Source organism: Armigeres subalbatus, chromosome 3 (assembly GCF_024139115.2).
Source record: "Armigeres subalbatus isolate Guangzhou_Male chromosome 3, GZ_Asu_2, whole genome shotgun sequence".
Taxonomy (NCBI): Eukaryota; Metazoa; Arthropoda; class Insecta; order Diptera; family Culicidae; genus Armigeres; species Armigeres subalbatus.
The window spans coordinates 86,117,556-86,189,644 of NC_085141.1; the positions used below are offsets into that span (position 1 = coordinate 86,117,556).

Genomic DNA, 72,089 nt, shown 5'->3' on the forward strand with positions numbered 1-72,089 from the left:
TCCACTTATAGCTTACTGAGGTCAAACTTTCGATCATGGCATATTTGAAAGTCTTTCCTCCCATGTCTGGAATTATGCTTTGAAACAAGCCATTTGGGTGCGGTAGCGTTTCATCAAAACGGCTTATTCTTTCTCTATTATTAAATCGCAATGCAATTGATGCTCCTTCGGTGTTGATGAAGACTACGTGATTGAACCTTAGCTCATTAAGAATCAGACAAATTATACTGAACTTGTTTGATTCGGCGACACTAAGCAGTACCAACATGCGAGAATTCGAGTCAAAGTGGCGTAGATTCCTCCAAAATGTAATGAACGCGTCTTCCGGTAGCATCTGTGAACTTACATACACAACCAATAACGACGGTTTGTGAGGCACATCTTCAAGTGAGAGATTAAAAATACTGTTGACTACATAATGCGCCACGTTGGCCTGCGATGCAGATTGTACCAGATTGGAAAATTCGTCATCAAATTGAACATCATTTCGAACGTTCATAAACACACAGCTGAAAAATCCTTCATGGTTTTGTTCCACGTGCTGGATAACGGATGAAGTGTATTCCACAGCCATGGATAGGCAAGCAACGACGTTAATTTCAAGTAAGACCAACAATACCACCATCAGACCGATCGAATGCATTGTTTCGATGAAAATGAATGTTGCACCATAATCGGGGTGGGACAGTTCAATCCTTGTAGATAATGCGATAAAACAATAGTTCGCATTAATGTGTGTTCTTACGCCACACATATCGTTTCTACATCAGAATCAAATCCTCGTGGGAATTAAGAAAAATGAATTAACCACTTTGCGATGACAAGGTGCTACCTCACAAAATACGTACGGTGTCCGGTTCAAATTTTTAGAATATCAGCTCCCATGTCAATATAAGCTTTATTTCGTTTAGATTCAAGGGACTAAGATGACACTTTTATTTTATTTTCAACTCTGTTACGTGTGGAAGTAATTGCCATTGTACCAAAGAACCAAAGTTTGAAATTAGATTTATTTCTAATACCTAGTTCTATTGAGTTTCAACCTAAGAACCTACGTTTTTGCCTTTCTCGTACAACAAAGTTGTACCGAAAGGTTATCATTTCACTCCGAAAACGAACTTTTTATAGAAGCCTCTGAGACCCATAGTGTTATATACCAAACGACTCAGCTCGATGAACTGAGCACATATTTTTTTTTTATTTGTGACACCAATGTCTGCACTTCCTCGCAAAACTGCTTGGAAACATTCACCATCACCCCTTGCTGCCTGCTAGGGGGATTGGGCTCTGGGGTTCACGCCTGCTATGCTACTTATAATAAGGTAATCCTTGTTTCTATGGAAACTTGCTTCTACTGTGATGGGAGGAAAAACCTCAAATGAGGGAAAAAACTTTCTTTCCTAGCTTTGCTATCTTGCTCCTCCCCGGGACCGCAAGATGCGTCTTCTACTACGAGCTCATTCGAGCTTATCATCAAATCTTTCTGTGTCGATGCCTGCACTTCTCCGGTACTACCAATCTGCTTTACTTCGGAGAAGTCGGCCTGTTGTGCTGTTAAGCACCTCTCCTTGGCCTCCACTTTGAAGTGGTTGGTGTCTCGACGACTTTAAACAACTAATTCTTCGCGTTCTACTCGGTCTAGTCCTCGAGGGCGGATCTAGCCTACTCCGACAGAGAATTCCCCGGCGAAGGAGTTTCTCCCACACCGAAGCCAACCAGCCGGGTGCCAGCGATTCCGGTGGAACAGGGCGTCCGGTTCACTGGTGCCCTGACTACCCGTCGCTGGTGGTATTTCGTCGCGATCTACTCAGTCTAGTCCCCGGCGGTGGATCTAGCCTACACCGACGGAGAGTTCCCCGACAAAAGAATTTCTCCCGGTACCGATTCTCTTTGGTCGTTGCGCCATTTCTTTTGCAAAACAGATGATATGCGCGATACTGCCCTGTCGACCGCATTCCAAATGCTTTCCTCTCGACACATTTCCTCAACGACGTTCTCCAAGCTTAGACCGGCTATTTCCTTTCGTAGTGCCTCAAACCTAGGACATACGAAGACCACGTGCTCCGGCGTCTCTTCGACGTTCTCAAAGTTCGGATAGAACGGTGAGCTGGCATGCCCGAACCGATGCAGATACTTCCTTAAGCATCCGTGGCCCGACAGGAGCTGCGTCAGGCGGAAGCTTACCTCGCTATGCTTTCTATTTATCCACGTTGCTGTGTTCGGAATAAGAAGGTGGGTCCACCTTCCTTTCTCCGTACTGTCCCACTCCTGTTGCCATCTCGCCATCGAACGGATTCTCACCACCTTCCTTATGGTCCTGGTGTCGCTCCGCTGATAACACTCGATATCTTCCTCCAGTGTGATGCAGATGGGTAACATCCCGGCAATAACGCATGCTGCCTCCGACGATATTGCAACCCGTATGGTCATCAGCCGGAACACACTTTTTAGTTTTTCACGGTTCCGCTTAGTTTGCAGTGCTTTCCCCCAAGCAGGAACTCCATACCGCAGTATCGATGATGAGACACTAGCTAGCAGACGCCTCGTGCTGCTTCTTGGTCCGCCAACGTTTAGCATGATCCTTGTCATCGCGTTCATTGCCTTCGCCGACTTTTCACAGGCGTAGTCGACATGGTTGTTGAAGTTCAGCCGGTCATCAATCATCACTCCCAGGTGCTTCAGTGACCGTTTCGATGGAATTTCATGCCCTCCTATTACGATCTCCATCCGTTGGATTGCTTTGCAGCTGCTGACTTATAGAAACTCCGTTTTTTTGGTGAGCTATCTGTAGCTTGACTCCATTCATCCAACTCTCGATTGTGGTTATCGCCTCCGTCACAGACGCCTCCACTTCTTCGAGTGTCTCGCCCATCACTGTTAGTGACACGTCGTCCGCAAAACCCACGATTCTCACTTTCCTGGGCAGCTGCAGTGTCAGGACTCCATCATACATCCCGTTCCAGAGGGTTGGGCCGAGTATGGAACCCTGAGGAACACCCGCCGTAACACGCATCGACTTTTGCCCTTCGTTCGTGTCATACACCAGAACTCTGCTCTGAAAGTAGCTCTTCAGAATGTGACACAGATAGCCGGGAACCCGCATTCTGTGCAGCGCTGCGGCAATAGCTTCAAAACTGGCGCAGTATCGATCACCTCTTCGCTTCTGTTTGGACGCTTTCTCAGCACTTTCGAGTACTGTCCGGATTGCATCCACAGTTGATACTCCTTTTCGGAATCCGAACTGCATCATTGACAGTCCACCATCACCCTCCATACACTTTGTCAACCTGTTGAGGATGATCCTCTCCAGGAGCTGTATCTATCAAGCATATCGTTCTATACGAGGCCGGATTCCCCGGCGGCTTTCCAGGTTTTGGCAGCAACACCAGCTTCTGGGTCTTTCACATTTCTGGAAAGTTACCTTCGTCCAGGCACCGCTGGAGTAAAGTTCTGAACATATCCGGATATGCCAAGATCGCAGCTTTCAGAGCCACGTTTGGTATTCCATCTGGACCGGGAGCTTTCTTCGTTTTCAGATGCCTCGCTGCTTCTGTCAGCTCGTCATTGGACACTTGTCGATCCTCGGCAATTGCTTCCGCATCTTCGCCGTATGGTGTCAGTGGCCAAGTAGTCAGGTCGTGTTTCGGGAAGAGACCTTCCACCATTTACTTCAGCATTACTGGACACATTTCAGTTGGCGTCGACAGGCCTTTGATCTTCGCCACCACAATTCTGTACGCATCACCACAGGGATTGGCGTCTGCTTCTCGGCATAGCTCCTTGTAGCAGTCTGATTTGCTAATCTTGATTGCCCGTTTCAATGCGGTTCTAGATTCCCGGAACGCCGCCTTGGGCTCCTCTCTTTTTGGGTCCGTCCTCGCTCTCTGTGCCCGGCCTCCTGGATCTGAGACAAGCAGCACGCAGCGCACTGAGCCTCTCGTTCCACCAGTAAGCTGGACGGCGATTGCTTCTAGGTTCTTTTTTCGCGGCATTGCGGCGTCACAAGCCGTTACCATTCTCCTTATCAGTTCGACCGCATCAATGTGCTCGATACTATTGTCCGGACAAAGTGCCTCAACGAAGAGGTCCTTATTAAAGGCTCTCATCTTCCACTTCTGCTCAACGGTCACTCTTCTTCGTATTGTCGCAGGGATTCGTTGCTCAATACAATAGCGAATCGCCTGTTGATTGCTATGGGTGTACATTTCACTAACTCTCCAGTTCATGTTCGGCAACAGCGAAGGACTACAGAACGTGATGTCGATGATAGACTTCCTCCCGCCTCTCCGAAATGTGCTAACGGTGCCTTCATTGCACAATCGTACGTCTAGCTTCGCCAGAGCTTCCTGCAGAATGTATCCCCTCGTATTGGTTACTCTGCTGCCCCACTCCACAGCCCAGGCATTGAAATCACCTCCTATAACTACCGGCCCTCGTCCGATCAGCTTGTCGGTTAACTGCTCTAGCATCTGGCTGAACTGCTCCACAGTCCACCTTGGAGGTGCATAGCAACTGCATATGTAAATGCCGTTGATTTTGGCAATCACGAATCCTTCACATAAACTCTCCACCACTTCTTGGATAGGCAGTCTGCCCATAACTTGTATCGCAGCCATTCCCGTTCTATCAGCCACCCAGTTGCCGTTATCAGGGGGAACTCGATACGGCTCTGCAATTATCGCTATGTCACACATCGCTTCTGTTGTTGACTGCCATAACAGTTGCTGTGCGGTTTCGCAGTGATTCAGATTAATCTGAATTATCTCCACTACTGCTGGTCTGCGATCGCCCTCTTGTAGGCAAGGCATTTGTAGCCACCAATCTGATGATCATTCCCTTCTTCCGGAGTGCAAAGCATTTTTTCGCAAAATGACCTGTTCCCCGCATTTCCAACACATATTGGATCTGTCCGGACCCTTACAAGCCCCTGCCCGATGTCCGAAGCCCAAACATTTGAAGCATCTCTCCGCTTGTTTATTCACTGGCGGGGCGGCTTTCAATGGGCATTTTGACCATCCAACAGTTAATTTGCCTACCTCTAGAGCCTTGTTAGCAGCGGTTACTGGCAGACGAATTATCGCTGTTTGTGTTCCTCCGAACGCTTTCCTTATTCGGATTGCCATTTGCACCTCGCCCAGGTTACACTGTGACTTTAGAGCATCCTTGAGCTCTTCTTCCGACGTGATCTCGTCTAGATCCCTGCACATAATCACCATCTCTGGGGTCAGGGATTTAACTTCCGCCTCTGCGCCCAACGATTTTGCGAGGCGCTCCTGCATAATCGAGCAATCAACCGCAGGGTCCTTCTTTAACTCGAAGAGCATCTCTCCGGTTTGAGTGCGCCTGGTCCTTACTACATTCTCGCCCAAGTCCCTCAGCTCCGGATCCTCTCTAACCTTCTTGACTGCTGTAATCTGAAAAAGTGTTTTCCATTTTTCTGTTAAAGAGTACGATGAATACTACTCGTTAACACCATTCTTGAAAAATGGCGTATACGTCACTTTGCCAGATTACGGCAGTTGAGTAGCGCAGCATACGTCCTTGCATCGTTAGCCTTGACGAGTACGGCTTCCCCCTTCGGTGGCTTCTGACGAGGCGGAGGCTTTTCTTTCTTGTTCTGCTCCATCTTTCTCGCCTCTTTTCGCTTCAGCTGTTTATTTCTTTTCTCCTTCTGGCCAACTACGGTACTCCATCCTGATCCCTGTTAAGTACCGTCTGTCCCTCCAACGGCGGCAGAGTCCTCCAGCTTTTGCTTCTTGAGACCGCCTGGCCTCCCGTCTCCCGGCGAAGTTCTGGCCCTTTTGGGAGTCATGTAGACTGATGTACTCTCCAACCCAGCTAACATCTCTTTCCCCTGCTTCTTAGGATATAACGGATCAGCTGTGCCGATATGTTCCTGTTCCGGCGGAGCTAAGGCAGCAGGAGCCTTAGTCAGCGCCAATGCACGCTCCTCTGCATCGGCTCTCAACACTGCGGTATCGAATTAATTCACTGCCGATACTAGCGCCTTTCGGATGTTGTGAACCATGGCCTTAATCTCCTTATGGACATTGTTCCTCCCATCCACGAAATTGTGGAGCTCCTCCACCAATCTCTTTGCTGTAACTATTTTCGGCTTTTGGAGAGGCTTGTTTAACTCTCTCTGTCCTTGCCGCTGCTCCTGCTGCTGTTGTTGTTGATGTAGCACTACTGCTATTGGTGATCTCACCAGCCCACTTCTGACGACCGGGTTTGCCGGTACCGTACCGGGTTTGCTTCTGTATGATTTGTTGTATTACTCATTCTATAGGGTCCCCCTCCAAACCGTTATCTCCACCCATCGTACGTATTATGATCCATGGATTGTCCTTGCAAGCAGTGAGGTCCATGCGAGGGTTGACACTGTCGCACTTATATGGTCGTGTTCAGATCCGATCACGTAATCGGGAAAATCTCAACCGAGCCTAGTACTCACCAAGAAAATTGGTGGACGAGTATTGAACGTATTCGAAGGACTGCTAGTTTTTTTTACCGGGACGGAGGCGGCCGTGCTGCTGTTGGCCCACTCGCCATTTCAAGCCGGTTTCACCCTTTCTTACTCAGGGAGTAGAACAGCACGACCGTCAGCCCAAAATCGTCGTTTCCAATCCACTATCCAGATTTTGATAACAATAACAAAATCAGGGTCTTCATTTTAAATGAGGGTCAATTTCAATTCAAACTTTCAAACCTTTTCTTTTCATTAGATTCTGGCAGTTCCGAAAGACGAGAGATCTCAGTATCGATACGCTCGAAGATGACGTTTATGAAGTTGTTCATGACGCTCATCGGCAGCAAAATAAAATTTCCATGAAGAATTAAAAATTTTCCATAAAAAATTTGCAAATTGCCAATTAAGAATTCAGGATGCAATGAATAAACATAAAATTTCCACAAATAGTGCAAAATTTCCATAAACAATTGAGAATTTTCCACAGAACAAAAATAAATTAGCACCTAAAAGCAAGAAAAGCAATTATAAGAGAAGATTTGTCCATAAACAAAATCAAAATGTTCCATGAAGAAAAATACAAAATTTCCATAAATAAATTACTACTTGATACTTGATGGGCTACGCTGAACGGAGCATCCTTCTCCACTGGACTCGATCCTGGGCCAATCGCTTCCAGTCGCTCTGAACATTGAGCGCCCTCAGGTCCTTTTCAACTGCAAAAAGCCAACGATTGCGTAGCCTTCCACGAAGCCTACGGCCTTTTCCGGGTTCTCTACTAAATATTATCTTCGCTTGACGTACTTCCGGCATTCGAACAACGTGACCAGCCCACCGTAGTCTGTCGTGTTGTATAAGCTTAATAATATCCAGCCCTTTATACACCTGGTACAACTCGTGATTTATGCGACGCCGCCACATGCCCGTTTCAAATCACTCAGAGACTGAGGGAAATTGTATTTCCGTCTCTTTTTTTCTCACGGAAATCCTACTCATTTTTCGTAAAAAGTGGAACTACTCAAAATTTGAGTAGTTCCACTTTTTACGAAAATTGAGTAAGATTTCCGTGAGAAAAAAAGAGACGGCAATACAATTTCATCTCTGAGAGATTTGAAACGGGCGTGCTGATACCATTTTCCTGTTTACCGCCGAGTGATGTTCGCAGCACCTTACGCTCAAACACTCCGAAAGCCCTTCGATCAGCCTCCTTTAACGTCCATGTTTCATGGCCGTAAAAAGCCACCGGAAGAATCAGAGTAGTATACAGCGCGAGTTTTGTTCTCATTTTCAGACTACGGGACTTAGGCTGATTACGAAGTCCGTAATAAGTCCTATTGGCAGCAGAAATATGCCTTTACACCTCGCGGGTAACATCATTATCGCACGTCACTAATGTTCCCAGATACACAAATTCTTCTACCATCCGCCACCCTTACACTTGATTTCGTCCATCCAACGTTATACGAATCAGCCGTATCAGTTTCGCCGGAAAACCATGTTCAAGCATAATTTTCCATAATTCATTCCGTTTCACTGAATCGTACGCCGCCTTGAAATCAATAAACAGATGATGTGTCTGCAAGTTGTACTCCCGGAATTTATCAAGGATTTGTCTCAGGGTAAAAATTTGATCCGTCGTTGATCGGCCCTCACGAAAACCTGCTTGGTATTCGCCGACTCTGTTGATCAGAATATGGGACATAATTTTGTACGCCGAATTAGGGAGAGTTATTTCTCGATAATTAGCGCACTCCAGTCTGTGCCCTTTGTTAAAGAGAAGGCAAATGAGGCCGTCAAACCAGCTAGCAGTTATTTCCTCGTCTTCCCATATTTTCGACATAATATGGTGCAGAACTTCATAAAGCTGCTCACTGCCATGTTTGAGAAGTTCAACCGGGAGCTGGTCCTTCCCCGCAGCCTTATTGTTTTCAGCTCTTTAATAGCTTTTCTAACCTCATCCAGTGTAGGCTGCTCCACAGCTTGTCCATCGTCGCTAATTTTTAATCTGTCACCGATGCACCGTCAATTCCACTATTCGACAATGTCTCGAAATGTTGCTTCCACCTGGCAGCCACTTCGATTTTATCTGTCAGCAAGTTCCCTTGTCGGTCGTTGCACATGAGAGGAGATGGTGCTGTCTTTCTCCGCACGCCATTGACAACCTCATAAAACCTCCGCATATCGTTCTGCTCCATTTTTTCCTGCGCCTCGCTAATCACTTGTTCTTCATATTCTTTCTTCATCCTGTGGTGGGTTCGCTTTTCGGCTGCTCTTGCTTCCTTGTACCGATCTGGCAACGTTCTTCTCGTCTGTCACTCTCTGACACTCCATATCGAACCAACCCGTCCTGGGTCGCCTCTGTGCAGAGCCTACCACTTCTCGTGCTGTTATGCTCACCGCTTCATGGATCGACTCCCATAGATCGTTGATGTTGTTGCTAACGTTGATTGCACTTATCCGTTCGTCGAGCTTCTGGCGGTACTCAGCCGATACTCCTTCCGCCGACAATCGCTGGATATTGTAACGCATCGTTCGCTGTGATCTTTCGTTCGATACAGTTGACAACCGTGATCGAATTTTACTGACAACGAGGTAGTGATCAGAGTCAGTGTTCGGACCTCTGAATGTCCACACATCGATAACATCCGAGAAATGGCGCCCATCAACCAGAATATGGTCTATCTGGTTGCAAGTTTCACCATTTGGGTGCCTCCAGGTGTGCTTTCGGATGTTTTTTCGTGCAAAGTACGTGCTACTGATGGCCATCCCTCTGGCAGCAGCGAAATTTACAAGCCGGAGTGAAGGCTCTCCCTACCGATTATGGGATAGAAAAAGTCCTCTCTACCGACCTGAGTGTAAGCGTCTCCGATAACAATTTTCACATCATGATTTGAGCACTCTCCAGAGGCTTTATAAAGTCATTCAAAAAACGAGTCCTTCACGTCGTCGGATTTATCGTTTGTCGGTGCGTAAACGTTGATTAGGCTGTAATTGAAGAATTTGCCCCGTATCCTCAACACACAGATTCGTTCGCTAATGGGTTTCCACCGCATCACTCGCTTCATCTGCTTGCCCATCACTACGAAACCAACTCCATGCTCTGCTTTTCCGCCGCCACTGTGATAGATGTTATACTTGAATGCAGTGTTGGTCGTGGGGTCCACAGCTCGGAATTCACGTTCTCCGGATCTAGGCCATCGGACTTCTTGAATAGCGGCCACATTCACTCCAACCTTCTGCAGTACGCGAGCCAGAAGGCTCACTCATCCAGGTTCATTTAGGGTCCTAACATTCCAGGTACCGAGTTTCCAATCATAGTCCTTATTTCGTTGCCGGGTCGGTTGCCAAAAATAACGTTCTCCTTTTCTTCTATCCCCATTTTTCGTGGTCTTTGGGAGGCTTCAGCAAGCTACCTTACCGGGGTCGCGTTACCTACATCGCGCTGGTGAGGCTGCCACTTTAGGTTTAGCTGACGCGATACAGTATTTCGTAAATTTGCCGCTGGGTACCAGACAGACGCTGTTTGAGCCGCACCTCCTGGTGAACAGACGCTCGAGGTGTACCTTCTCACTCTAGCTGACGTCAGAAGGACAACAGTACCCAGGCTGCACTACCAGCTAAGTACACAACCCTTAGCTGGCGGTCTTTTGTCATCGGATGACCTGTGGAAGCATGAGAAAAGAACTTGTGGGGACCAGAGCTCTGTTTGGCGCTCCCTTCCTTGATGTCAACCCACCATTTTGCAGCCCATTAGCCGAACGCTCAGATACTGCATCATTTGTTTCGTAATATCTGGGACACCGCAACTTTGTCGGTCGACTGGATGCAAGGTATCTTAGTGAAGGAATCCAAAAAGAGGGACCTGACTGTATGCGATAACTGGCGAGGCATTATGTTGCTGTGTACCGTTCTCAAAATTCTATGCAAAGTTATCCTAGCCCGGATTCAGGAGAAGATCGATGCGACTCTCCGGCGGCAGCAGGCCGGATTCCGTGCCGGAAGACCCTGTGTGGACCATATTGTCACGCTCCGTATCATTCTGGAGCAGGTCAATGAATTCCAAGAGTCCCTTTACTTGATATTCATTGACTACGAAAAAGCTTTCGATAGTCTCAATCACGAGAATTGGCTGATGACGTTGCACTCCTTTCTTGACAGCACTCTGATATCCAGAGTAAGCTCAACGACCTTGCCGAGCGCTCCTCTTCAGCAGGTTTAATCATCAACGTCAACAAAACCAAATCGTTGGTTGTAAACACGGTGACCTCTTCCAGTTTCAAAGTAGCCGTGCAACCAGTGGAAAATGTTTAAAGCTTCCGATATCTCTTCAAAGGAGGCTTCTAAGCCTCTTGAAAGGAGGCTTCCAATCCTATTGAAAGGAGGCTTCCAAGTCTCTTGAATGGAGGCTTCCGAGCATTTAGCTTCTAGATTTTAATCACTCTACGTTTTGTACCGCAGTCTCTTATAGGTTCTGATTTACGAATCGCCATGCATATTATGTACAATAATAACTTCTGGAAATTTACACAATTATCACAATTTTATCAATTAGTGTATATTGAAATTGTAAAACAAGCACCATTACGCATTTTTGTCCGAGGTACCCCTGGGACCATCAAAGGTACACAGGCTGAGAACCGCTGCCCTAGTAATAATCTCACCTTTTTACGGGCCGTCATTTATTATTATGTGCTTCCCGGGTAAAAGTCTAATATGTTTCTAAAGCAATTATAAGTCATATATAACCAGATTTCAGTTAGCAAACATTCAGCTTTGCTACTCACAAAATATTCTACTACAGATTCGTATGATGTGCGTGCACTCGGTAAAGTGTAAAACAAATTATTCGTTGATAGAAATCTTCGTTCTACTAACTCAAGAAACCCATACCGGAAGTGCATTTCCTCTTCCAGTTATATTCCTAATTCGAAGTGATTTACACTTCGTTCAAACGAACAAGAGAGCATCGATTTGTCCGAGCGAGAAGTGCAACACCAACTAACTTCAGCGAATTTGATAACAATCGTATTAATGCTGGCGCAATTTGCATCAAATTAACCTCGAAAGTGCCCCATTCCATCTTCCCTTCTGTACTCCCCCAGTCGTCTCACCCCAAACGAGAAGCACCGCATCTCGCGTGCAATCAAGGTTTTTATTGACTTTGAACTTTTTCCGCAGTAAGCCAGCATAAGCAATAAACGGCGCGACCTGGCCAAACGGAACAGGCAACAACACGCTGCTGAGCGTTTGCTCAATTTCTGGTGAATTTTACGAGCAGATTCCGTGCCACACGATACGAATCATATCTGATTGTGATAAGCTACTTTACTTACTGCGAGGGCCAAGAGGGTAAAGCACTGCACCTTAGCTCATAAAGCTGAGGCACGGGAACCCTAACCGATTACCCAGCCCGTCAGTGCACGTTTGGGTGGGTATTTCGGCGTATGTGTTGAGTCGGTAAGAAAAGGGCCGGAAGTTGAGCTTGTAATCTTTCAATCAACGGCGCTCGTTCAACCACAACATACAAGTCACAGAGCGTTTTCCAATTATATAGAACAAATCATCCGAGATCTTTGTTGATTTGCATTACAATTTTACGAGCCCTTGTTTCAGTTCAGAAAGTGTCATACCAATCTGACATGATCAATCCGACTCACAACCGTCAAACCGATGCGATGATTTGTGAACCGGATCACAATTGGAAATTCTTCACACATAGAACGAACTCATCATCATTATTCTTCTTCGGAGGTGATGAGAGCACAATCTACCCATGCAATGTATCATAACGGAGGGACGTACACCAACCTAGCATAATCTCTCGTCACCTGGGGCTTCAAGCAAGCAATATAACATGTACGGTACATATTCGTCTCCGGTTGAAGTACAAGGCATCTTCGAAATTGATTGATGAACCTTAGTCACGAAAATGTGTTTCCTCTACATTGTTGAACATTCATCGTCCCCCTGACACCTCAAGTGGTTACCGCACTACCCTGGTACTTTTGCAGTCTTGCATAAAGGATTTGTTGCTGTAAAGAACTGTCGGAAGTAAGAATGGAGGAGGATGGTTCGAAGTGCACCTTCTAAGCTTTGGATGCTATCTGCTAAATATGTAGCAAATAATTTAGTTTGCGTTTGACTCATTTGTCAATGACTCATTCTAAAGGCAGAATTTCAAAATATACCTGGTGCAGGCATGATTGAATTGCATTTTATACGCAAGGGACATGTGGGCTTGATCAATTGACGTCGGTATGGTACCGAGCGTAGTTGAACCAATGGACCAATTGATCTGAACTCCCGAACGATTTGAAGAACCTGAAATATTATTTGTATTACGTAATCTATCTCCTCTGGAATAGATTTGAAGACATTTATGAAAAAACCATGGTACAATAGCTGTCATCAGAGAAAAAGTAGAATCACGAAAATTTACCACCGCAAGGTATAGCCAACGGAACTCAAAATGATTTTCAAAATTAAGATTTTTTTTTGAAAATGGTTTATTGCACGAGATTGGAAATTCAATAAACATCAAAAATAGTACCTTTTCCGGGATCAATTCGAGGATTTAGTATCATGAACAACCAAATAAATATATGTACAATGTAGTCTTTCCCGGTGCTTCAAATTATTTTCAAATATCGATTATTTAGAAATTTCTAAAATTATTTAGATAATTGCATCGCATATCTCGCTGTGAATTTTTTTTTCGTTATTCTGCTTTTTCTTTTTTGACATTTCTCCTAGCGTATTATAAGCCCATGGTTATAGGGCACTGCACGGAAACATCTCTTTCTCTTTCGTTCCTCATAAATTTTGACGTTTACTGGCCTTGTTGTTTTCTAATTTCTTTGTAGCGAAAAAGAGACAAAGCATTCCGTGCAGTGCCCTATTAATGGAAAACGTAGTATGCTATTCCAGGAAAACGGACGGTTTTCGTTCCGTATTTTCTCCTACTGTCAAATGAGGGAATTGAAAATCGTGTTTTTCTCAATTTATAAAACTAGTGTTTGGGCACTGTTGTCCTTCTGACATCAGCTAGAGTGAGAAGCCTGGAGCGTCTGTTTACCAGGAGGTGCGGCTCAAACAGCGTCTGTCTGGTACCCAGCGGCAAATTTACGAAATGCTGTATCGCGTCAGTTATACTTAAGATGGCAGTCCCATCAGCGCGATGTAGGCAACGCGACCCCGGTAAGGTAGCTTACTGAAAGCTCTCAAATACCACGAAAAATGGAGATAGAAGAAAAAGAGAACGTTATTTTTGGCAACCGACCCGGCAACGAAATAAGGACTATGATTGGAAACTCGGTACCTGGAATGTCACGAACCTAAATGAACCTGGACGAGTGAGCCTCCACATGGCCGCTATTCAAGAAGTCCGATGGCCTAGATCCGGAGAACGTGAATTCCGAGCCGTTGACCCCACGACCAACACTGCATTCAAGTATAACATCTATCACAGCGGCGGTGAAAAAGCAGAGCATGGAGTTGGTTTCGTAGTGATGGGCAAGCAGATGAAGCGAGTGATACGGTGGAAACCCATTAGCGATCAAATCTGTGTGTTGAGGATACGGGGCAAATTCTTCAATTACAGCCTAATCAACGTTTACGCACCGACAAACGATAAATCCGATGACATGAAGGACACGTTTTATGAATGTCTTGATAAAGCCTATGGAGAGTGCCCGAAGCATGACGTGAAAATTGTTATCGGAGACGCTAACGCTCAGGTCGGTAGAGAAAACTTTTTCCGTCCCATAATCGGTAGGGAGAGCCTTCACTCCGCTACCAATGACAACGGCCTACGGCTAGTAAATTTTGCTGCTGCCAGAGGGATGGTCATCAGTAGCACCTAGTTTGCACGAAGGAATATCCGAATGCACACCTGGAGACACCCTAATGGTGAAACTTGCATCCAGATAGACCATGTTCTGGTGGATGGGCGCCATTTCTCGGATGTTATCGATGTGCGGACATTCAGAGGTCCGAACATTGGCTCTGATCACTACCTCGTGGTCAGTAAAATTCGATCACGGTTGTCAACTGTATCGAACGAAAGATCACAGCGAACGATGCGTTACAATATCCAGCGATTGTCGGCCGAAGGAGTATCGGCTGAGTACCGCCAGAAGCTCGACGAACGGATAAGTGCAATCAACGTTAGCGACAACATCAACGATCTATGGGAGTCAATCCATGGAGCGGTGAGCACAACAGCACGAGAAGTGGTAGGCGCTGCACAGAGGCGACCCAGGACGGGTTGGTTCGATGTGGAGTGTCAGAGAGTGACAGACGAGAAGAACGTTGCCAGAAGCCGAATGTTGGTGTCGGGTACCCGATCGAAAAGAGATCGGTACAAGGAAGCAAGAGCAGCTGAAAAACGAACCCACCGCAGGAAGAAAAAAGAGTACGAAGAACAAGTTATTAGTGAGACGCAGGAAAAAATGGAGCAGAACGATATGCAGAGGTTTTATGAGTCTGTCAATGGCGTGCGGAGAAAGACAGCGCCTTCTCCCCTCATGTGCAACGACCAACAAGGGAACTTGCTGACAGATAAAACCGAAGTGGCTGCCAGGTGGAAGCAACACTTCGAGACTTTGTTGAATGGAGGAAGTGACGGTGCATCGGTGAACAGAATAAATATTAGCGACGATGGACAAGCTGTGGAGTCACCTACATTAGATGAGGTTATAAAAGCTGTCAAAGAGCTGAAAAACAATAAGACTGCGGGGAAGGACCAGCTCCCGGCTGAACTTCTCAAACATGGCAGTGAGCAGCTTTATGAAGTTCTGCACCATATCATGTCGAAAATATAGGAAGACGAGGAAATGCCTGGACGGACGTTAAAGGAGGCTGATCGAAGAGCTCTCGGAGTGTTTGACCGTAAGGTGCTGCGGACAATACTCGGCGGTAAACAGGAGAACGGTATCTGGCGGCATCGCATGAATCACGAATTGTACCAGGTGTATAAAGGTCTGGATATTATTAAGCTTATACAACACGGCAGACTACGGTGGGCTGGTCACGTTGTTCGTATGCCGTATGTTGAAGAGGACCTGAGGGCGCTCAAAGTTCAGGGCGACTGGAAGCGATTGGTCCAGGATCGAGTCCAGTGGAGAAGGATACTCCATTCGGCGTAGGTTCATCGAAGGGCTGTAGCCCATCAAGTATCAAGTAAGTGAGTATCCAATTGATACTGGTAGCGTAAACAGGCGGGGCTTATTGTAAGCGAACGTGACTTCGGACTAGTCATGAAATACCGGGCAGTCTGAAACGGGTCACTGGAACTGCAGTAGTGCTAACCCTTTCTAACTGCCGGATAAAATCTGACTGTAATATTGCCTGATTTTCTAAAAATTGCACGCGGCGAACCCTGCATGAAAGATACCGCCGCGCTTTATGCACCCGTTTACTTGATTCTTATGGGTGAATAGCATTGCGGTGTTTAGTTTGGCGCGGCCGTACCTTTCAACAGTCATTCGACGCGTGAAGTTTTGTGCAAGTACCCATTTGGGAACATTACAAACGCCGTGCAGTGTATCATATTCAGAAAATCTGACTGTAATACAGACAACTTTCTTCCATAATATCACTGCCAGCCAGTGGGGGCTAGTTTGGAAACACACACAGCTAGTTCTTTGGTTATTAATATAAAAGAGATATCGATTCCTTAATTGACAAATGGAATAGCATGAAAATTAGGATTTTCATGAACAACTGTACTCTCTATTTTCCGCGATACAACATCGGTAATAAAAGCTGCCATGGCATATTCTCTTCTTTTTTTGAAACTAAATAAATTGATCAACATGCATCGATATTCATAAGATGGCAGAGGAAAGCACGCCCAACCCAGCTTACGAAGAGCAAAAAATAAAAACTGCTTTTGAAGCGACTCTATACGGTTCATATGCGTTTCTTGATATGGAGCCCACACTAAACTACAATATTCCAGGAGGGGCATTGCATATAAGATATATGTATAATGTCTTGATTGTGTATGGATCATTGAAATGGTGACAGAATCTTTTTATGAATCCAAGTATGTTACTCGCCTGATAGGGTAAAATGCCCAATAGATGGTGCCTTTCTCGCACAAAAAGGTAATAAATGTAGCCTTTACGCTTGCTCCTCGATGATGTACAAGAAAACCAAAACAGTTACACCGTCTAATGTTATGATAGAAAATTTACACTAGTAGACGACAGATGTCGCTGCCAAAAGTTTCTCGAATTCCCTATGTTCGAATTTTGACTTTCGGACAATTTCAAAGTACTATGAAACTGAACGAAGAGCATACGAAGAGCGTGCAACACGAGCATCTTTATAGTACGATGAAACGCTTAATGGGAGCAAGCCACGGATAAACTTTAAAAATATTCATAGATACAAGGCATTTTTCATAACACATTATTGTTCTATGCGACTATGTCTCATCACTATTTTAATATTATCTATTTTTTGCAATTCGCAATTATTATGAAATTCAATAGTGATCAACAGCGTTTTAGCCTCTGTCGGATGCGACTTGTTGCAAGAAAATCGATTAAGATTTTCTATGAGAAAATTTGGCTAATGTTTTTTATGGCATTTTGTGCACACACACACACACACACACACACATACACACACACGCACACACGGACAGACAGACATTTGTTCAGCTCATCGAGCTGAGTCGAATGGTATATAACACTATTGGTCTCCGGGACTTCTATCAAAAGTTCGAATTTGGAGTGAAATGATAGCCTTTCGGTACAACTCTGTTGTACGAGAAAGGCAAAAAAACATGTTGATTGCAATTATTAAACATTTAATTTGAGAAAATATTTTGTCATTAATAATGGATTCGGCATTCAGCGGCTGAGCATGAAATGCTATTCCCCGGAAGCTATACCTTAGATGGCAGCCCCATCTCGGTGGATAGGGAACCTTGGGCTAACAACCTACTGTTCCCGAAACATCAATTTGCTCGAGAATCCGATAATGAAAGAGTACGGACTGATTTTACGGCGATGACTCTTAGCTCGAAACAACGGACACGAAAAGGAACATGGAACGTTTTAGCTCTAGCCCAGCAGCGTAAATTGGCACAACTTGTCAATGAGGCACGCCGCATGAAACTTGAGATCCTGGGACTGAGTGAAGTCCGTTGGCCAGACTTTGGAGAACACAGAACGCCGTCGGGACAAGCTCTGCTATACTCTGGTTTACGAGGTAAACACGCTCCCCGGCATCGCGGAATTGGCTTCCTACTAAGCGCTCAGGCACACTCTGCGCTTATGAAGTGGGAACCTATAAGTGAAAGGATAATCGTTGCCAGATTTAGAACACGGGTTCGAAACCTTACTATAATCCAATGTTATGCGCCAACCGATGCTGCCGATCTGCAAGACAAAGAGAACTTCTACAGTCAACTCAATGCCGTCGTAGATAGTATTCCGAAGGGTGATATCAAGATCTCTTTGGGCGACTTCAATGCGAAGATCGGATCCGACAACTCGAACCATGAGCGCATTATTTGTTCGCAGAATTTTGTGGAATTAACGACATGGTGATCAGGGGATCGCTCTTCCCTCATCGACCGGTTCACAAGGTCACGTGGGTCTCCCGTGACGGCTTTACAGAAAATCAAATCGACCACATCTGCATCAGCCGAAAACGGAAACGGAGCCTTCTTGATGTACGGAATAAACGTAGTGCCGATATCGCGTCTGAGCATCACCTCCTCATCGGCGTAATACGCCTGCGCATTGCGCGGATTCGCCGGCATGAGGAGAAAGTTGGACGACGATTCAACACACACCGACTGGAAGATGCCACGGTGAAACGGTCCTTCGTTGAAGAACTGGAGACGCGTGCTGCAGATATTCCGGAAGGTGGCAGCGTGGAAGGCCACCATCAAGAATCAACGATACTCGGCTCTGGAGAAGAAAGTAAAACGCTCATGTCGACGGGACAAGCGAGCGTGGGCAGACTCTCTGGCCGACGAAGGAGAAAGAGCTGCCGCAACCGGAGACATTCGCCTCCTCTACGATATCTCACGACGCTTAAGCGGGGCGAAGATGAATGCAACGATGCCTGTGAAAGACGCGAATGATCAGTTATCATATATAGTCAAAGTTCTATGCAAAATTATCCTAGCCCGGATTCAGGAGAAGATCGGTGCATCTCTCCGACAGCAGCAGGTCAACGAATTCCAAGAGTCCCTTTACTTGGTATTCAAAAAAGCTTTCGACTGTCTCAATCACGAGAAAATGTGGGGCGCCCTGAGAAGCAATTCCTGAGAAAATCATCGGCCTCATCGAGGCACAGTACGAGGCCTTTACGTGTAGAGTGCTGCACAATGGGGTCTTGTCCGACCCTATCCGGGTCGTAGCTGGTGTGAGGCAAGGCTGTACTCTATCACCGTTACTGTTCCTCATCGTAATCGACGAAATTCTGGTAGGTGCGATTGACCGTGAACCAAACCGCGGGCTGTTATGGCAGCCTATAACCATGGAGCACCTAAACGACTTCGAATTGACTGATGACGGCCCTCTGATATGCAGAATAGGTTAACGACCTTGCCGAGCGCTCCTCTTCGGCGGGCTTAAACCAAATCGTTGGATGTAAACACGGTGACTCCTTCCAGTTTCACAGTAGCCGGACAACCAGTGGAGAATGTTGAAAGCTTCCAATATCTTGGTAGCCAAATGGCGTCAGACGGCGAAGATCGACATAGGCGCACGGATCATAAAAGCAATGGCTGCCTTTGCAAGTTTACGATACATATGGAAAACAGGCAGATAAGTGAACGCACAAAAATCCTAATTTTTTATTCTAACGTGAAATCTGTGTCAGGGTCGAAAGTGGGGCGGGTCGGACGCACTTTACGTAGGGGCGGAAACTTAATCTGCAAACAAGCACTTGACAGGCACTCAGCTGGACATTAGGGTGGTTCAAAAAATCGATTTTGCTCCACAGCGCTCATCCGATGCTTTATCATGTTCTGAGTGTCCTCTGAAGATTTGAGCTCATTTGGATTAAAACTGATTTAGCACAAGCTGTTTCAAGTTTGCATGCAAATTAGTATGGGGAAATTTATTTTTTCATTATACTGTTAATTACGCTTCCTCAATAAGCACTGATTAAAAGAAAACCTACATAGCTAAAAGGAATATTCAAGAGCTTTCACTCAGCGAAAACCGCATCTTAATTGATCATTCCAATAATTAGTAATCGAATTTAATCTATACCGTGGTTTTCTGAAGCTAAATGTGTAACTCATCAACAGGCAACATTGCTGCTCGTGGCGCGAAAGATAGCACACACAAATTCAGGCTACTATGTTGCACTGCACATTTCAGTGATGCCCTAAAAAAAGTTTAACGATCATGACTAAAGATTGGCAACCTCTATTAAAATCGAAAACTAATTATTGGGGCGAATAATCAACATGCGGTTTTCGTTGGGTGAAAGCTGTTGAGTATTCCTTCATGCTATGTACGTTTTCTTTTCACCTGCGCTTAATGGGGAAGCGTCATTAACAGTACATATAATGAAAAAATAAATTTCTCCATACTAAACTGCATGCAAATTTGAAATGGCTTGTGCTAAATCAGTTTTAATCCAAATGAGCTCAAATTTTCAGAGGACACTCAGAACATGATAAAGCATCAGATGAGCGCTGTGGAGCAAAATCGATTTTTTGAACCACCCTACTGGACATAGTAGCAGAGGAAAGTCCAGGTGCTCATGGCGACTATAGAAATAAAATAAGTCAACCACAATATTACTTGGCATCACCTGTAAGATTGCTGCACATCGTTCAGGATGAAGATCTTTCAAGTCGACAGCATAACGAAGAGCAGCTGAATGGTGATGCAGTAAACAATGAGGGTACAATTAAGGAGCACTAATTGCCGTTTCCGGAAAGAAAAGTTTTGCCTTAAACTACTGATCTGTATCGGAAAATATAAAAATTGTGTGTCAAATTGGTAAAAAACAGTATTTTGTTGTTTTCTCGGAATTGTGTAAGGGGCCATCCACAAAGTACGTCACGCTCCTAGGGGGGAGGGGGGGGGTTTTGAGCAGCGTGACGACTCATACAAAAATTTTAGAGGTTTATTACAAAAAGTGTGACGAAGGGGGGAGGGGGAGTTGAAAATCGCCAAATTTTGCGTGACGTACTTTATGGATCTTCCCTAAGATAGATATATGTTTTCCAAGCAAATGATTCAAACGATTGCTTTCACATGTTGCACCATTTTTCCAAAACAGGAGCATTTTAGATCTTCCTCCGCTATGAATTTTATAGTAAGGATGGATAAGGATGGAGAGTTACTGCCACGTTTACGACACTGTCTGTCGGTGTTGCTTTCAACGGTTTCAGGGTAATGGATGTATTTCGGACATGGGAACAAAAATATTTCACTACCAAGCTCCCTCTAGGGAAGTCACAAGGCAAATCGAAAATGAAAAATGAAACTGTTGTTTTGTATGTTTTACATCACTTCTTCATGAACTACTTATTTTGGTCACATGTAATTGATTTGATTGTGATTACTAGATGTTATCAACACTTTAATTTCTTTGATCCGCTGAAAACATAAAATTTTGCATAAAATTAAAAGGTGTATTACAATATTTGTTAAGAATCTAGCAATTTCAGTTTTTCTTATTTGTTTTCAATATATCCTCCTACAGGGACCATTTCAGTATCGCAGCTTGATGTTCATAAAGCACTTCAACAATTATTAACTGCGATGTTTCTAATTAAATTTTTGCATTCGTATATCATGAGGCTAACATGATGATACTTTATACCCAGGGAAGTCGAGACAATTTCCAATCTGAAAACTTCTTTAACCGGCACTAGGAATCGAGCCAAGCAACCCTCAGTGTGGTCTTGCTTTGTAGCCGCGCTTCTTACCGCTAGGCAAAGGTCGGCAATTCCACATACGCTTATTTCATATTCAGAATTGTAATAAAATTTAAGATCTGATGGTTGGGTATATGTATTGTTGACACGCACTTTACATTTAAGCTTCGAGACAGCGAGGACTTGATACCATATGTCAAAGTATCATCCTTTCACCATACAAAAACCCTATTTGTTCCTCAGTGCACTTTATCATGAACAACTATCACAAGTACGTCACAAGCAGCTCAAATGCGATGAATGTGGTCGCATATATCGCATATAAAACATTCATCAGTATACCTCCAAGCTCCAGATATGGCTTAAGAAAGGTTAGTGAAACCAGTTCAACGTGCTCAAAAGCTTAGTTTTTTTATAAAATACTGACTAAATACATGCCTTGCATTCTTGGTTTGAATATCCATAACTCCGTCGTAAAAGGTTGAAGCGATTCCAGAGCAAATGTGGAATGATTATGATTACCTACTTAAAATTGATAAAAACTGTGTCTCATGTTTAATTCAGCACTGGAGATAGAAATCGTAAGCCATTGGCTTTCTTCATTGTTAACCAAACATGCATGCACGCCAAAATAATCGCACCAAACAATGCATTCGCTCGACTATGAGCTCCACTATCTATGAATGGAAAAGTGAACGACGCTAGAATGCGGAAGGATGCCGTTCCAAACACGGGTTTATTAACTCTATCATATCGGAGATGTTGGCACCATCATGCAATATGGAGGTAAGCTCGGTTTTCTTGTAATGCTTCTCAGCTTTGGCGTCTTAGCTAGAACAACGAATAAACGCTTTTTGTAATAATTAGTTCAAAATAATATACACTGGGGTCGCTTTCTAAGTGATTAAATTTCATCAATTCCAATTTCCACAGCTTTTCAAATATCTCCGGATTTTTGTTCGATTTTTGTGGATTTTTTCATGGGTTTCATCCAAAGACCAGAAATAACCAAAAACTAACAACATGAAATGCAACCCAGTGTAATAAAGTTGCCAGAAGATAGCTTTTGAAGCACGAGATTTCTTAGTCAGCTCATTATTGAAACTTCAAAGATAGAAGGACTAGAACAAGCGATTTGATAATCTTTACAGAATAATGCTAAAAACAGAAGGGTTATGTACAAGACACAACTGCCCAACGTAAACTACGTAAGACAGTTTTGTTCAGTGAGGATTGTAGTGCCATCATGCATGAACATTTTTAGAAAATTCATTTGATTACTTATGTCACTGGTTTCGAACAAAACTAGCGTATCTCAAGATATGAAAATTGTTGGATACGACAATTGTTTAAAAAATTTACTATGAAAACCCAAATTTATTCCTCAGTGATGATGATGCCTTTCTTGGATCCGAATTGCCTACATTTGGGTTTTGAAGCATTTGATGAAATATTTCAATAGAAGAAGCCCTAGGGGAGCATCCTCTTTTCCGTTTGCAACATTTATTATTCAGAAAGATTGCATCGTGCATCATTAGAAATCATAAAATGTCAATCATGTACCAAAACCCAATTATTTGGTTGTGATGCGCGCGAGTAGTAAACGTTGCGGACGGGAAAAGAGGGTGTGTGTGTTATTACAATCTAACTCCCACTGTCTGGCAGTGTCACCAGTGTTGGTAAAATCTCAAAATCTCAAATCTCATCGGCGATTCAAACCATGCGTGAGTAAAATCCCATCAGAATCATGGCCCAGAGATTTGCTCATGATTCGAATCGCAATTTGCATCATTGCATGATATTTACGTGTTCTTCATTGTTGAATGCACTGAATTATTTGTTTTTCGTCTAAAACAATGGCTAATAATTGCATATATAAACAAAACATACGCCTCGATTGCGTTTTGACACTTTTTAGAACGAAATCATTTTTCGGTGAGTGAGCGAAGCGATGCGATTCTGGCCGAGAAACTCAAGCGCGATGCTCTCCCTACAGAATCGCAGGCGAGTTAGGTCGTGCATGAAACCTCGATGATTCAGATTTGAGTATGATTCTACCAACACTAAGTGTCACTATGGATAAAATATTCATGCAACCATTTTAATATTATCATTGCAAGACTTTTGAATCAGGGAGCAAGAAGGTGATAACTCTATTGTAACTCATATAGCCCGTCTCAAGAACGTATGCGTTCCGAAGCTTTTCTCGTGTACAATAAGTATGGCATGATTGCACCCACGTATTATAAAAATATTTTAAGTGCATTCACACTTCCTGAATCAAAGTTAAATCCTTCTGATTCAGGCGCGCATTTAATTGGACAACATATTATTAGGCCGATAAAAATATTTTTATAAAATATGTCCCCCCCCCCCCTTTGGATTGTTTTGCTCAAAAATAACAATTTGAGGGGCAACAAAAAAAATCCGGTAAATTTTGAGAACTTTCAAAACATTCTTTAACAAACCCGTGGATTTTTTTTTCCATTTTAATATTCAATTTTTACTAGCAGACCCGACGAACTTTGTTTCGCATAAAATTGATTTATTCTCTAATTAGTTCTCGAGTTATGCAGAATTTTTTGGTTCATTTGTATGGGCCCCCCTCACGCCGCTCGATTCAGTAGAAGAAGAAGAAGATTACCGCCCCCCCCCCCCTCTCTTGACTTTGCGGAGACCAGTAGACCTTGACCTTGCGTAGACCATAATTTTTAATAAATATGTGTAACGGCCTCATTAGTTTTCAGTTTGCAAAAAAAAGGTTCAATATTTTTCCAAAGTCTTTTTTTTTTAATATAAACATGTTTGTGCAATTACATTGCGAATTGCGATGATTGCATTACTAGCAAGGGCATTGGCATTGATAGCAGTTGATCGTCTCATGCTTGCACAAACATGCCCCTATCTGCATCAGTTTTTATGCACCGTGCACTACATAACGCATTTTTGTTACCTTTGTTTCGACCGCGGTCACTGGTCTGGCTCCATTGTTTTACTTTTTGTGCGAAACACCGCACAAAAAGCAGAGTCCAAAAGCCAACCGCACTGAACGGCGACGACCGAAACGAGACTCTTGCGGACAAGAAAAGAGGGTGCTGCCAAAATGATCCGATACCCTATTTTAACGTTCATAACCCAAAGTTTCAATATAATTGACAAATTGGTAGAGAATTTCCGAGTCGATTGATATATAGGGTAAGACGGTATAATATGCCCCCCCTAAGGCAACTCATTGATAACTTTTTACTTTTCAACGCAATTTATGCAAACTTTGTGTTATTTGGTAGTCCAGGAAGTCGCAAATGCATTTTCCGTGAGTATTCATATAAAAATATTCCAGTTAACACGTAACAAAGCTTTTTTGAAAAGTTGTGAAGAAATGAATTTTAAAAAGTGCCTGGGCAATACGCCCCACCTCAACCAAAGACGTTTAATTGACCTTCATTAGTATTTGATCAATCCCATAATAAAAAGGATACAAATCCTTATGCGCTTGGCATTAAAAAACCAACATAGGTCCATTTAAGCAGGTGTGAATTACATTTCAATATTTTCCATACAATTTGGAAGCAACTGCTGCAGGCTCGCTGCGCTTGTGTACAGTTGGTAAGGGCATATCGTCCTGCCTACACTGGGGCGTTTTGGCCAGTGAAACATGTTTTCGAAAATCGTTACATTTTTGAAGATGGAAGTAATTTTATATCATATTAACCACTGAGAAAAGTAATTTTGTTGCCCAACTGAGTGTTCCAGTGCAAGTTTTGTGGACAGTATGCCAGAGTCGCTCCAGAATATTGAGCAAACAAACATGAAAAGTTACATTAAAACTGTAACCTTTTGTATTTTGCTATTATTTTCATTGTGTAATACAAAAATACTTTTACATTCACATAGTATGATGGGTTTACAAATACTTATAGGCATCAACTGTTTTTGACCCTTAATTAGTTATAGTTTTCTAGAAATCAAAAAGGGGCGTTTTGGCCAGGTGGGGCGCATTATACCGTCTTACCCTAAATCTCAAAAATCCATCGGAAGATAAAGGCGCTATTCAAATTCAAAATCTTACATGATTTCGTGACGGTCTCGAATTTGGAAATTTTCATTTGTCACCCTGTATCCGAGTCTTCCCCTTAGACGTAGTTTACGTCAAAACAATCTTTATTGCAAAGGCAATCTTCTAACCTACATGTTGAAGTTCTCCAATAGGTATAATGTTTTTCAACATTTCAACGACGAAGGTCTAGGTCATCACAATTGCATATCTTTATTTGGCATTCGTTAGTAAAAATAAATAATATAGCACAATCGTAAAATATTGCTTGAAGCACAAGCATTTTAATAAATGATTGATGATGAAATTTCACAAATGAAAATACTGTTTAAAACAATCATTAAACTCTTCATAGAGCCAGCATAATCTCTAAAACAGGACCGAAGCACTTGCCGCAGGATTGGTCCCAGTTTCGACAAACGCAACCGAATGCCTAGAAAGATCACGCTCGGCACCATTAGGTGACAGCTGCTTTAAACAGATTAGTCGCACACTCGGTTTCGTTGTACAACCGGGAAAAGTTCGGTGAAGTGTGAAAATTGTTTGGACAGCTCCCGGACGCAGTACCATGGGAAACTTTCGCTGGAAGAGGATTCGTGAACCGGAACATTTTCCCCGAAACAGATATTATGCCGGCAACTAGGTTTGAAACGTTGCGGTTTGTGTGGTTGATGGTTCTTTCTTAAGCTTCTGTTTGTAATTATGTGCGATGAGAAAGGTTCAGTCGATTGATGGGCTGGCGATTGCTGGTTTGAATGGCTGTTGATTGTTGTTTAAATCAGAAAAAAAATATGAGAACGACATCGGGAAATGTAGTGACCCGTTAGTGGCATCAGCATTATAGGTTTGGCGTAGAATAGTATTTCATAATAGACAATCACCATAATTATTTTACTATTGGAATTGTATTGGGTTTCATATCTGTGTTGCTTAAATTTCTCAGTGTCTAGGTCATCACAATTGCATATCTTTATTTGGCGTTCGTTAGTAAAAATAAATAATATAGCACAATTCGAATGTAACCTATCTACATAATAAGCATCACGATCCAGGTTTGAGGAAATTCGTTGATACGTTCAGAAAGGAAATCCTCTACACATTAGTAAACGTATCCACCGTGATAGCCCGCAACTCCAGAATATCCCAATGCAGGAGAAACCGCACCAACTGCTGTACCATAGTGGGGATAGGAGTGAATCACCTTGCTGTAGGTCGTGGTAGCTGGTTGAATGATCTTTCCGTATCCAGTTGCGGAGGTTGCCACCGGAACACCAGCATAACCGCCGTAGCCAGTAGTGTATCCCGGGTAGAAACCGGTGTACTTGCCGTAGTCGTAGGCTGGGTAAGCTGAAATGGATTTCCAATGAGTAGAAAAGCTTGACAAGTCGTTACCAAATCTTACCAGCACTGGCGACCGGAAGGGCAGCATAACCAGACTTGATTACGGTGGTGCTTGCAACCGGAGCGACGTATCCTGCCGGATGGTGGTAGCCTGCCAGGGCACCGTTGTAGCCAAGATGGGCACTATCGTATCCAAGACCGGACAAGCCATACCCTAGGCCGACTCCTCGTTTCTCGGGCCTCTTGCTGACCGTGCTGTCCGCAAGTGACGCGACGATGGAAGGGGCGGAATCTTCTTCCGGAACAGCATAGACTGCAGCGGCACAGAAAGTGGAGAATGTGATGATTGCCTGAAATGGAAACGAGAAAAGTATTCATATCTAAGTTGAAGCGTAATTCAATTTATGTGAGATCTTTGTATATATAAATGTCGTTATGCCCTCGTTGCGCGGTGCAAGTGTGCTGATAAAAATGGTTAAAACTTCATTCGTAATTCCCCCATTTGGCCGAAGGCTACTAGGTCAAAAGTTGTTTAACCAAATATGTCATTTTCCCGAAAGACATTCGGCTATTTTCAGCCGAATTGACTGGATACAAAAATGTCGTTCGGCCGAACAGTCGTGTGGTCGAAAAAGCCGTTTGACCGAAATGGTAGTTTGGCAGAAGGGGCCTTTTGGGCAAACGGCGGAATCGGCCTGCGAGTAACATCTTATAAAATTATTTCACGGTGCGGTTTGAGATGTCCAAGAAATCCTCCAACTCCAAACTGGGAGCCGTCGCAGAAGGGTCGTCAGACGACGCACCAGGTAACGCTGTCGCTGCTGAGGTTGCAGCCCCAACAACGCAGGTACATTCGAACCCATCTGATGTTCAATTACTAACTACATGAACCGCGCAGTACCGGAGCATATCCGAAGAAGCATAGCACCGCAGTAATCGTAGAGAAGCAGTCAGTTCCAATCGCTTAGGAAGTGAAACGAAATCCAATTCGCGAAGTACGAAGGAAACATAATTTCCATTGTCGGTAAGGTCGTGAGCTGATGGTGATGGATGGAGGCAGTGGTACCACTATGAGTGCGTAAATGCTTCTGGCGAAGTAACGAACAAAGTTTGGATATGTCCGATCTGTACGACAACAGAAGTTTAGTTGAAGAAGACGTTAATGGACGAGCATCGGATAACTCGAGGCAGCCACAGGAGCAGCCAGCTCTGAGTCTAACTTCTATTAATAACCGACCATCGACAATTTCCCCGGGAATCGACCATCAAACATCCCTTCGATTAATCCAGGAACGTTGGTAGTCGGTGATCAATTCGTTCTCGGACAAGATCAACTCCGCTTCATCGACTACCTATGTATATATGCACCAACTGACGAAACAGTGTGCATCCTGAATCGAAACCTAATTGCTGCGCGCCAAGTGGTCTCTAAGGATTTACCAGAGTTCAACGGGGACCCGGAAGATTGGACACAATTCTTTTCGGCATTCAAATCTTCAACCCAAATGTGCGGGTTCTCGAATGAAGAAAACATGTTGCGTCTCTGGAAGTACTTGAAGGGAAAGGCATTAAAAGCTGTGAGGTGGCGACAGCTCCATCCTTCTAACGTGGTTGGAGTGATGTTGGAGAATGCTTTACGGGAGACCCAGGCCATCATCCAGGTCATAATTCGGAAGGTTCGATCATAACCTCCACCAAATATGGAAAAGCTAGAGACCGTCATGAATTTCGCACTCACAGTAGAGAACCTTGTCGCTATGATCCAAGCGTGCGAGGTTGACGACTTTGTTTACAATACTTCGCTAAGGTACGATCTGGTTGAAAGACTTCCAATTCCATCGTCAGTCAAGATTAGAGATGGTCGGGTTTCGGGTTTTTAAACCAACAATGTCGGGTTCGGGTCGGGTTCGGGTTTGTGAGATGATAAAATGTCGGGTCTGGGTCGGGTACGAGGTTTGAGAAATGAAGTAATGAAATTTTTTTATTCGTTTCTGATTAATTCAAGGCTTGTTCGTTGTTTGGGTGTAAAGAGAAATATAAAATATCTAGTTTAAGTTTTCCGCCAAAAAATTAATTCGAGTCCAGCTCGGGTTTAAGGCTGCAAAAATTGTCGGGTACGGGTCGGGTTCGGGCTTGATAAGATTTTTCATCCCGGGTTCGGGTCGGGTCCGGGTTTGAAACGAATTTCTAAATCGGGTTCGGGTTTACAAAATGTGAAACCCGACCATCTCTACTCAAGATGGACTGGGCCCAATATTCACGTGAAATGCCGAATCCAACCCTCATTGATTTCAGCGCATGGCTGTACATCACCGCTGAGGATGCTAGCACAGTCATGAGCTACAGCAGCAGCAGTGAGCAGTGGAGTCGGCAAGGCAAGAAAGATGGGTTTCTGAATTTTAATTTCTAGTGTAGGTCTGAACATGTAATAGTAAGCTATGATTCTAGAATGCATCTAAGCAACACTTAATAAATAGAAAAGTCATTCTTGCCCCAACCGTACTTATGGACAGATATTTTATTTGTTTGCAGACCCAGAATTGACCAAGATTCAAACCTTACAATCTGCCGACGAGGTGGAAGGAAAAGGTTGTTTTTTTTTTTTTTAAATAGGTAGGAGAACAGACGGCTTTGGCAGGTTTTGTTCAATTATTGTCAGGGGGGTTTTTGTCGACCGAATTTTATGAAATTTGACCACAATATTCTTTGATATGCAAAGAATGTTTGGGCCAAATTTGAGCATAATCAGTCATAAAAAAACCCCCTGCCAATAATAGAACAAAACCTGCCAAAGCCGTCATTACCCCTATATATATTTCAATGTTTGGATTATGCATTTAAAATTAAGAAAAAATGGTTTGTATGGAGCTTCTACCATTATGGTAGCGTTCGGATCTTGGATCCAAAGAATGGAGACTCTACCGGTTTGGTAGCGATCGAAATTGGAATTTAAACAACGGAGATTCTATCTTTGTGATAGCGGTCGGATTTTGGATCCACATGAAGTTTCTACTTTAGTAGCGAACGTATTATTTTTTAGTATCTACCTGGAAGTAGAAGAAAAATCTGTTGTGTTGTAGCTATGGCAATGGTCATTATAATTAGTCGAATTTGTGTGATGCAATACAATTATCAACAACACTTAATGTAATAATTCATAACACAACTTACAGATGGAAATGGAAATGCGAGCTATTCCACCATTTTGCTGTGAACAAATTGAGCGTTCACGATTGGCTAGAGCGTGAAAGTCATTGAAATGTGGCCTCGAATGCTATTTTGAAGCACACGGTGTACAGGACCAGAAGATCATGAGAGCTAAACTGTTGTATCTTGGAGGTCCGCAGCTGCAACGAGTTTTTGCTAATTTGCCCGACAGAGAGAAGTTTCCGTTGGTTTCCCTTGAAAAACATTGGTACGATCTTGCGGTGGAGAAATTGGATGATTTCTTCAAACCAGTACGACAAGACACGCTTGAGAGGCATCGCTTACGTGAAATGCGACAGAAAAAGGACGAACGGTTTGCACAATTTGTTTTGCGTTTAAGACAACAAGTTTCTGAATGTGAGTTTGATAAATATTCGACTGAAATTTCGAAGGTATTGGTACTAAATTCTCAATGCATAATTTATATGTTCCTAGTAATTTTATTGCATTTTAAAGGTTTTAACTGAAATTACGCTAATTGACATCATTGCGCAAGGTTGCAAGTCTAATGAACTGCGTAGTCGTATTTTAAAGGAGGATCAAACACTATCACAGATAGAGGCTTTGGGTGCTATGATAGAGAGCGTGGAGGAACAAGTGAAGGGTTTGTCTAATGTTGAACCGCCAGGAGAGAGTGTTTATCGTATTGAAGGACAAATAGCTAGTGGATCAAGTATGGCTCCAAGCAACAACCGTATTGTGACCGAAAACAATCAAATTCAGCGGAATGGAATGAAAATAATGTTTCAGCTGTGGAAGGCATGGTCATTCTTCAAATTCTCCGCATTGCCCTGCGCGAAATCAAGAATGTAGGAATGCAGGATGCGAGGTCATTTTGAGACAGTGTGTCGAAAAGACAAGAAACGTGTTCCGTCTTATCAAAAGGATCTCAAAACATCGAAGAAAGTGCGGCTTGTTGAATCTACTGAAACGAAATCTGAATCGCATACCGAAGCAACTGATTCGGATAAAACATATTACGCTTTTTACTCCGGAAATAAGTCGAATATTATCACGTGTTGCGTTGGTGGTGTGAACCAGGATATGCTAGTGGATTCAGGAGCCGATTGTAATTTGATTACACCAGAAGTTTGGAATAAGTTGAAAAACGCTGGCGTCAAGATTCATTCGTCCGTGAAGGGATGTGCTCGGAAACTCAAGGCATACGGAAACGAGAGATTGTTGGATGTAACAGGAACATTTGTTGCTGACATTTGCGTAGGTCGTAGAAGTGTTAAGGCTGAATTTTTCGTTGCTAATGGTGGACAACAATGTTTGTTGGGAGACGAGATATCGAAGCAGTTGGGTATATTGAAAGTTGGAGTTGACGTCAATCAGGTCACAAAAGCCATGAAATCATTTTCGAAAATATCTAGAATACAAGTACAAATTTTCACTGATCCCGAAGTCAAACCCGTTTTTCAACCGTTGAGGAGAATTCCAATACCGTTAGAAGCTGCTGTGAAAACAAAACTTGTACAGTTACTATCGAGGGACATTATAGAAGTCAAGACTGGACCAACGAGCTGGGTATTACCATTAGTAGTCGTGGGAAAAACGAATGGTGATGTTAGACTTTGTTTGGATTTGCGTCGAGGTAATGAAGCGGTATTAAGGGAACGCCATCCGATGCCTGTAGTAGATGAGTATTTGGCACGTTTAGGTCGAAAAATGATACGAAGTAAATTAGATATTAGAGAAGCATTTTTGCAAGTGGTGCTTGAAACGGAATCAAGAGATGTAACAACTTTCATAACAAGTCTTGGTCTGTTCAGACTCAAACGACTGCCATTTGGGTTGGTAACTGCTCCAGAAGCATTCCAACGTATTATGGATGAAGTACTTACTGGCTGTGAAGGCACCTATTGGTATTTAGACGATATTATCATTGAAGGTGCGACTGTAGAAGAGCATGATAGTCGTTTGAATGGGGTAGCCTAATTTACTTTTATATTGTTGTTTGAAATAAATTTTATTTAGCATAAATTAAATAATCCTATTTGGTATTATTTAGGTTCTCAATCGTTTTAAGAAACGTAATGTGGAATTGAACTGGGATAAATGCATATTCAAAGTCAAAGAGCTAGACTTTCTTAAACATATCATCACGGCTGATGGTATTCAACCGTCTAAAGTTAAGACAGATGCTGTTCTTTCATTTCGCGAGCCAAAGAATGAAGCTGAAGTACGAAGTTTTCTGGGCCTCGCCAATTATATGAATAAATTTATTCGAAATTTAGCATCAATTGAGGAACCGCTCCGGAAATTAACAAAAAAAGGCGTACCTTTTGAATGGACACCACGACATACGGAATCATTTGAAGAAATTAGGAAAGCTATGAGTGAAGCAGCACAATTGGGATATTATGATGTGAGCCATCGAACAGCTGTACAGCAGACGCCAATTCGGTGGGTCTAGTTGCTATATTTACTCAGTATGATAATCAAGGAATAATGCGTATTATAAGTTATGCTTCGAAATCCTTGACCGATACAGAATCGCGCTACTGCCAAACGGAAAAAGAAGCGCTTGCTCTAGTCTGGGCTGTTGAAAGGTTTCAAGTATATTTATTGGAAAGGTCTTTCGATTTAATTACAGATTGCAAAGCACTGCAATTCCTGTTTACTCCTAGATCAAAACCATGTGCTAGAATAGAAAGATGGGTGCTGCGGTTACAAGCTTTTGAATATAATATTGTTCATATTTCTGGTGAAAACAACGTAGCTGATGCACTGTCTAGACTAGCGGTTCTAGTTCCCAAGCCTTTTGATAGCAGCGAAGAAATGATAATCCGAGAAATAGTAGAAACTGCAGCAAATTCAATTGCATTGAGTTGGGAAGAAATAAAAGCGGCATCTTTTGCGGATGAAGAGATTCAAAATGTACTGAGAATGATAAGAATAAATGGATTTGAAGAACTGCCTTTAGCATACAAAGTCATTGCAAAGGAATTATGTCAAGTCGGAGAAGTTTTGCTCCGTACAGATCAATTGATAATCCCTCAGCAGCTTCGAAAAAGAGTACTGGAAATAGCTCATGATGGCCATCCTGGTAGCAGAATGATGAAGACCCATTTGCGTACGAATGTTTGGTGGCCAAAACTAGATCAAGATGTTGAAAAATTCGTGAAGGATTGCAGAGGTTGGTGTTTGGTGTCTGCCCCTGACGCACCGGAACCAATGGTAAGGAAAGAAATGCCGTCCATGGGAAGATGTCGCGATAGATTTTCTTGAGCCGTTACCAGATGGTCAGTATTTATTTGTGGTAGTTGACTTTTATAGTCGATATATTGAAGTGAAGGAAATGTCGACTATAACTGCCACAGATGTAATTGAAGAACTTTGCGTTATCTGCAGTCGTTACGGAATTCCTATTTCAATTAGAGCAGACAATGGACCGCAACTGCGGGAAACGTGTAATGAGTTGAAAAGTTTTTGCATCGAGAATGGTATCGAATTGGTCAATACGATACGATACCGTATTGGCCTCAACAAAACGGAGAAGTAGAGCGACAAAACATGTTCCGTGTGTTCGGTGAGAGCTGTTTTTGAGCATTGTTGGATCATTGCATGGTCGGTGTGAGTGTAGCCTAGTTTCCGCAATCGATTAATCTGATTGATATTAGATTGGTGTCCACTTAATCTTTTCTTCAACTTGTTTGTAGTCATTCCTATATATGTGTGTTGACAATCATTGCATGGTATTTGGTATACTACATTGTGTTGCAACATTGGATCCAATGGATCTTTAACTTTCGTGTGTAGCTGACTGACTGTGTTGACCTTTCGATGTGCTATTTGTATTAAGGGATATTCCTGGTGGAGGCATTTGGCTATTTTTTGACTGAGTTGTGGTATATAAGGAAGACTAACATATTGTATTATTCTGTTCTCTTGATTCTGCTGTCCTGTTGTTGATCGTTGGCTGTATTGATGTCCAGTTTGTGCTGACAGATGATCTATGGCTGGTGTGGTAGTGATGGAGACGGATGGTTGGCTATTTTGTTGTCCAGCTTGTGCTGACAAGTGATCGGCTGCTGATGTAGTAGTGGTGGAGTTGGTGGCGGTGGTGGAGGTTGGAATTGTGGGGTCGACAGGTGGGTTGTTTCCAGACGTGGCTGCTGCATCCATTGGTGGTTGTAGTGCACGGTAGAAGATGCGGTTGATGAGACTGGGTGGGTAGTTGTTTTTTCGTAGATTGATGTTTACTGATGAATGACTACAAACAAGTTGAAGAAAAGATTAAGTGGACACCAATCTAATATCAATCAGATTAATCGATTGCGGAAACTAGGCTACACTCACACCGACCATGCAATGATCCAACAATGCTCAAAAACAGCTCTCACCGAACACACGGTACGAGAAGACCATAATTTTAACATACAGGGAACCAAAATTATAGATCGGACATATAATAGAGCAACACTACCGCTACTGGAATGCTTCCATATATACAACACACCCCAAACAGTAAATCACCGAACGGATGTTGAAGGACTCAGCACAATATACTCTGGATTACTACGAACGATCGCATCAAAACAAAACCGACAAATCCAAACGAAACCATCTCCTCAAGAATCAACCACTCTGGACCCGACCAACTCATCATCGGTAGAATAACATAAATAATAAAATAAATATGACACAGACACTACAACAGAAAGCATGACACAAACACATAAACTTCCTACCAAATAGGAGAGCTGACTCAAATCTTATCTCTAAAATAACACGAATACTAGTATGCAGTGTCTGGCCACCATGTTTGTGTTTGGTGAAGTGGCAAATAATAATTTAGTGAATTACACCCTCAAACCATACCCACAAATATCCATCACAAGGTATTTACAAAAAATGATAACCCATATGCTTCCAACACACAAAATAACAGACACGTATTACAGCTCTAGCTCCAAAACCATTCCCCCGACAATTAAACGCCCAGCAATAGGCGATAGACACATAGCGGCACCCCTATAGTAAGATTTTTCTATTAAAAATGTATGCCAACATAAAATTAAATATTTAAATAAAAATCTTGTAGACCTCCCTGAAGAAGGCCCAAACCAAGGGTCGAAACGTCGGATGTTGTAGAATCACTCCGCTTTATAAATTCTATGACCAGAAAAGCCAAAACAGAGGGATTTTTCGTTATCTACCCTGGTCGTTCCTAATATAAATAGTCGGAATTAATGTTTGGAAGTCGTATTCGAAGTAAATTACCACAAGTACCCGTGTATCAATTAAAAGATGAGGAAGTTAGAGATATGGATCGTTTGCAAAAAGAAAAAGGAAAAGAGTATAGTGACAGAAAACGAAAAGCTAATCACAGCAAGATTGATATTGGAGATAAAGTATAAGGGTGGTTCAAAAAATCGATTTTGCTCCACAGTACTCATCTGATTCTTTGCCATGTTCTGAGTGTCCTCTGAAAATTTGAGCTCATTTAGATTTAAACTGATTTAGCACAAGCCGTTTCAAGTTTGCATGCAAATTAGTATGGGGAAATTTATTTTTTCATTATGCTGTTAATGACGTTTCCCCATTAAGCGCAGGTTAAAAGAAAACCTACATAGCTAAAAGGGATACTCAACAGCTTTCACCCAATGAAAACCGCATGTTGATTAATCGTCACAATAATTAGTAATCAATTTTAAGACAGGTTGCGAATCTTTAGTCATGATCGTTAAACTTCTTTGAGGGCATCACTGAAATGTGCAGTGCAACATAGTAGCCTGAATTTGTGTGTGCTATCTTTCGCGCCACGAGCAGCAATGTTGCCTGGTTAGAAGTTACAGAATTAGCTCCAGAAAACAACGGTATAGATTAAATTCGATTACTAATTATAGGAACGATTAATTGAGATGCGGTTTTCACTGAGTGAAAGCTGTTGAGTATTCCTTTTAGCTATGTAGGTTTCCTTTTAACATGCGCTTGATGGGGAAGCGTCATTAACAGTATAATGAAAAAATAAATTTCCCCATACTAATTTGCATGCAAACTTAAAACGGCTTGTGCTAAATCAGTTTTAATCCAAATGAGCTCAAATTTTTAGAAGATACTGAAAATATTATAAATAATCAGATGAGCGCTATGGAGCGAAATCGATTTTTTGAACCACCCTAATAAAGTATTGATGAGGCCCTCCTTAGCCGTGCGGTAAGACGCGCGGCTACAAAGCAAGACCATGCTGAGGGTGGCTGGGTTCGATTCCCGGTGCCGGTCTAGGCAATTTTCGGATTGGAAATTGTCTCGACTTCCTTGGGCATAAAAGTATCATCGTGTTAACCTCATGATATACGAATGCAAAAATGGTAACTTGGCTTAGAAACCTCGCAGTTAATAACTGTGGAAGTGCTTAATGAACACTAAGCTGCGATGCGGCTGTGTCCCAGTGTGGGGATGTAATGCAATAAATTAAAACTGGGAAGGAATATCGACGAAATGTGGCCCATCTTAAGAGAATAGGAAATGAGGATGAGAATGAAAAAGGATTGGTGTTACAAGATGTTGAAGAAGAAGATTCTAGCAAAAGAATACGTAAAGAGCCACAGCATTTCAAGGATTATGTACCGTATTAACAATTGTTAGTTTGCTTTAAAATATAATTTGTTGATCGTTCGATTCTTTTTTTTAATAAAAATAAGGGGAAATTGTAGGTCTGAACATGTAATAGTAAGCTATGATTTTAGAATGCATCTAAGCAACACTTAATAAACAGAAAAGTCATTCTTGCCCCAACCGTACTTATGGACAGATGTTTTATTTGTATGCAGACCCAGAATTGACCAAGATTCAAACCTTACACCTAGTCGGAGTCAACGGTTCCCGAAACATCTAAGACAAAATAGCCTGGTGTGTTTTCCAAAGAACAATGCGTGGTATGCAAAGAAAGTTGCTCTTCAGTTGCTAAGTGCAAACAATTCGCAGAATTCAACTACGATTCTAAGTGTGCAACGGTGCAAGGGTGTACGCTGTGTCGGAAATGCTTGTGTAAGCAGTCGAAGCCGTGTGGGACGAACGGATGTGAGTTTCTTCACCATCCTCTGTTACACAATGCCAAAAGGCATGAAACTCCAAAGCCTTCTCCGCGGACAGCAGTGACTACCAACATTTCACAACCAGATATGAGGAGAACAGATCTCAGCTGTAATGTTCACCAAGGGCAATCAGAGATCTTATTCAGAATAGTTCAGTCATGCTGTACGGAACAATGAAAGCGATACGCACCCACGCTGATGATGGGTCTGAACTAACGCTGATAGAGTTGGGACTATCCGATGAGGTGTGACAAAGTCGTTGTGTCTGAGATGGACCGGCGGTACGCAGAAGTTAGAGCAAGAATCACAGCAGATCAACTTTCAGATCTCTGGCGTACACAATTCTACCAAGTATGAGCTGTCAGGTGTCTGTACGATAATTTTCGTTAGATAGCCTCGGGTGGTAAAACTAGACAAGCTTCTAATCTTGCATCAGGACCAACGAGCACAAGCGCTCCTGGAAACAAAAACTCGATATGTGGGTGACCGATATGAATCCGGTCTTCTATAGAAGTACGACGAAGTTCGTCTTCCAGATAATAGAGCGATGGGGCTGAATCGCGCTGAAGGCGAAGATTAATAACCATGTCAGCAAGGGCTACGTACGCGAATTATCGGAAGAAGAACTGCGATTTTCCCAGTGGTTAATCCTAACAAACCATCAAAGATAAGGCTAGTGTGGGATGCTGCAGCTACTGTCCATGGTGTGTCTCTCAACACGTTTCTACTAAAAGGCCCTAATCAGCTAACATCCCTACTCTACGTGCTGGTGCCGTTTCGAGAGTTCCGAACAGCAGTGGGTGGTGATATCCACGAGATGTTTCACAAGATAAGAATACGAGAAAAAGGTCAATATTGCCAGTGAGTATCCAAGCCAAGTGTCGGTACATGTGATGTCGTTTGGGGCGTGCTGTTCGCATAGTATTAGTTAAAACATTAACACTTAACAATATAAGCGAGCAAATCCGGAAGCAGCCAACGCAATCGTCAAACGAGTGTTTGTCGAGTCTACAGAAGAAGCAATACAGCTTGTAAGAGCTGTCAAAAGAATCGACGCATTCCCTGGTTTTGAAATGAGAAACTGGACTTTAAACTGTCGGAAAGTTTTGGCTGCTGTTAGTAAAGAAACGACGAATGAGAAGAATCTTGATATCGGCGAAGAAAGTACCACTAAAAAGGTCCTAGGCATGTGGTGGGATACATCGAAGGATTGCTTCACGTATAAGATCTCCAGAAGATACGATGAGGAGCTGATATCTGGAAACCGTCAATCAACAACACTTCTCACTCTTCTTTTATTACTTCTCATTTCTCATTGATCGCTCGTACTTTGCACATTTCTTAGTGAGGAGTGAAAAGTGAGAACGGTTGACGTCGCTAACCACACGGCAATGACGCACATATGGATTGACCGCTAATTTGCTTATTTGAGCATATCCAAAAGGATTGTGAAGCGATTCCAGGAATCTTCATCGACAGCCTGAGGGAGTCTCTGCCTGGGAGAAAAATATTTGTTTTGTAAAAAAAAATTAATATATGTTCTTGAATCTAGTTTGATCTCTTTTATTTATGCATTTTCCCACTAATAACTTAAATTCTCTTTTAGAAAAAAAATATCTCTGCAAAAATGGCATTGAAAGTCGCCACAGGATTAATGAAAAATGTATTAGAGAATTTATGAAAATTGTTGGAAATTTGATATCTAGTCAATGCTTTCACTCTAAATTTGTTTTCTTATGCTCTGTAAAACAAATCAAATTTTTGTGGGGCCCTCCTTAGCCGTGCGGTAAGACGCGCGGCTACAAAGCAAGACCATGCTGAAGGTGGCTGGGTTCGATTCCCGGTGCCGGTCTAGGCAATTTTCGGATTGGAAATTGTCTCGACTTCCCTGGGCATAAAAGTATCATCGTGTCAGCCTCATGATATACGAATGCAAAAATGGGTAACCTGGCTTAGAAACCTCGCATTAATATCTGTGGAAGTGCTTAATCAACATTAAGCTGAGAGGCGGCTCTGTCCCAGTATGGGGATGTATTGCCAATAAGAAGAAGAAACAAATAATTTTTTTTAAACAGTTGTAATTTGCGTTGGTTGGTTGGTTTTCTGGAAAAACACGATGGAACACATAGGCTCATTGATTCCCAAAGCGTTTTTATTGAGCTATGCAAATTAAAACGATTTTTCGAATTTGTTCTATATACCGTACACAAACAAGCATTCCTAGTACTTTATTAGAACCCAGTGCTGAAAAAACAAACGTTTTGCAACTAGGTAGATAGTTGCACAAACTACTATTAGAATAAAGCAGTATTTTGACACCAGATGGTTGCCTAGCAACGAATATTAACTTCATCGCTTTGCCCTTGAATTGATTCCATCTTATTCGGAACACAAACCCAACCCTGATTGCTACCTTCATGTCTCTTCAAAGAAACTGCATCAATAGAGATGTTCCATCGGTTCATCGTACCGCATGTGAGTAATCCCGCAACAAAGTACCTGAGTACCAAGCAGAAAGAACCAAAATGCAACGAATGCGGCACTTCTACAGCTCGGAATGTGCTCTTGTGTATGATACGATCCGCACCCATCAGATAGTGTCTTCCAAAGAAACACTCAGTGTGAGATTACATTCCTTCGCACCCACTTGGAAAGGCACCCGGCCAGGTCTGTCTTGAGCAAGCATCAGATTGCATTTTCTTTGAATCGAACCAAACAATCGAACAACAAACAAACTACAACCAGCCAACAGTTAGCAGCTCATTGCATATGGGAATCTGGGTCACCGTGCAGCACCAGCTTGCAGAGATGTCTTGCTTCATTCAATCATGATTCGATGGAATACCTAATCATTTGATAAGAAAATGGAATGCATTTGAAATTCTCACCAAATATAGAAGACTTTATTCGGTATTGTTAGCATTGCTTATCGAGTAGCTCAAATTGGGTTTACTGCTCAAAATAGTTGATTCAGTGGGAAACAGGGCATAGACATGATACAATTATTTCGTTTTATGTCGGCTAAAGACTAACAAACGTCTTTTAAAACATGACTAGTGAACATGGATCTAACGGAATGAAGCTGGTTTTCACGTACTATCACAAGTCAAAGTTTTGAATAAATGAAATTATCGAATATGTGTTTCATTGATCAAACTGCATCTGATATTTCGTCCGTATTAAAGTGACGAACCAAGCTCGAACAACCAAAAAACACAATAAATGTACCAGCTGGACAGTATCCAATCAGTCTTCTTATTTGCGTCTGCCACAGAATTGACGCGTACACATTTGGTATTTGTATTTGCTTTAGTCCTGCTTCAAATCCAATTCAAAAAATGTCCTGCACTTCTAGATTCAGACCAGGAACAGGAAAAATTAACAAACCGCATTGGATTTTGTTTGTTAGAATTGACATTGCATCACAAGCGGAGAGTGAGTGACAGTCGTATGGCAGCAACCAGCCGGGGCCAGTCATGCTTTTCCGTACTCGTCAGATAGTCAAGTTTGTAATTTAGTCACAATACTGTTTTGCTTCAACTCAAATCCATCTGATGCCTAGAATGATGGCATTCGGTTCAAAATAAATGATGAGAAATGAATTTTTCAGCATCCGTGCAAATGGCACTTGCCGGCAGATGGATGCCTCTTTTGCTATCCTTACGGTACCGCAATTCGGAAGTGATAATAAAACGGTCCTATGAAGTGAAAATGTTTCTTTCTGGGATAGGCTGTAGTTCGGAAAACATGGTTTCTTGTGTTCAATTATTTCAAACCCCAAATAGTGTCTAAGTTTGTTAAAATCGACAAATGTTTCGGTGACAATTTCAGGATCATTTAGAGATAGACGTATTTCCACTTCAATAGTAGCCGCATTATGTTGTAGTGGATGGTTCTGCTTCAATCTCGCCCATGTTGAATTCTTCGCTTCCACTAACTGCTAACTGCTCATGGGGCCCTCCTTAGTCGTGCGGTAAGACGCGCGGCTACAAAGCAAGACCATGCTGAGAGTGGCTGGATTCGATTCCCGGTGCCGGTCTAGGAAATTTTCGGATTAGAAATTGTCTCGACTTGACTGGGCATAAAAGTATCATCGTGCTAGCCTCATGATATACGAATGCAAAAATGGTAACCTGGCTTAGAAACCTCGCAGTTAATAACTGTGGAAGTGCTTAATGAACACTAAGCTGCGAGGCGGCTCTGTCCCAGTGTGGGGATGTAATGCCAATAAGAAGAAGAAGAACTGCTCACATGCACCGCCATACCAGTCGTTTCTCTAATCCGGGCGAGTTCAGTGACTATGCTGTGCAACCAATATAATGGGATCGTATGTCTCCCCATCCTGTCTCTCTCGATTAGACCGTGGTCGATTTGGTTTTCCGTTTCACGATTAGGCGATTTTCATGAGGACTTGTAAATATTCTTGCGGGGGAAGAAGGTGTTGCGGGTGTTTTGGATTACCATTTTGCGCCAGCCTATACATCGTAGGCCGTTGTCATTCGATACGGTGAGCATGATTCTTGCCATGTTATGTTAATATTCTGATAAACGCTTCCCGGGTAGAACCCATGTACAGAATAACAAAACATGATATGGACTTGTTTGTCCATATCTCATTTTGCTATCTGAATCTGATCAACATTTGATTTTATTGAGCTATTTTCGCCTACTCGGATTGTTGTGGAATGCTTTCTCGGCAACAGATTCATTACAAACAAAAGCGAGTCCCGATTTCTTTATACTACATATCTGATAAATTAATTAATATAATAATAATAATATAATAAATTATCTATTAAATAAATAATGTTTCGATTATCTTCTCACTATGAAAATTACAAATTTTAAACAAAGCTTGAATAAAACGTTTCACACTAAATCACTTAAGAGACCTTCACAGTAGGACATCCTAAACCTAGCAGCCTCACCCACCATGGATTTCTATAGAGCAAGTGGCTGGTCAAATCATTTCTATTCCCTGTGGTTCTGTTTGGAAAAGGAATCAAATTATTTAGAATCAAATCTTTAATGAAGAGCATTGATCAGATTGTTTTACGTTTACAAGATGATGGATTAAATTTTTTAACCAGAAGCATATGATGCCATCAATGCAGCAAATAGATGAACAAAAGATCCGTTCCGTCCTCTTTTATCCATTGTCTGATTTCCATTTCGTATTTGAGTAATTGAACAGCATCTGCCTACTTCAACAACAAATAATCAAACGAGGCTCCTAAATCAATTGGGTCCTAGAGCTCTAGCTCGTTTGTGATTGCAAACGATAGTGCATCGGTCAAGAATACTTGAACCGATACTATATAAATTCTGGTAAAAGTCTAAATAAGTGAACATGATATTTTTGTGTGAGACTGAAATTTTCGAGGTCCACCCCCATTTTTGGCCTTCATACAACAATAGTTTGAATTCAAAATGATATTGAAATTTGACCTTACTGTTAAGTGGAACCGCATGCAGAGCAAGACTACAGCCAGGGTGGTGGCTAACTACATATATACATACATACAGATCAAAATAGTCGAGGGAGCATTTTCCATCTATTTTTAAATATCAGTTTGAACCAAATATCAGATTATAAAACTATCACCACAGACAAACAGACAGTTTTCTTTTGTTCAAAATAGCGCTCTTGAGAGCAACAGATTCAATAATTCGCATTTCCCATCACTAGCAGCGACATAACCGAAATCAAAATCATACGAGCAAATGTCACCTGAGTGTCACATAGCTGACGACAGTCACTCGATGAATTACCGTCAAATCGCTGAGGTCACCACCTTAGTGAAAAAGTGTCGATCCATTGACGGCCATTGAATATTCGGCAATCAACATGGGGTTCTTTTGTACTTTGAAATAGGGGTCAACTGGATGCTCTCGACTATTTGGATTTAGCCCCGGTTCAAACTGGCCCCTCTTAGAAATGACAATTTTACGGTTTTTGGAAAAACGGGCAGTTTTGCCATATTTCCGTCTCAAAAGTAAAATATTTAAAAATTCTGCCCAAATTCATCATTTTGGGAGATACATAAACTTTATAAATTGCCAATTTTTGCCTTTTTCATATACAAAGTATACGTGAGCAAAAAAAAATTCAAACAAATTAATATTGTAAAACACGTTTTGTCATCTTCTCTTTCTTTTTATTGGCAGCATTACATCACCCATTAGGACATTACCGTCTCGCAGCTTAGTTCAGTGAGCACTGTCACAATTGATAACTACGAGGTTTCGAAGCCGAGTTACCTTTTTTCCATCTGTATATCATGATGCTAACACGATGATACATTTATGCCCAGGGAAGTCGAAAAAATGTCCGAACCAAACTTAGGCCGGACGGGGAATCGAACCCATAGCTGTCTTTTGTATGGTTATACTTTATAGCCCTGACTAATAAATTACTTTAAAAAATCTTTAGAAAATGCCTCCAAAAATTCTTTCGCAAGTTCATCCAGACATTACTTCAATCAAAAATTCCCCAAGGTATTCCTTCGAAAATTCTTCCAGGAATTCCTTCGGAAAATTCTCCGTAAATGAATCCGAATTTTTTTTTTCAAAATGGGCATTCTAAAAATTGTTTTGTAATTTACCTCACACACTTAATTTTTTTTACCGGGATCTCAGCTAAATGTTGAACTCTTACCGAGATTCGCACAGCCGTGCCCCAGCAAACATGTTTTTTGCCGAGATTTCTGTCAAAGTTGCTGAACATCAGCAAAAAAAATTGCCGAAACCCAGCTAACAAACCTCATTTTTGACGTAACATCAGTTTTTTATTTGCTCCGGCTGTGCGGATTTCGCCAAGCTGCAGAAATAAAAACCGAGTGTGCAGGAATTCCTTTAGGGTTTCCTTCGCAAAATACGTTGGAGATTTCGTCAGATATTATTTTAAATTCTTTTTCGAGAATTCGATCGATTGTAATTAGGTAACTTCTTTGGGAGAACTTTAGTAAACTTCTCAAGGAATTGTTTGGGACTTCCTTCGGGAACTCCTTCAGAGCTTCGTACGAATATTCCTTCAGAAAATCGTTTGACGATTCATTTGCAAATTATTTTACGAGTTCATTTAAATTTTTCCTCAGAAATGTTTAATGGAATTCCTTTAAAAATTCGTTCGGAAATACAGCTGGTGCAAAGCAAAAGTATCAAACTGCTAATGTCGCTCCAGTTCGTGTGCCCAACATCTAATTTGCTTAAACATAGCAGCATAGGTACTATCAAACCGAAGTTGTTTTGTTGATGCAACCAATCATACACTACAACATGATGAATAGCATAGGCCAAGTCATTAAGAATGAAGCAAAATAATTTGAAATTGCAAAATAATTTGAATGGTTGTAGCACCACTAGCGTTCTAGTACACATGTTTCTACTGGAAATACCTTCTGAAAATTCTTCGGGTTTCTTTTGATTTCTAGGGGATTTTTTAGGAATTCTTTAAAGTTTTTTTTTACGAAACTTACGAAGCACCTTAAGGAATTTCTTAGGACATTCCTCAGAAAATTCCTTTAGAGATTTCTTCGGAAGTTCCTTTACATTTTTTATAAATTCCTTCAGGATTTGTTTTTGGAAATTATTTTTGGAATTCCTATTATAATAAAGGATCCTAACTAAACATGAGGATATTCTCTCTATTTGTTTTTAAAGTTCCTTCAGTAACTTCTTCGGAAATTTCTTCAGACATTTTTAGAGAATTTCTTTTGGCATCTCTTCCAAACATTTTTTTAAACGTTGGGAAAGTCGTTAAAAAATCAACGTAATTGTTTTCGAAATTCCTTCGAGAATAATGGATTCATTTTGGAGAATAAAATTCATTTTGAAGTCCTTCTGAGGAGTTCTTTGAAAATTCTTTTAGGAATTCGTTCGAGAACACCTTTAAAATTCCTTTGAAAATCCTTTTAGGAATTCCTTTCGAAGATCCATTCGGAATTCCATCGTGTGGGGTACGAGTAAATTACATTCGGCGTGTATTTGAAGGTATACCCCTAGTATGTAAGCAGATGAATTAACATGGATTCATTTACCCGTTCAATGATTGCCTTATGCACGATTCATCGACGGTTGTCGATCAGCGCATAGCAAGCCATGACTCTTCCTCTTTCTAAAACTGACGGTGGCACGCGACGGACGTATACAGCGACGGCTACAGAAGATTTCGGATCCTGCTGGCATTGGCGGATTCCACACATCGGGAATTCTTTCGAACATTCCTTCAACAAAAATCTTTCACAAATCCCTTTAGATTTTTTAGAAATTCCCTTCATGTTCTCCTTCGAGAATTCCTTATAGAATCCTTTCGAAAATTCCTCCTGAACTTGCTTTGGAAATTTCTCCAGGAATTCTTTCTAGGAGTCATTTAAAAAAATTTCCCCAGGAATAATTTAGGAAATTATGCTTATAATTCCTATGGACACTCCCTCAGTGTATCCCTTGGGGAAATCATCTGAAAATTTCTTTGCAAATTGATCCAGAAATTTCTCCGGAAGTTCTTCCAGGAACTGTCCTGAAAAATCTTTGGAAATTTTATATTTTTAATACATTCCGAAGGGATTTCCGAGGGAATTCTCAAAAGAATTTACAAAGTAAAAACTAATTGAATTATTCGAATAAGTTCACTGCTTTCTATAGGAATTGCTTCGAGAATTATCCAGGAATTCCTTTGAAGCTGGTAAACTTTTTGTCCATAGATCGGATCAACGATCCACGTTTGAAATTTACCTGATTATGTCAAAAACTCTCTAATAATTCCATGATTAGGGGAAAACAGTCCAAAATGCACCCCTTAAGCTTTTTCGATGTTTTCGCCCATATAAACAAAAATATCCAACCATTTCAACGTATATGTGCAAAATTTACAAACCCAGCTACATTTCACAATGATCTCTTATTCAAAACAATAAGGTTTTCATGACTTTCTAACGCATTTAAAAAATGTTTGAAAAATAGGCCTGGGGCAAAACGCCCGAATCGAATGGTGGTCTAAAATGACTCAATTGCATGTAAAATGATGGTGAACGCATGGCTGTTTGTTTTTTTCTTAATGGATTGAGCTACAATCTTACGGATGTGGTAGAAGAATAGCAAATCGTTAAATTTGAGTGAATATAAAGGGTTTTTGCTATTTTTTCCAATGGGGCTCAATGAGGGATAACTAATTATGAATGGTAATGGTAATATTCGTTCATAAATGTACTACAACAGATTATTTGAGTGAGGTCATTTTGCCCCAGGGGTGCATTTTGCACCGTTCTCCCCTACTTAGTTTCCAGGTTGTATAGACCAATGCATAATGACGTAGGTTGACAGTTCACAGAGCTTGTTTACAGGGACTTAGTCTCTGGAGCAGCTTCCGGAAAAACTGTTTTGCGATTAATTAAGAATATGGATGTCTGCTGTGGTGGATTTATAATAGGAATCAAAGCATATCACTAGCATATTCGGATAAAAATGGTTTTGAACGAACATTACGGATTTTCATTTCCATCTGATCGATTTTAATTCTAACACCCTGTGAACAAGCTCTTACTTACTTACTTATGGATCCTGTACACCTCCGGTGGTGCAAAGGGCCGACTTGAAAGATCTCCATCCTGAGCGATGCCCGGCTATCGCTTTAACCTGTTGCCAGGTTAGATTTCGGTCGACTTCTTTTATTTCTTTATTGAGGCTTCTGCGCCATGAGCCTCTGGGTCTGCCTCTGCTGCGATGTCCCGCTGGGTTCCAGTCTAATGCTTGCTTACAGATTTCGTTTCCGCCCCTACGTAGAGTGTGGCCCACCCAGCCCCACTTCCGATCCCGAATTTCTGTTGTTATCGGCCTCTGGTGACAACGACGATGGAGCTCGTTGTTTGAGATCCAGTTGTGAGGCCACCAGGCCCGAATTATATACCGCAGGCATCTGTTAATGAACACCTGCAGCCGTTGAGTGTTCTCCACTGATACACACCATGTTTCGCTAGCGTATAACAGCACAGATTTCACGTTAGAGTTGAAAATTCGTATTTTGGTGCGTTCACTTATCTGCCTGTTTTTCCAGATATTTCTTAAACTCGCAAAGGCAGCCCTTGCTTTCTTGATCCGTGCGCCTATGTCGATCTTGGTACCGCCGTCTGACGCCATTTGGCTACCAAGATATTGGAAGCTTTCAACATTCTCCACTGGTTGCCCGGCTACTGTGAAACTGGAAGGAGTCACCGTGTTTACATCCAACGATTTGGTTTTGTTGACGTTGATGACTAAACCTTCCGAGGAGGAGCGATCGGCAAGGTCGTTGAGCTTACTCTGCATATCAGAGCGCCGTTGCGCGAGTAGTGCAACGTCATCCGCCAATTCGAAGTCGTTTAGGTGCTCCATGGTTATAGGCTGCCATAACAGCCCGCGGTTTGGTTCACGGTCAATCGCATCTACCAGAATCTCATCGATTACGATGAGGAACAGTAACGGTGATAGAATACATCCTTGCCTCACACCAGCTACGACCCGGATAGGGTCGGACAGGACCCCATTGTGCAGCACTCTACACGAAAAGGCCTCGTACTGTGCTTCGATGAGGCCGATGATTTTCTCAGGAACCCCATTGTGTCTCAGGGCGTCCCACATATTCTCGTGATTGAGACGGTCGAAAGCTTTTTCGTAGTCAATGAATACCAAGTAAAGGGACTCTTGGAATTCGTTGACCTGCTCCAGAATAATGCGGAGCGTGACAATATGGTCCACACAGGATCTTCCGGCACGGAATCCGGCTTGCTGCCGCCGGAGAGTCGCATCGATCTTCTCCTGAATCCGGGCTAGGATAATTTTGCACAGAACTTTGAGAACGGTACACAGCAACATAATGCCTCGCCAGTTATCGCATACAGTCAGGTCACCCTTTTGGGCACCTTCACTAAGATACCTTGCATCCAGTCGACCGGGAAAGTTGCGGTGTCCCAGATATTACGAAATAAACGATGCAGTAGTTGAGCGGATGTCATGGGGTCAGCTTTGAGCATCTCGGCTGATATGCGGTCGACCCTTGGGCTTTATTCGATTTCATGCTTTGGATGGCTGTTTGAATCTCTAGCAGTGATGGAGCTTCGGTATTGACACGTGTTATACGTCGGATCCTAGGCAGATCATGCCGAGGTGGTGATGGCCTGGTTGGCACTTGAAAAAGTTGTTCGAAGTGCTCGAACCAGCGTTTCAGCTGGTCAGTTGGGTCGGTCAATAACTGATCATTCGCGTCTTTCACAGGCATCGTTGCATTCATCTTCGCCCCGCTTAAGCGTCGTGAGATATCGTAGAGGAGGCGAATGTCCCCGGTTGCGGCGGCTCTCTCTCCTTCGTCGGCCAGAGAGTCTGCCCACGCTCGCTTGTCCCGTCGACATGAGCGTTTTACTTCCTTCTCAAGAGCCGCGTATCGTTGACGGGCTAAGACTTTGGCTCCTCTGGTTTTCGATCGCTCTATCGCGGCTTTGGCTTCTCTTCGCTCCTCTATCTTTCTCCAGGTCTCATCGGTGATCCATTGTTTTCTCTGGGTGCGTAGTTCGCCCAGATTGTTCTCGCTGGTGGCGATGAAGGCATTCTTGATGGCGGTCTTCCACGCTGCCACCTTCCGGAATATCTGCAGCACGCGTCTCCAGTTCTTCAACGAAGGACCGTTTCACCGTGGCATCTTCCAGTCGGCGTGTGTTGAATCGTCGTCCAACTCTTTCCTCCTGTCGACGAATCCGCGCAATGCGCAGGCGTATTTCGCCGATGAGGAGGTGATGATCAGACGCGATATCGGCACTACGTTTATTCCGTACATCAAGAAGGCTCCGTTTCCATTTTCGGCTGATGCAGATGTGGTCGATTTGATTTTCTGTAAAGCCGTCACGGGAGACCCACGTCGACCGGTCCACCGGTCGATGAGGGAAGAGCGATCCCCCGATCACCATGTCGTTATTACCACAAAATTCTGCGAACAGCTCTCCGTTTTCGCTCATTTCTCCGAGACCATGGCGTCCCATAATGCGCTCATGGTTCGAGTTGTCGGATCCGATCTTCGCATTGAAGTCGCCCAAACAGATCTTGATATCACCCTTATTTATTTATCATCAGGCTAAGGCCGGAGTGGCCTGTGCTGCACATAAAAGACTTCTCCATTCAGCTCGGTTCATGGCTGCACTTCGCCAACCACGCAGTCTGCGGAGGGTCCGCAAGTCGTCCTCCACCTGATCGATCCACCTTGCCCGCTGTGCACCTCGCCTCCTTGTTCCCGTCGGATCGTTGTCGAGAACCATTTTCACCGGATTACTGTCCGACATTCTGGCTACGTGCCCGGCCCACCGCAGTCTTCCGATTTTCGCGGTGTGAACGATGGATGGTTCTCCCAACAGCTGATGCAACTCGTGGTTCATTCGCCTCCTCCACGTACCGTCCGCCATCTGCAACCCACCATAGATGGTACGCAACACTTTCCTTTCGAAAACTCCGAGTGCGCGTTGGTCCTCCACGAGCATCGTCCAGGTCTCGTGTCCGTAGAGGACTACCGGTCTAATGAGCGTTTTGTAGATTGTCAGTTTGGTACGGCGGCGAACTCTATTCGATCGAAGCGTCTTGCGGAGTCCAAAGTACGAACGATTTCCAGCCACTATGCGTCTCCGAATTTCTCTGCTGGTATCGTTATCGGCAGTCACCAGTGAGCCCAAGTACACGAATTCTTCAACCACCTCGATTTCGTCACCACCGATATCACCCTTCGGAATTCTATCTACGACGGCATTGAGTTGACTGCAGAAGTTCTCTTTGTCTTGCAGATCGGCAGCATCGGTTGGCGCATAACATTGGATTATAGTAAGGTTTCGGACCCGTGTTCTAAATCTGGCAACGATTATCCTTTCACTTATAGGTTCCCACTTCATAAGCGCAGAGTGTGCCTGAGCGCTTAGTAGGAAGCCAACTCCGCGATGCCGGGGAGCGTGTTCACCTCGTAAACCAGAGTATAGCAGAACTTGTCCCGACGGCGTTCTGTGTTCTCCAAAGTTTGGCCAACGGACTTCACTCAGTCCCAGGATCTCAAGCTTCATGCGGCGTGCCTCATTGGCAAGTTGTACCACTTTATCCTGCTGGGCTAGGGTTAAAACGTTCCATGTTCCTATTCGTGTCCGTTGTTTCGCGCTAAGAGTCGTCGCCGTAAAATCAGTCCGTATTCTTTCATTATCGGATTCTCGAACAAATTGATGTTTCGGGAACAGTAGGTTGTTGGCCCAAGGTTCCCTATCCACCGGGATGGGGCTGCCATCTTAGGTATAGCTTCCGGGGATAGCATTTCATACTCAGCCGCTGGATGCCAGAACAGACGCTGTTGGAGCCGCACCTCCTTGGTGAACAGACGCTCGATCAGTCGGGTCAAATTTGTTTAAAGTCCCACCCAACACCAGGACTAGGCTAGTGCGCTTTGAGCGGCACACGGTCGCTTTGATAGGGCCTGCTTGGGGACACATGCAGCTTTTGACGTAGGACTACGTCTGTGTTTTCTATATTGGGGTACACTTTACGATTGCAAAAATCGGGGACCGTCACGAAAATATGATAGACTTTAAACTTTAATATCTCAGCCGTTTTTCGATGGATTTTCAATTTTTTTGGACCATTCGATCAAGGATGAGTCAACGCTTCTTTGTATTTATTTGAAAATACTGATTTTTAACTATTTATTATCGATAATTGATAAAAAGTTAAGAAATAGGTAAACTGGATCACGTACATGCATCACTAGCACAGACATCAAAAATCAATCACTTGCGGGTTTGGATCTAATCCTCAGTTTGAACAAGATTTTACGCATAGCAGACGCATCAAAGCGATCGTAGCGGAGCGGACACAGCATCACGGAGGCGCTAATAACATTTTCAAAGAAAATCCATCGCATTGATGGTGGTGCTCGATGTGTTGCTGCAGATCATTCAACCTCAACGAACCAGAATTTCATATGAAGAAAAGGTGACCATAAAAATAGCACTGTGGCAATCCCGCACCGCCAGTACCGATACTGAAAATTTATTACAAATTGTGGTGTCAGTTAGTTGGAAAGGAACATTGAGAAATGAAAAATGGTTCTTCCCAGGACCAACATTTTAAGGAAAGAAAGAGTTAATTGCGAAAATGGATTGCTTCGGTGGCATCGGGTTTGGCGTGGTAGCTTGGTTGCTGTTAGTGATCCCCTCCATTCAAATTTACGGCATCATCTCCCTCCGCTGCGCTATCAAATTTGTTAGTTACGATTGAGTTTAGCACTTTGAAGAAAGTTCATGTCGGATTGCCGGATCAACCTTCTTTTGTATAAAGATCTTTTTGGAGGACCTTTTTGAAAATGGCCGAAATAAAGGAGAAATAAGCAGAATCAGAAATGGCGTGAAACCAAACGCAAATAGGGTAAGACGGTATAATGCGCCCCACCTGGCCAAAACGCCCCCTTTTGATTTCTAGAAAACTATAACTAATTAAGGGTCAAAATCAGTTGGTACCTATCAGTATTTGTAAACCCATCATATTATGTGAATGTGGAAGTATTTTTGTATTACACAATGAAAATAATAGTAAAATACAAAAAGTTACAGTTTTGATGAAACTTTTCATGTTTGTTTGCTCAACATTCTGGAGCGACTCTGGCATACTGTCCGCAAAACTTGCACTGGAACACTCAGTTGGGCATCAAAATTTCTTTTGTCAGTGGTTAATATTATATAAAATTGCTTCCATCTTCAAAAATGTAACGATTTTCGAAAACATTTTTCACTGGCCAAAACGCCCCAGTGTAGGCAGGACGATATGCCCTTACCAACTGGACACAAGCGCAGCGAGCATGCAGCAGTTGCTTCCGAATTGTATGGAGAATATTGAAACTCACACCTGCTTGAATGGACCTATGTTGGTTTTTTAATGTCAAACTCATAAGGATTTGTAGCCTTTTTATTATGGGATTGATAAAATACTAATGAAGGGTTTTTAAACGTCTTTGGTTGAGGTGGGGCGTATTGCCCAGGCACTTTTTAAAATTCATTTTTTCACGACTTTTCAAACAAGCTTTATTACGTGTTATCTGTAATATCACAGAGAACAGACGTTGAAGCTGCACTCGCCATGTTGTGATAACTTTGTACTGTTCATTTTGGAATAACTTTGGAATGTCGCCGTTATCCCGTGCAGGATCAGCGCTAGCGGCATTAAAAAATGCCACTGTGCGCTATAGCCGTTGTGTCGTTGTGCATGCAAGAGCATACCAGCGCCATCGTGTTGTCAAAATGAGATTGTGAGTTGCAATGTCGACGTCGATGGCGTTGAGGTTCGGTGTGTTTGGTTACACATGTTTTGCAATAAATTTTGTTCGAGCTTCCATGTCTGTTCTCTGTGGTAATATGTATATATGACTACTCACGGACAATGCATTTGCGAGTTCCTGGACTATCAAATAACACAAAGTTTGCATAAATTGCGTTGAAAAGTAAAAAGTTATCAAGGAGCTGCCTTAGGGGGGCATATTATACCGTCTTACCCTATATTTATTTGCAACGTTCGGTTTTCGCCCGCGATGTAAGCGTACGTGGCAAAGTAAGGATTGTGATGTCCCCGACTGAAAGCCAGTCGACTGGCTTCAGCGGCCGATGAGTCATGATAATTCCACTCAAAGTCCATCTAACTGGGAACAACTATTCGACTTCTTGATTCAGTTGGCCTCCGAGCAGTTTGCTCAATGTTAATAAAACGACACAAATTATTATGGCAAATACCATACATTTCGAATAGCTATGTAGTCCTACGTCACCTTTGCGTACAACCCGATTGGGCTGCACCTTTGAGTTTTTATAGAAGTTCAACAGAGCCCACTGTCGAACCCCACCACATCCTAGGCAGACCCCACAGTACGCACCCTCTCACTCTAGCTGATGTCAGAAGGACAACAGTGCCCAGGCTGCACTACCAGCTAAGTACGCAACCCTTAGCTGGCGGTCAATTGTCATCGGAAGACCCGTGGAAGCGTGAGTATTGGAACTTGTGAGGACCAGAGCTATGTTAGGCGCCCCTTCCCGGATGTCAACTCACCATTTCGCAGCCCGTGAACAAGCTCTGTGAACTGTCAAATAATTAAGTTAAGTCAAGATCTTGCATTGGTCTATACACCCTGTTAGTATGTATTTATAACACGGAACTGACACTGGTATTCCTCCACCATAGTTTGTTTCCTAGCTAACATTAGAAATTCCGCTCTGACAGCCATAAGAGTCATCACGGGAAGGAAATATAGGTGCGATCCAAACTGCCCAAACTGATAGTTTCATAAACGAAAATCAGAAGAAAATAGACTGCATCTATGCTACGAAAACACAACCAAAACCCCGATTTTAAAGCGTGCTATCCACTCCTCGATAAAAAAGGAAACATTTCAACTCTCGGGATCCATTTTTCCATACGAAACATGTCAATCCTTTCTTTTTCCGCAAATGTTATTCGGCAAAATGTCATTCGGCTAAACGTTATTCGGGTATTTGGTTAAAATCAATTCCAATCCCTAACAGCAACCACTCAATAGTTTGAATCTTGCGAGAAAATTGTGACTTGAGAGCGGCTTCCATTGATGAGAGACACTAATTGGTTCTTCAGATGCCATCATTTGCGTGAATATTGGAAAAATTTGTCAGTTCTGCTGCTGCGACCTCATATGTGAAAAACCCTAAACTATATTTTTAAAATACGTCTGAGGAAACTGCCAAAAACTTTTGAAAAACTATTTCAGACAAAACTAACCTTAAATAATCTTTACACGATTTCTAGTGTTAAGCATTCCCTGGTTAATTATCTTTATTAAATAATGCATCGTTTCCTGAAATGACGAATAAGCGAGATTTGCCAAATTAAACATAGTTCAGATGCTGGGAAAATCGGGCTTTGCTACAATAGTTTTGACTCGCTCTCTATGCCATTGTCATGGTACCATGGTCAACAAACAATGTTCGCGTCCTTATTGTTATGATGGATCTTACTGAGAGTAACTTGAAGTCTGTTTAGAGAAAAAAGGGACTTGAACACGTGCAACCGGATGCAATCGAAAACTGCGACAAGCAACGCCCTCGTTGATAGCAAGTATGTATCAGTGCTAAGCTGCCGCAGTTCTTCTACATAAAGTAACCAACCCGTAACCCGGTTCTGACATCAATAATGTATTTAGCTTCCACTTCGGATCATACAAATGGGTTGAACAAACGTTATTCGGTTTCATTTTATTATTTCGTGACGATTGTTATTTATGAGCAGAACTTTTCCGGTTCTGCAATTTCTGCGCTTCCATACTCGTCGTGTCATGAATAAGGCAATGAAAAAGCTGATGGACTTGTTTCTTATTTATGTGATTCGATCCAGCGGTGAGTAGGTACGCACAATGTAAGTGAAAAGCAACGTTGAAATGGTTTTCAATAAAGTTTTTCTTTGCAATAAGATGAGAGAGCGAAAATTGAAAGCGGAACAGTTGTTCTTGATGTGAAAACAATCAGGGTCAACTTTGTTAGATTTGATATTCCTAGTTTAAGCTTGCTGCAACAAATGAATAATAGAAGTAGCATGTCTGTCTCTTCCTAAAACAAATTTCTTCAAAACACGATCCTTTATTTTTGCTTTTCTCGTATAAATTAGTATACACAGAGGCTATAGAATCACGAAGAGAAGGAGACCCATAGTGTTGTATACCAATCCACTTAGCTTGACGAATTGAGGTGATGTCTGTATGTGTGTATGTATGCATGTGTGTGTATGTACAAAAAATGTTAGGCCTCTTTTTGGTGCTTATCATTATCCGATTTGTTCGCAAAATGTTGCACTCGAAGATCCATTCACCCTGGGAGGGTTGGCTTGACGAATGGATTATGAGTAATTTGACTATGCGTCCAATTTGGGAATCTTGAGCTCATTCGGTAGCCGCTAAGTTGCGAAGGCCGACGGAGGTCCTTCGTAGTTGGTTAAAGCACCAGTCTAGCATACTGAGGGTCGTGGGTTCCATTCCCATCGAAGGGAAAGTGGTTACCTCAAATACATTTTTCAAATCAAAATCTTCCACATAATTTAGATATTCACATCTGAGTTTTCAGAACATTTTTTTCTTTTTTTTCCAAAGTTACCCCTAGGAAAAATATAGTCAAAATCGATTTTTGTTCAAGAGCTACTGCAATGCATTCAAATGAATGCAAATAAACGTGAATTAGTGATCATAATTGTATCTATCTCCCGAAAGTGCTACTTTATCCTCTCTTATGTGTTTTTCTTATCATATTTTATAACACACGAGAAAGCCACTATCACCGCTCGGTGAATTATTCTGGGTTTTCTGTATTGGTACAGTTCGTTCCAGCTGATGTGGAGCTGAAGAATTCTGTCTAAATTTAGCAATCGGATATGATTTGACTATCTTGTAGGAGAAGGAGGAGAGATAATTCAGAATTTATTGAACAAATTGTACGAAACCGTCATTATGCTATTCATCGCTGTAGATGTTTTCCCTATAGTTGCACAACGCCTTACCAAAGTACTTATTAGTTTATTTTAGGAATATTTTCATCGCTGCTAGGAAAAAACAGGAAAATTGATAGCAGGGATGATCAAAACCAGTTGCAAAAAAAGACTAAAAAACTCCCAAAGTCATCCTCTTTCCGTTATCATTATTTCGTTACGGTGGTTGAAAATCAAGCTGTACTTGCCCAGCAGAAGCTGGCTTTCAACTTGCAGAACTAATTCCATTTGGAATTTAACTCACGTAAGCCTGAAAGTTCTTTAATAGAGATAAAAAAACAATGAGAAATTATTCCTTCTCTTGTTCTTGCTCCACCGGCGACGTCGATGCTCGCCACGAGGGATCACACAAACTGAGTTATTCTTTCTATTCAAGCTCACTTGTGATGAATAATACCTACAGCAAGTTTTTTCAGAAGCGAAAAAAAAAACTTCATGCCTCCGGAGCGGCCGTGGTTTGCAGATACGAAAGAAATGAAACGCCGCATGATATCATAGCCAAATATAAAAGATTCAAAAAGTTATTCCAAATTTCAATAAACTTTTGAGATTTTTCTATGCGCTATGAAAAAATCCGTTTTCCCCATTGCTATTGTTCTTAATCGCCATGAGGAAAATATTTTTTTTTCCAAAACAAAACAAAAACAATACAATACTAAAATGCCACATTGAAAATAATTTGTGAAATAATTTAAAATTAATTTGGATTAGATTATTTTTTCTTTTTCTGTGGTATTGAAAAATTGTAGGCAACTTTTGATTTTCGAAATAATCGTTATTTTTATGGAACTTTGAATAAAATTTAATATATAGCAGTTCTTTGCACCCTATTTTAACACACATCCTTTTTAATTTTTTTGTGAGCAGATTTTTCATTCGTCTATTATTGGTCCTGAAAAGTATTTCTACGCAATCAGAAGTAACGACACTGAGCGGGCTTGGTAGTCATATGGCTACTGCTTCTGCCTCATACGCAGGAGGTCGTGGGTTCAATCCCAGGTCCGTTCCATTCTCCTACTTTGTATCTTTCTCTTTATTTCTCATGTTCTAGCAATCGCTAGAACTGGAAATGGACTTCCATACCGTTTCCATTACTATTCCTATACCTTCAACTTGAGTATTCTAACAGTAATCTGCTAGAATCGGAAATGAACTTATGAAGCTCGTTTCCTACATCCAATTAGAATTTCCATCAGTTACCTTCTCCTATCTATCACATTGGCAGCTCGTTAACCAAGACGGACCTCTGCCTCTCCAACCTAACCCAGAAATTCCAACAAATTCCGCATGAACTCGTGGCAAGTGCAGAGGTATATTCGGCTTGCAGTGGGCGAGTGATTGCATCATCATTTCCTCCCCTTCCCTACATTGACTTGCATTCTGACGTGGCAGGCGCCAGTATGACCTTACAAATGAGATCACCAGTACTTGTACATTGAAGATGTGTGCTAGTCCCAAGCAAACATCTGTTGGTTCCCTGTGCAAGAACAGCTGATCTGGTCATAATGGAGTAGCAACTACGAGCAGTCAATCAAGCTCAAGCTCAAGCTCAAGCAATCAGAAGTAACGACACTGATGATTTTCAGCTTTCATCATGATTATTCCCTCTTTTTCCAATCGCTTTTTCCGAAACGCTAGCAAGAGTAGGTTTCAGCACTAAGCACAGAAGTTAGACATACTTCTCAAAACAGGAAGTGTTGAAAAAAAAGTGGTATATTTTTTCAAATGAGGACTAGCCTGGAATTAAACCCACCACCTCCTGCTAATAAGGCAGAAGCGGTAGTCATTGGACCACCGAGTGCGTCTTTTGGCGCTATCCTTCTATTTTTATGACATAAATTCCAAACAGAAGACAATAAATTCATTCGAAATAAATTGTATTTCCACGCTGTAAAAATCAAATATTGTTTCCACTGTTGTTTGATTCTTCTTTGTTAAATGTCCTTGTCTCTAAAACCGTTGAACAAATTCATTAATTGGATTTTGCTGCGATTCACTTAAACATGTCACTCCCTTCAAGCCAAGTTTCTTCATCAATCAAAATGATAGTAACTGTGAAACTTTGCTGGTTGAAGAGAAACTCCACACTTATGTTAAATTTAGATTTGGCAAGGAAACGTCTAACTCTATAAAATACATTATTTTGTTTAATTCACATTCTAAGTCAGGTATGTTGCTTAACTCGCTCGAACCATCTGATGTAAACTTTAAACTTCAATTTCCCTTTCAGCATGCATTCATAAATATGTCCAGTGAAAAGTGATTGTGCATTATCGACAAACTAGCAGCCCTTACTGCACCCCCGCAGCAGGCGCATTTCGCTCGCTTCACTTGAATTCTTCCAGGAAGCCGGAACCCACTGCAGTTCTGGTGCCGATCCCGTAACGTTCCTCAAGTCGCACGAGCAAAACAAAAAAACACACACAAACGGGAATAATTTTCACTCACCAGCACTTTCATTGTCGGGCGGAATTAATTAACTCGCTGCTGCACTTGACACGGCACGATCGAACGAACGCCAGGAACTTGCGACTTTGCTGGACGTGAAAACACTCCCGGAGCAACTTTTAATCACTAGCCGTCGAACTGCTCTCGAGCTGGAGCTACCGAAGCGGATCGGGGGGCAGACTTCTACAGGTTGGAAGCCGTGGCGGAGGAATAAACTATTGTTGGGCGGGTGACGGTTGTCTTATATCGCCTATTGCCGCTCATTAATCGGCCAGAATGCAAGAGTGGGGTCCATTAAGTTAGAACCCAGTCGAATAGCACCGTCGTCGTTTGCTGTCGGGCTGATTGGGGGGCGCGCGTTACGCAAAAAATAATTCACACCCACTCAGCCGCCACGTGCAAATCTGGAAGCGAGCCGTTATCTTGCATGGGGTTCGCGTGTGCTGCTTTGGTGGGCCGGAGAGCGACCTGCAGCTCATCTCGTGCTCGGTAAACAATCGGCTTAACAATATGAGCTGATTTGTGCATGTTGGGACCGAGATAGACATGGCGTGATAAGTTCTAACATGAGGATAGTTTGGTGAAGCATGTTCAACACTTTTTAGGTGTTTGCGTGATTCCAATTCCATCGCTATGGAGAGATGAATCAAAGCTCAATGACAACGAGATTAGCATTTAGCATTAAATTAAGCATTATTTCGCAGTATAGGTCCCGCTGTTTAATTAATCACGAAAAATCGAGTCGCTGCAATCACGCCTATAGCTTCTCACTATTCCTTAACTATTCTGTGGAGGAAAATGTTAATATCCGCCAATCAAGCAATTGCCTGCTCTAGAACATTTTATGTGTCCTACGTAGGAGATGTCCTACGCATTGACCATTATCTAAAAGTGCATCACAATTCCTGATAGACAAAAAAGAATCATAGAACTTTTGAAGTTGGGGCCCTCCTTAGCCGTGCGGTAAGACGCACAGCTACAAAGCAAGACCATGCTGAGGGTGGCTGGGTTCGATTCCCGGAGCCGCTCTAGGCAATTTTCGGATTGGAAATTGTCTCGACTTCCCTGGGCATAAAAGTATCATCATCATCGTGTTAGCCTCATGATATACGAATGCAAAAATGGTAGCTTGGCTTAGAAACCTCGCAGTTAATAACTGTGGAAGTGTTTTCAATGAACATTAAGCTGCGAGGCGGCTCTGTCCCAGTGTGGGGATGTAATGCCAATAAGAAGAAGAAGAAGAACCGACAGTTAAATAAACTCGTCTATGACGAATGTTCAGCGAGACACCAATAGATTTTTAAAAATAAATTTAATATAATTTGCAGAACATTCGTAGTGACTTATAGAAACGAAATGTTTGTTTTATAAATCGCAGACAATTTCCAAAAGCAAGTGCCAAATCTGTCATTTACCTTATTTGTTAAAATTTTTTCTGTCCAACCCACGTTTCGGAACGTGAGCATGAAAGTGCCTAGAGATGAATCAACAAGCACTAAGATAAAATCGTCTTAAGTGGGACATTTTCAACATTTTGAGTCCCACTTGAAAGTAAAATTAAAAAGATTAATGGATGCCTCAAATAGTAAGCAATATTACTATTTGCTAAATACGGAAAAATATGTAAGGAACTTTGCAGAGTCGTGGACATTTTCCAATTTATGTATGGCAACTATATAAACATCCAGAACAGGCTAGAAGTTCTTTGTTTATGATTCCTTTCAGCTCATATTGTTCATAACGGCTGTTTCTGGAGGTGAGGAGGATTTGAAAATCTTGACAAATCATTTACGATTTCCAGATGGTTGGGACAATAAAATACAACTCTGTAGCAAAATCGCTATCGGATTCCAGATCAAGAAAATTCAACTTCAGAATGAGTCTGTCAGTCTATGAAGGGCATTTTTGTACTTCGTTAGGTCAATAAAATCCAAACTTGAAGTGGTCGGAATCGCGATCGGAAGCAGGAATGTTGCATGCTGTTTGTATTATTTAAAATATCCTCATCATAGACCTTTGGACTTTGGAGTCTGGTTCGATATTAATTGGCCCTGTAACTAATAAGATTGTTCAGTTTTTCATACCATAATTCTTCATTCCTTCTTCATTACAACTTGACGCCACAATACACGGTTCGAGACCGCATCTCTCCATCCTCGAATGCACCCCACGCTCATTAAGTCGTTTTGTATCTGGTCAGCCCACCTCGCTCGCTATGCTCCACGCCGTCTCGTACCTGCTGAGTCGGAAGCGAACACCATCTTTGCAGGGCTGCTGTTCGGCATTGTTGCAACATGCCCTGCCCATCGTACCCTTCCGGCTTTAGCTACATTCTACAGATGATGCGCTTTCGTATTTCGCGACAAACATTGTTATCGTAACACTGCTTCCCAGGCGGGCCTTGTCGCGCTCGGTTCCGCCCACAAGGCCATTAGGCCGAAACCCATCTGTCCGAAAGGTTAGTTTGTCCGAAAGGGTCGTTCGGCCGCAAAGGTGATTAGGCCGAAAGGGTCATTAGGCCGGAACGGTCATTTGGCCGAAAGGGTCATTTGGCCGAAAGGGTCATTTGGCCGAACAGGTCATTTGAAAAGTGAGAATTTAGGAATGACGGCTCACTACTCACTTTGCGCTTCTCACTTTTGACAGCGAGAAGTGAAAAATGAGGAGTGAGAAGTAGCACGTCTCACTCCTCATTTTTCAGTTTTCGCTTTCAAAAGAGGGAAGCACGAACTCACTTCGCGCATTTTTTCACAGTGAGAAGTGAGAAATGAGGTGAGACTTCTCTCTTCTTATTCTCAATTTCTCACTTTTCAAATGGCCTATTCGGCCAAATGACCTATTCAGCCTAATGTCTTTTTCGGCCAAATGACCCTTTCAGCCTAATGACCCTTTCGGCCTTATGACCCTTTCGGCCAAATGAACCTTTCGGCCAAATGACCCTTTCGGCCAAATGAGCCTTTCGGCCTAATGACCCTTTCGGCGAAATGACCCTTTCGGCCAAACGACCCTTTCGACCAAATGACTTTCGGCAAATGGTATATTCGGTCAAACAACTTTCGGCCTAGTGGCATTCGACCAGATGGCTTTCGGACAAATGGGTTTCGGTCAAACGACCATTCCCCATCACAGAGTAAGTTGCAATGAATAGCAAAATAACTCACACAAAATCGTGAATATCGCATACAGTAGGGGAAGGTGAGGAGACTTGATCCCCTTGTTTTATCCTTTATCGTTTTTTAGTGCAGTTAATTGCATATTATTCGACAACTCGGCCGTACGAAAACCATTTTTTTGTTAAATATTTTGGCGATGCATATGCACAGCACATGTTTCGAAATGGACAAATTGATATGAAATTTGCGAAAAAGAATCTACGTGTCTTGGAGGGACTCGAACCCTCAACCTCCTACTCTCTAGAGCTTGCAAAGAAGAGCTAACCGCGGTGGAGGTTGGTACTCGGATTCTGATGGCTTTTCCGCAAACGTGACCTTTAAGTGGTCTTGTTATGTAGGGGTTATCACGCCTATCTAGAGAGTACGAGGTTGAGGGTTCGAGTCCCTCCAAGACACGTGGATTCTTTTTGCAAATTTCATATCAATTTGTCCATTTCGAAACATGTGCTGTGCATATGCACAGCCAAGATATTTAACAAAAAAAAATTGTTAGTGGCCACGAAAAATTTGAATACCTTCTCATAAAATTGACCAAATGCTATGATTGTTTCACAAAGCCATACATATACAAAATGCTCTATACTGATAAAAATGTCAAAATTACTTTACAATTTCAAGAGATTGGGATTTGAATTGTTAACTCAATATGGGGAGATTGGATCCCTCATTAGTTATTCATACAAAAATTTCAGATGTATATTTTTTCGTAGATTTGACAAATCTATAAAAAAGAGTAAAGAGTATTCATTGAGTAGATATCATTAAAAGGGGACCAAGTCTCCCCTAATTATAAGACTGCATACAATGTTGCGTTGCGTTGTAACGGAGTATTTCGTAGATTGCATACTGATAGCTGTCATGTATATTCTTTAACTTTCTTACCCCAATTGCTTATGGATTACTATTTGGGGTTTAATAGCAACCCAGTTGGGGTTCCAAAAGGATAAAGCATAAAAACTACCATTGCCGGCCACGCCCATCTTCTCCGTTACTAAGGAAAAGAAGGAAATGATGATATGACATCTACTTAATGAGGGCCCAGCGAATCACCGACGCCCTCATAGATGTCACGGAGTCATGCTAAGACATTTATGTCACTCCATTCGCCCCTGGGATAGGGCGAAACTATTAAACTTGCCTTGGCTAATTAACCTAGGTTTAAGCACTATTGTTCGCTCTCTGAAACGAAACACACAAAATAAATGCCCCTTCCCCCTTTTTGTTTCCTGTTGAAATTATTAAGTCATGCCCATGGTAATAAGCGAGAACCTGAAAATTATATTTTTTTCATGAAATAGAGAAAGTAGAAAAGTAGAAAAATCGTGAAAAAATTAAAGATATATGTGTCATATTGTTCATACAAACTCTTATTACTGCTATGAAATGGATCTGAGTTTGGCACTTTAGCTTAGACATTTGAACCACGACTGTTTATTCCATTCCTACCGACTCCGAGCAAGGCCGAGTTCAAATTCAGATGTTCTATATTATGCTCCAGAAGAATCGAAAACAAATATGAAAGTAAAACAATGAAAGTATTTCTTGAAAACTATTTGCAAACATTGTTCTTGGATTTTTCAAATTAAGAATTATTCAAACGCCGGACTAAATATTTAGAGTTTATGAAATTTTCTAGAACGCTCCCGCCGGCTCGTTCGTAATGTGTACCGCGAGCGAAGTTTTTTTTTTCATTTGAGTTATATAAAGTACAACGTGTTCGAGTGTTAAAGCTTTGAACTGGTAAAATCTCTGTTGTGTATAAATAAAACGATCTTACCCAAGTAGTAATTCATACTACTAGTTAAATCTCTGATTGTATCAAACTTCGGTGTTTCTATTGTTATTACGTACAGTTCCAGCGGTTCAGCCTGAATATGTGGGTACCGATATCGCGTCCCAAGCTCCGAAATCCGAGTACTTCACAGACCTTCCAACTGATCAATTCCGGAGTCCTCGTGGCACGTTTTCTCATCGCAAAAAGCGGACGACTGCGGTGGGTCGGGCGCGTAGCCAGAATGTCGGACAGTTACCCGATTAAAATGGTTCTCGACAACGATCCGACGGGCACAAGAAGGCGAGGTGCGCAGCGGGCAAGGTGGATCGATCAGGTGGAAGATGACTTTCGGACCCTCCGTAGACTGCGTGGTTGGCGACGTGTAGCCATGGACCGAGCCGAATGGAGAAGACTCTTATATACCGCACCGGCCACTTCAGCCTTAAGAGCTGAGCAGAATGGATACGTTTGCGTGCGTTTTGACAGTTTTACTATTACTATTCTGCTCAGCTCTTTAGTCTGAAAAAAATATCCGGGGTCCTCGTTGAAACGCTGATATCGAGTTGTGGTTGAACTTGTTTCAGGTTACTCTTCACTGCTCACAAGTCACTAAACACTACATAAACTTATACTAAAACGTGCCCACATAATTGACAATACTAAATCAGTTATAACGCCTTGAATTTTTCGTATTTGTGTAGCATATTCCACAATCACCAGCCGAAAATTTGATTTCTGCACGAGAAAATTTATGACACGTAAAAAACGTCTGCATTGAAGCAAGGCACACTACGATCTCTATAAGACTGCATACAATGTCGAGTTCCAGAACAAAGCTCGTTCATGAATACACACAGCAAGTCGAAAAATCTACGTATTTTGAAGGAAAAATGTTCAAAAAACCAGATTGAACCTTTCTACTTTTATCAAACCAAATACATGGAGAAGTATCAATTTCCTCCGAATATTTTGAAATTCGATTTTTGACAGCACTCCAAAAACCGATTGTGTATCAATAACAAAAACAATGTTGTGAAAACTCATATGTGAATATGTACGTTATGTGGAAGATATTGATTTGGAAAATGTATTGGAGGTAACCACTTTCCCTTCGATGGGACTCGAACCCATGACCCTACAGTACGCTAGACTGGTGCTTTAACCAACTAAGCTACGAAGGACCTCCGTCGGCCTTCGCAACCTAGTGGCTACTGAACGAGCTCGAGATTCCCAAATTGGACGCATAGTCAAATCACTCGCAATCCATTTCACAAGCCAACACTTCCACATGTGTATAGTACACGTCCACATTAGAGGAGCGTGAGTATTTAGAATGTCTGGCGGCTGTACACATTCTTCATCAGCAACTGTACTGATCAAGTGAGGATGTGTAACTCGTTCAGTAGCCACTAGGTTGCGAAGGCCGACGGAGGTCCTTCGTAGCTTAGCTGGTTAAAGCACCAGTCTAGCGTACTGTAGAGTCATGGGTTCGAGTCCCATCGAAGGGAAAGTGGTTACCTCCAATACATTTTCCAAATCAATATCTTCCACATAACGTACATATTCACATATGAGTTTTCACAACATTGTTTTTGTATATTTTGAAATTCAGCTTCTGAAATGTGTTATTGACAAACTACTAAATGATCGAACGCAAAATACTGAATGATTGTTAACATCCTTGGTTGACGATTAAGGAAATTCTAGTTTCAAGCCAAGCCTTTAACGTTAAATCAATGGAAAGCGTTAGGGTTACCGTTGATTTACGTTTTATGTGGTTTTGTAATGATCAACAGAACATCGTTTACCGTTGAAGTAAACATCAACAGATTAATGACACGGCGTTAATCGTTGATTACGGTAACAACCCTGATATCAAAAATACAGGGCACGTGACGATTTTTGCTGTGAATTTCAAACAAAAATGTCTTGTTATTGGAGATCAAGTTTTAGATATATCTGGCTACACTGGATATTTGACTAGCTGATGTAAATTTTCAAAATATTTCGTCACACACACTATATATTGGCTCATCTATGTATCTGAATCTATATTCTATGATAATATAATATGCCTTCGTGGTATCAAAATGCTTAGGGCAAATCAGGCTGCAATCCGAATTAATTAACAATAAATAACATGCGTAGAGATACACTTCATGGTGTGTTCGTTGTCGTTCTGCTATAGGCACGCTTCTGAGTATGCATAGAAATGTCGATAACCGCACCGCAATTATGTGAACCATAAAGGAAAATGTCATCACCCACCCTATCTACGTTGTTCTATACTTCAGAGATCGACATGATGAAAATTGTTCGATTTGCCTGCACGCGAAGATCTACTGCTAATGAAATGCCATCGCGACGTGTAAAGCTATGGTTAACTATGGCTAGTCGGTATGACTAGCAGATATGAAAGATATTCATGAACAAATTGGACTATGCTTCGCGGTCTCATTGAAAGTGAAGATGAAAACAATGGAAAATCAACAATGCTGTTCATTGAGATAACTACAAAACAAAGCACCTATCGAGAAATAGCTTTCCATTGTTGCCCTTGTTACCCTATTTGATAATGTTGTGCTATACATTATAAAATTGCACTTTTTAAGAAGAAACATATCTCTTCTTAACTGAGCTGTTTTGTAATTAAAATATTATCTATTACCCAAAATGAAAGTATTGGCATAATCACCGTTAAGTGGATTATTAATCAGAGTTTTCATTTGAATTGCATTTTTAAAAATTTCAATCCTTTCGTTCGATAGCATTCCCCAGCTCCCGAAAACGCGCTCAAATTAAACCTGATCGCCAATAAATCTTTGTGATTAAATCTCGTTATAACAGAACTGAATGCATCAATCGAAAGCATCTGCAATCATCTCGTTTGCTTGGCGGAAATTTCATTCAAAAGACAATGGCGGCTATCATACGCGCTCCACTTCACCGGCTTGTGCCTGAGGCAGAAAAGCATAAAACTTCCGGAAAACGCAATCTAATGAACGAATGATTGCACCAGTTTCGTTACCATCGTTCTACACCGCCATTGAACTGTGCGGAGAGAAAGCGGAATGTGTCTCCACAGATAGCAACCGCGAGGTAATAAATCATGGCTACGAGATCTAGACAATGGCTTCTCAACCGACGAACGACAGCAGATGCACCATAATCGTTGAGATGCCTTATCTTGGATATTTTATCCTGGCCCCCTGCCAGATAGACAAAATCATCAAGGCGAAGAAATCCTAAGCCAAACTTCAATCTAATTGCATCCAATTAGCAATCCCGCACTGATTGGATTCTTTCTGCGGATTGATATGCGAATCGAGGCACTCGAAGTTGTCGGTGCTCGACGTTCCAATGCAATCGAATTAGTGGATTCTTTCGAAAATAAATTAGCGAAATTGCAACAATCAGCGCAAGTCCGGGGGACGGATTAAAAAAGGAAACGTCTGATACCGTTAGACATGGAAAACATTTATCAAAGAAATTGAATTTTCTTCGGTTGGTCAATTCAATTGCTAGATATTGGGGTGTGACCACTGAGAATTGTGGGGCTTGCTCTGTTAAACATGTATCCACAAGCAGGCCCTACCAAAGCGACCGTGTGCCGCCTAAAGCGCACTAGCCCAATCCAAACCCACCGAGTGCCTGTTTACCAATGAGGTACGGCTCACAACAGCGTCTGTTTCACTGGCTGATCAGCGTCCGAGTGCAAGCGATGGACTCTGAGTGAAACTATGCACTATGATCCTCCGGAAATTCAGGAGGACAGGGGGATTGTATTAGGTCCTGCAAGCCAGCCTTAAAAAACTAAGCAACGAATAATCATCGAGAGAATATGGATAGGAAAGGTTGGTGAAGACCACAGCGACAAAAAGGGATTAGGGATTGGAAACTCGGCTCGTGGAATTATAAATCGAGAGCACACGCAGACTCGCTGATGTGCTGAAAGACCGTGGATTCAGCATCGTAGCGTTGCCCAAGCAGGAGAAATTTACTCAATAATACTTAATTCTGTTATTGAAACCATACTCTGTTATGAACTAGCCTTGCATAAGAGGTAAAATACCAAAAAATAAAACAGCATTATTCGGATTGGTTGGTTGATTTGCCTTACCGCTTTTGCAAGAGCCGTAATATAGGCAATTATTTATTATGTGTATCATACTTAGGCAAAACCAAGGGATTGAATCGAGAAAGACATTGTCACCGCTAGGTAGATTAATCTGTTTTTTCCAAGACTGTAAAACTAAAGGGTGCCAGCCAAATGGTCCTTCCACCTAAAAGAAAAATGAACTTTAATTCTTACCTAATAGCAATTGAAAAATTTACAGCTGCAATGCGTTTTTGGGCTTCCTCATATCTGCAGCATTGTGAGCTTTGCTGCCTGTCTAATTGTGATAGTCCACATTAAAAAGAATCTGTTCGCAGAAATATTTATACACATCGAAGATTTTGCGTCCAGTAAACGCATTAACCACCAAACGCAAGTCTTCTTCGTGCTCGCTGAAATGTGCCTCAACAACGTTCAATTCGGCTTGATTCTTCAGAGGGAATTGCAACTTCGGCTTTTTAAGGTCACTGGTAATGCCATTTTTTAATGAATTCATATTAGCTGAAACGTCATCCATAACACGTTTTCCGCAAAATGATACTTCGTGTTTATAGCCACCATTTTTTATGTTCAAAATAAAGTATACTATTAGTATGCGAGAATAAATTGTGCAGATTATTTCTGTTTTCATTGTAGAGGAATGAACACTATTGTACAGGGAAGATATTGAAGGTAGTTGACAGAATTCATTTGCATTTTACGTGTAGGGTCTCATGCATTGTGTATCCAAGCATTATGCCATTCGTTTCAATCTATATACAAATTATTAGATGTTTCTCTCACATCGATAAAAAAATATAATTTATTTCTATCTGTAAAGTTACACTGCACATTAAAGACTAAAGTAGGATTCCTATCACTGAACCTTTTATTAATTAATTCTAAACAGTCAGCATTTTGGTTGACATCGTTCGGTGCGTTGTCCCCGTTGGTGCGTTCCGTCGGCCAGGGCCCTATAGTATAATCAGACTAATAATATTAGCTACAAGTTACAAGTTACAAGTCGAAAAATTACAAGTACTTGTAATTTGTGTTGCATAAAAGTGATTCGCCAACTAATAATATTAGTACTTGTATTATTAGTGAGGTTGAAATTACAAGTCTGTCAGGTTCATTTACCTGTCAAAATTCATCCGACAGTTCACTGTCAATGCGGCGATAAATGATTTCTTTATGTTTTTTTTTGCAAGTTTGTGCATAGAATACTGGGATAGGTATACACGGAACACGAATTTATTATAGTTCTCTCTTTAATTTATTGATTCCGTGGTTAAATCCGGTTTCGTGGTATTGGCATTTTTTACAAAGAAAAAGTATTGCACACTGGAGTGATATTTACGTGGTTTTTATAGGGGGATTTTGGGATTGACATGGGTTTTAATTTGGGCGATTTGTACTTTACTCGAACGTATCTTCCATGAAAAATCTAATTTCGCTAGACTAGTTAGACGCGTGTTCCTGAAGCGGATCTCAATTTACGTGTTTTGCTGGACTTTAGTCCAATAATTGAAATTATTATGGAATTCAGGCGATTTCTTAACAGATAAATCATCTCAAAATTTAAGTTCAAAATACTTACTGATGATAAATTCGCTTCCAATTTTATTTAAAATTCAAGTAGTTGTTTCTTTCATGATTGGACATGCATGGCAAATCCCAAGATTGTTAAGTACAACAACCCACATTCGAGTTAAATATAGTCATCTTAAGGTAAACTAAAGTTACTAAACTCTGCTTTGGGTAATATGTTTTTACGTGGATTGGTAAATTACGTGTTAGAAGAGTCCTTTTACACAAATTTGTGTTATTGGGCCAAAGTACGGTTTTAAGCGAAAACAACCGACTTTTGAAAAGTTGATGCCGCACCATTTGAATACTTGATGTCAGCATTTGTGGTTCCTCTATCAGAGTTATCCAAAAAATAAATCATAATTCTCAGTTTTGTATTGGAATGAGAAATTTATTCTTAGTGCATAGTATTTCACCGTAAACCGCTTTGAATAAAAGTTTATTTCTTTGTTAAGTCGTTAAAAACAATAAAACGATGTATATTTACTTTGCACAGCTGAAATATTAAAATAAAAGCTACTTGTAAATTAAATTACAAGACCATTCATACTTGTAAAAGAAACTACAAGCCAACGCTAATAATTTGTACTTGTATTTTCTTTATGCAACAGTTACTTGTAAATTCTGCTAATATTATTAGTGCGCTTTACTTGTAATATTAGACTTGTAAATTAATACTTGTAGAATTATTATGCAACAGAAAACTACAAGTTACAAGCTACTCTACTAATATTATTAGTAACATTTCGATTATGCTACAGGCCCCAGGTGTTGGTTTCCTTGTTGTTGCTACGTTGGCTTTTCCTGACTCGCCACTTCTGTGGTTCATCGATCGCGGCAGTCGATCGCTATGGAATGGTAGTTGACTCGTTGTCACGGGTGGTTCTGCTGACCGTGCTGGTTACCAGGGTGGCTCTCGCGTAACGTCTCCCCCTACAAGTGTCAAGCGTCCTCGATTGACTTCCGGTTCTGGAGTACCTTCTCTCTCATTTGTGGGATGCTCCGAATTTTCTGTTGTGGGGTCCGAAGTTGTTCCCTTGGTTGCTTCGAGAGCATGTAAATTAACTTCCATAATAGTTTGGGGAAGTTTGGAAATAACGAGATTTTGTATGGTATTTCTACGCCTGTGGAGATAGAACAGAATTAAGAGTAACACGCCGAACGAGGTGATGATAACTCCTCCTATTGCGTTGTTGTGCGTTAAACGAAGTTTAACTTCCTTGAGTTCTTCTACGTTTTTGATATTCAGCTGATGTATTTCATCGATGTTGGGCTTATGTTTGTCGATTTCTACCTTGTTTCCCAAAAGTGGTATGAAATAGTCCGGTTGGTCTATGAATGATGCTTTCGCTTGTTTTGAATGTAAAGTTCGAAATCTTTACTGTGCAATTTTCTGTTTCTACAATGGTGATATCATTCTGTTGTCTGCACATGAGTCGAGAATTTCGATTGCTGTGTTGGTATCCACTAGTATGATTCCGGGTTTGATTTCGCTCACCCTTGTTTGACTTTGGGTTTTCACGGTTGAGCACTTTGCTTTCTGGTTTGAGATGATGTTGAAAATGCAGTTATCATGTAGCGGGTGAGAGCTTTCGCATAGGACACACGGATTGAGTTGTTCGTATATTGTATCCCTGTTTCTGGCAAAGTGACGCACGTTGGTGTCGATTCTGCTTCCATTGATGTCGATGGCCTCCAGCTGGAGTAGGTCGAATTCCTTTGGATCTACAATTGGTATCTTCACAATAATAAAGACAAGATTATCTTTGACCGTTACAATGCAATGTACAAATTCAGTAATTTCGTTCTCAAAATTAACGCTTATATTTTGGTCTGTTACACTTTTATAAATGTATTGCTTTTCTTTTGCTGTCAGAATATTTACGTTTAACAAATTTGATTTGGCAAATGTTATTTGTTCTCCAAGAATTAGGTTAACTATCTCAATCTCTTCGTTTAAACGATTGATGTTACTAAACATCTGTACTTTAATTTTACTAACAGTGTCTGAAATCATGTTCACTGTGTTCTGAATTCCTAAGTTTATTTTGACCTGCCTATTTTGATTTTGAATAATATGATTTTCGGCTTTTTCTAAAGAGACAAGGTTATTGTTAATTAAGTCAAGGTCTTCTTGGTCTGGATTTCCTGCTATGAATTTAACTATTTTTCCTAGTCCGTTGATCAGTCCTCGTTTGTGTCGCTTGGGTAACAAATTTCTTAGTTTTGTGTATGCTGACGTGAGTTTGAAATTTAAGGTGTCCCTCAGATGGTCTGTCGTGCTCAGGTTGCGGGCTAGCCATTCTATGTGCTCTATGTTTCTGCTTATCTCCTCTAGGTCCATTCTATGGATTACTCTGTCGTAGCCTACTTTAATTCTTGCTGCTCCTAGCTTGATTGCGATTAGTCCATTTGTACTGGAAACGTCTCTATATATAGTTGCTGATGCTATGGTTATGAACAGTGTTGTAAAATGTCATTTGCATTCGGTTGAATAATTTTCCCAGAACTTTTTTCTGAAGTTAGCCATCATTCCTGAGGTATGACGAACTTATAGCGCTTAAATGTGCCTACAACTGTGTCTAACAAGACATTGCTGTAAATATGTAATCTGAGGCGTGGGAGGCAAAATGTCATTCAAATGACATTATGTCAAATGACACGTGACATTTTGGAGAGTTTTCACTATCCAGCCTCATATGTAATATTTAGACCAATGTACCCTTGGACAAAAATATAGCCCTACTCAAGCGTTATGAGTACATCTAAAATTATGGAATAAATTTGGCTTCTGAAGAAAGTTATGAACAAATTAGTTAAATGACATGCAGATGACATTTTACAAGCCTGGTTATGAATCTGCAATTAAAGAAAATCAGGATTTAATTCTATTTTTGTGGATTTTGATACCATTATTATCTTCAAAAGTTAAATCTTGGTTTTCCTTAACCGTTACAATTTTATATGGTGGTTTGTCTTTCGTAAGTCTTTGAGCTATTTTGACGTTAACTATCTGATCAGTTTCTAACTCTTTTGGCTCTGTTTTGAAAGATTATTTGCCTCTACTTTTATTCTTTTCTGTCCATCAGAACTTTAATTGCCGAGTGCAATTTGGAATAATTTTCAAAATGTCTTCTGCGTTTGTAATATTGCGTCTGTTAAACACTACGTCTCTTGGTTTTGCGTTTATTGCGGAATGCACTGTATTGTTGTAAATATCGACTAGGATGTTCATTGTCTCGTTAAAAGTCAGGTGGGTATACTTTGACTGGCAAGTTCTGTAAAGTTCTATCAATGTAGAATGAAATCGTTCTACTATTCCGTTTGAATTGCTATTGCTGGCGTAATGAATGTCGATATTGAGGTTTTGAAGATAGCCAACAAAGTCAATTGATCTAAAAGCTGGTTCTTGGTCGCAAATTATGGTTGTCGGTCGTCCAAATTGTCTTATATGTTCGGTTATTGCTTGTTTAATATCAACAATTGTT

General features: G+C 41.7%; 1 protein-coding gene across 1 annotated transcript; it reads right to left on the bottom strand.

Annotated features, from left to right (window-relative positions):
- Positions 1–26,337: 26,337 nt before the first annotated feature.
- LOC134220355 (shematrin-like protein 2) lies at positions 26,338–58,186 on the bottom strand. The gene is made up of 3 exons (XM_062699401.1): positions 57,969–58,186; positions 26,795–27,083; positions 26,338–26,739 (listed from the first exon to the last, which is right to left on the bottom strand). Exons 1-3 carry the CDS (start codon positions 57,978–57,980, stop codon positions 26,492–26,494), a joined length of 549 nt encoding a protein of 182 aa, XP_062555385.1. The 5' UTR covers positions 57,981–58,186; the 3' UTR covers positions 26,338–26,491.
- Between the last annotated feature and the right edge of the window lie 13,903 nt (positions 58,187–72,089).

Bases quoted from the DNA above. Each gene is read 5' to 3' on its own strand.
- LOC134220355 (XM_062699401.1), bottom strand. The intron at 26,740-26,794 runs GTAAGATTTGGT...AATCCATTTCAG, and splicing joins CCTTCCGGTCGCCAGTGCTG to CTTACCCAGCCTACGACTAC.